A 72,089-nucleotide genomic window follows, 5' to 3' on the forward strand; every position below is an offset into this window, starting at 1 on the left:
ATAGTCAAGGATGCATGTAGTGTGTATACTGTATAAGTATGCAAATATAGAATTACAATGTAATTACTATGTAATATTAATTACTATGTAAATATTTACATACTTGCCTATGTAGTAATATTCAAAACATCTGTGGTTATTTATGTATCTAAAATCAAATAAAGACTCAAAATTACCAGGGTAACTGAAGCAAAATAGCATATATTCTCCTACCAGTATGCAAAGTGACTCTCCACGTTTTTATCTATTACAGATTGACAGAACTTAAGGAGACTCAACTCAGCCATTGCTAGTTAGTTGACTTGGAGCTTATTTCTTTGATAATACTGTGTCTTCAGCTATGAAATTTAAGAAATAATGTTAATAATAACAGGGTAAATGAAGATTATAAAGGTAAATTATGCAAAATATCTCACATGAAGCTCGCATAAACACCAAAATAGCTTACTATTTTACAGATAATTATTAACTATGTTAACTATAATAAATTATAGACCACCTGCCAACTAAAGAATTAAAGAATAAATTATAAAATTTTAACAATAATCCTTTATGTGAGTCCTTTTTTTCCCAAGATTCATTTCAGGCTAGTGGAGCTTGGTAATGTGTAAATTGACACTCACTGCTGGTTGAGTGCTTTGCATAAAAGTTAAAATTTGAGTTCTTGAAACTGACCTATTTTTATTGATGAATCATCTCCTGTTTGGGTACTGATACATCTTATCATTCTTAAAGAATCCTTTTATTTCCCCTTTCTTTTTCTTTATGCCCATTTCATCAACAGATTCTGACTGTAGAGCTTTTCAGTGTAGAAAAGCTTGGCCTAAAGGCCAAGAAAGAGGCTCAGTGACATTTTAATGATACTTAGTAAAAAATACTTGAGCTTTCAATCTCAAAAGTGACCAGTTTGTTTAGTGAGAACCCAAAGGCTTTCCAACAGCTCACTGCAGAGACACTTTTTCCAGCTGTGTGGGGACAACAAGCTACATCTGCAGCCAAAAAGCAAGCTCTCTGCAGCTCTTTTGTGAAGCGTTCACACTTTGCTTAAGTCTCAGGTGATGGAACTTACCAGTTAGAAGAAATGAACATCAAGACAGAGGTCCCCAATATTTTTGGTACCAGTTACTGGTTTCATGGAACACAATTTTTCCATGGACTGAGTTGGGGGAGATGGTTTGAGGATAATTCAAGCGCATTACATTTATTGTGCACTTTATCTCAGTTCAGTTCAGTTCAGTTCAGTTGCTCAGTCGTGTCCGACTCTTTGCAACCCCATGAATCGCAGCATGCCAGGCCTCCCTGTCCATCACCAACTCCCGGAGTTTACTCAAACTCATGCCCATTGAGTCGGTGATGCCATTCAGTCATCTCATCCTCTGTCGTCCCCTTCTCCTCCTGCCCCCAATCCCTCCCAGCATCAGGGTCTTTTCCAATGAGTCAACTCTTCACATGAGGTGGCCAAAGATTATTAAATCAGCTCCACCAGCCATTAGATCCCAGAAGCTGGGGATTCCTGCTTTAAGGGCCGATGTTAAGAAATTTTGAAACAAATTGTGTGTTCTCATCACTCTGGTTTTATAAGCCTCTCCTAACTCCACACAATCAGAGAGTGCCAATGTTTTACCCAAAATATACGTTAGCTGTTAGATCATTATTATTTGAATGCTTCTTTTTTTCTCTGTTGACATCTCACTTTATAAAATAGCTATCAGGCACAGTCAAGTGCTGAGAAAGATCTAGATATGTCCAAAACTTTCACATTGTTTTATTTCTTTTTTTGAGTCTAAGTTATATCTGAACCAGATGCAGAATTGGTTACTGCTGTGGTTTTCTTGCTCATTTCCCTTTTGATGGGAAGCAGTACTCTTGATTGGAGAAGGCAATGGCACCCCACTCCAGTACTCTTGCCTCGAAAATCCCATGGATGGAGGAGCCTGGTGGGCTGCAGTCCATGGGGTCGCTAAGAGAGGACACGACTGAGCGACTTCACTTTCAGTTTTCACTTTCATGTAATGGAGAAGGAAATGGGAACCCACTCCAGTGTTCTTGCCTGGAGAATCCCAGGGACAGTGGAGCCTGTTGGGTCGCTGTCTATGGGGTCGCACAGAGTCGGACATGACTGAAGCGACTTAGCAGCAGCAGCAGCGGCAGTACTCTTGGTAGGGCTTCCCTGGTGGTGCAGTGGTAAAGAAGTCACCTGTCAATGCAGAAGATGCAAGAGACATGAGTTCAACCCCTGGGTTGAAAAGATCACCTGGAGGAGGAAATGGCAACTCACTCCAGTATTCTTCCTGGAAAATTCCATGGACAGAGGACTGTGGTGGGATACAGTCTATGAAGTCTCAAAGAACTGAACATAATTGAGTACCACCAGTACCCCTGGTACTTTTACCTTCATGCAAAAAGGGACATTTGCTTTTGTAATGTGTCTGGTTAATGTCAATGACTGTATTTGTAACTGTCAGGTAAAATTGCAAATGTAAAATGATACCATACTTGTAAAAACAACTATTCAGTATCCAAAACCAATAATATAAAGATAGTGGTTAATGTGTCAGAGGTCACATTAAAATAATATATTGAATAAAATCTGAAAATCATGTTCTCACCAATAGCAAATATTTCTCACTTGATTGAAGCCCCGAGATGATCATCTTTACTTCTTAGAGAAAGCCAGAGTAAGACCTGTTAAAGAACAACCCCAATTAATTCTTAGAAAACTTTCTTAAGTGGAACTGAATGACCAATAAGAGGCCAGCTACTCAACTTTAAATGATGTCAGCATCTTTAACTGTAAGACAAGATTATTCAGAGGTGGGAGAAGTTTAAATGATTTCCCATTGCTAGGTATACTTGTGTGATCTTCACCTTAAAGAAGGTATTGCATAGAGAATTTCTAGTGTATTAATACATTTTTGCATCAGTAAACTTGTGAAATACCAAAATACTTCCCTAGGATTAAATATATTCATCTATTTAAGGTATATAAAACATACATACTCAACACTACAGTAAGTATGTTATGTGTGCTCAGGAAATGTTAGCAGTCTCCCCAACTAAACCAGTTCATTAAAATGAAAACTGATAAACAAGGTTTCAGTTATTTATCTTGCTTTTAATAATATCACTTCAGAGTAATAAAATAATTGGTGATAACTATTTTACAGAATATGAAAACAGATTATGTGATGGTGCTTACATGAATTTACATATGTGATAAAATCATATAAAACTATATACACATATGGGGCTTTGCAGGTGGCTCAGTGGTAAAGAATCTGCTTACTAGAGATGCAGGAGATGTGTGTTTGATTCCTGGTTGGGAAAATCCCCTGGAGAAGGAAATGGTAACCCACTCCAGTATTCTTGCCAGAAAAATCCTGTGGACAGAGGAGCCTGGTGGGCTGCAATCGATAGGGTTACAGAGTTGGACATGACTTAGTGACTGAGCACACACATACATTTATATATATATGGATATATATATATACACACACACACATGTATGCATGTGAAATCTGAATAAGAGCTATCGATTCAACTAATGTTAGTATCCTGGTTTTGATGTTGTGCTCTAGTTATGTAAGTTATTACAAGGGAGATCCCGGTACTGTGTATTTTTCCTGTCAATTTATGTTAATTTCAAAATAAAAAGTGGAAAAAAAAAAGAGAGTTAACAGAAGTCAGTATGCTTATTCCCTCGGTGTTAACACTAACTATCCTCACTTTCCTGTCCTCCTTATATCTCAGCTGCACTACTATTAATAACTCTTTCACTAAAGCAAAGTCTGCTATATTCTTAACAAGAGGTTCCTTCCACATCAGAAGCAGTAAATTCAGAGATAGTGGATGTGCTCAATGATTACAGATCAAAGCTCAGGGAACTCATTATGCCTCTATTATAGACATTCTTTCTTGCTGAATTTAGACTTGAAGATTTCTAACAGAGCCCCCCTAAATATTTACTTTAGTTGATTACAATAGGTACACAATAGGTACACAAAAAGATCATTCTCATCTTTTCACTGTGCTTCAAAATAAACTTGTACATCTAGATCAGTGGAAGATTCATTCAGAAAGAGTAAACTTGAGAAAATAGCAAAACAAAGCAAAGACAAACATGAAACATTATTGATAGGCATCACTACTTTCCTAAAGTTCATTCTAGAAGTTCAGCACTTTAAAGTTTCCTATAGATCATCATTGCTAGCCATCTTGTATTGGGTAGAGTTGACTCCACCTCAGTATCCAAGTGGATACTGTATCACAACTGGGCCTCCATGGATTTCAGTCAATCCATACGTCTTATCTGTGGGCCGCAGTAGTAATGTGCATCTAACTTGCGAGCATGAATGCTTAGTAACTTCAGCTGTGTCTGACTCTTTGCAACCCTATGGACTGTAGCTGGTCAGCCTCCTCTGTCCATGGGATTCTCCAGGCAAGAATACTGGAGTGGGTTGCCATGCCCTCCTCCAGGGGATCTTCCCAACCCAGGAATCAAAACCAGGTCTCCCGCACGCAAGCAGGTTCTTTACCGTCTGAGCCACCAGGGAAGTCCGAGAATACTTGAGTGGGTAGCTTATCCCTTCTACAGAGAATCTTCCCAACCCAGAAATCAAACTGGGGTCTCCTGCATTGCAGGCAGATTCTTTACCAGCATAGCTACCGGAGAAGCCCAAGCGTCTAGTTTAGTTTGTGTCAATACGATGGAGAGGAATTCTTGGCTCACTCTCACAAGGACATGACCAAAATAAACTAGACACCAAAAATTTTATATTATTCTGGTTATACACATTTTAAAAACAAGAAAAACTAAACTACAGTGTTAGAGGTCAAGGTGGTGGAGATATTTGGAAGGAGAAAGGGGGTAGGAATTAGAAAGCTAAATGAGCAAAAACCTTGAACATCCTGGAAATGTTCTATTTCTTGACTGATGTGGTAGTTACAAGGGTGTTACCTCTAATAAGTAATACATTTTATGATTTTATTACTTTTCAGTATGAATATCATGTTTTATTTAAAAAAGATAAGAAGGGAAAATATGTTGAAATCTTTTCTGTCTTATTTAAGTTTTGATATGAGGCAGCTCTATTAACTATTTCTCACTTTATAGTAACCACACTTCCACATTTCCAAGTCTATTTATCCTACAAGACTATACTCAAATTTTAATCTTATTATGATTTCTTTCTTCATTTCCTTCTGACATGTCAATTCCTCCTCTGTGAAATATTTGTGTTCCAGAGTGGATTGGGAAGATTCAGGTGTTATCTCATCTGCAGATTGTCAGAATTCCCATGTATTTCAGTTAGAAAGTAGATATGAATCAATATTTTCTCAAGGCAGTTATTGCATCACTTTATTTGATAGACATTGAGATATTCTACACAATTAAGTTGAACACTTAATCTGATTGTTAGACATTGAATGGAATTTTAAGTAAATTATCTGGTTATTGCTTATACTGTAAAATACTCATTATAGGGACTACCCTGGCGGTCAAGTGAGTAAGACTCCAAGTTCCAATTCAGGGTGCCTGGGTTTGATACTTGATCAGGGAATTAGATCACATATGCATCAATGAAGATGGAAGACCCTACATACTATAATCCCACAAACTACAACTAAGATCAGTTGCAGCCAAATTAATAGATAAATATTTAAATAAATAAAATGCTCATCATAAAACTGAAATAAGGTGACTTAAAAAACTATACAAATAACATAAAAGCTAAGTTTTCTGAAAAAGTGTATAAAACTCTTAGGACAACATTGTAAAGCAATTATCCTGCAAATAAAAACTAAAGAAAAAAGCTCTTAGGAAAATTTACAGTGAACAAAACTAGATCACTATGAAACATTAAAATAAAGACACCCATATATCTGTGAAAATGAAATGATCATAATCATGACTAAAATGTATGTATTTAATATTTTTACCTGGTGATATGTCAAAAACAGATTGGGTTCATGTTTTGCACTTTAGGTGATTAAAGATAAAAGAAGCAATCATGCAGATAAAAAAAGCAATCATAACTCTAATGTCTATACAGTTCATGGAATTCTCTAGGTCAGAATACTGGAGTGGGTAGCCTTTCTCTTCTCCAGGGGATCTTCCCAACCCAGGGATCAAACCCAGGTCTCCCACATGGCAGGCACATTCTTTACCAGTAGAGCCACAAGGGAAGCCCATATTTAGCTTTAATATAGGATAAAATTTCAATCTTGTCCATTGCTGATTCAACAACTTAAGCTGAATTGTAACAATTTTACCTCTTTTCTATTGTCCATTTTAAAATGATATAGTTATTTTCCCATCTCTGAAATAACATATAGAATTATCTTAGAGTCAATAATTTTAAGAGAAAAGATATTTCTATGGGTACATTCAAAACCTGTACTGACTCTACACTGTTGGACTTTGTGCTTTATCCACAAAGTTTCATTGAATTCAGACATCTTGAGATGAAACTGCTAGTAATTTGAGAAGGAAGTGTTGCCTTAAGCATTTATGTTCTGACAGCTCCTATGATGAATGCAGTTTGATGGTAATTCATACTCTATAAATGAATAGGCAAAAAAACCCAAAAAACAGAAAGAGGAGTCATCTGATTATTCTCTTACCGTAAAAGAAAATTGTTTTGGAGCATGAGGTTGAATGCTGACTCTGATATCATGTGTTCAAAATGCAAGGTGCCCAAAGTTGCATTAACAAAAGTAAATATATGAATTTTGTGTCATGGGGCTGCAGGGACCGGGATTCATTTTATGTAATATAGTAATATTATAATGCTTAAAAATAAACAACATAAATAACAAAAAAACTTGAGAATTTATTTTGTATTTGGATGAATGGTCGATTATATTTCCGGACACTTAACCGTAGATCAAGGTCTCTGTTATTGGTTCTTAATCTGCCTATCTGCCCCCATCTGAAATTCCTACTATTAAGGTTATGCTTCTGAGGACAAAAATATGTGATTTGAATTATCAGTCTCTTATCTGAATTAATATCTGAATTAAATACACAATAAATGATTATAATAATTAATATATTAGTAAAAATAAAGAGTCCAGTATTAAAAGAAATTTTCAATGCTAGTATCAATGAAGCACTAAGTGTGAAGGCTTAGACCAGCTGAAGCAGTTGTAGGGTATAGATGTGTGTGTGTGTGTGTTTTAGGACAATCATGGGAAGTCTTCTGATTCTACCTTTTATATCTTTGCCCTCCATACCTGGGTTAAAGTGGCAGAGATCAGAAGCACAGAATGAGAGGTGAAAAGTTCCAACCACTCTGTACTAAAAATAATAAATGAAAATCAACACAACTTATAGACTCAGAGAGATAGGCTTGATTTGAAATACAGGTTATGCGTGCTCTAGAGAAAGACTACCAGGGTTTCAAACGTAAGTAAACTTGGTTTAGTACTTTAGCTTTATTGTACCTTACTTTTCTCATTGGTAAAACAAGCATATTTATTTATCTTTATTATTGAGTCATATCCAGGGATAAAAATAAGCTAATATATTCCTCGTGACTTAATCTATATTTGACACAAAGAAAATAATAAATATTTCTCCTTATTAAAAAAGGAAAATTCAGTGTCAATTTTTTTACACGAAGTAAATTTACCTTTGGTTTGCCCATATATTCCATTTTCCAAGTAATTTTTTTAGGTGACTTTGATGTTCAAACATTAGAAAAATTTTTTTCCTCTCACTGTATTTTGTGATAGTCAAAGGGTCTGCATTATGCAAGTGCAGTGAGAATTTCCTGTATTGTGGTTCCTGAAGCATTTTAGAAGACAATGATTTTACTGTCTCTTCATACTACACATCCATGTCTCATCGGCAGAAGAACTGAACACACTTTGATACACAGTTTTTCTTATTTTAAAGGATTTCTTCACAACTTTCCGGTTCCTTAGCCTCCAGCTTAGCTTCTAGATCTAATCTCATTTCTTTGAACCAGCATCCATCGTGTCTTACCTTCACTGACATTGGACGACATCTCACATGGCAGGTATGTGCATCCCAAGTCATAATATGAAAAAAATGAAAATAGCCGGGAAAGATATCTCATGAGCATGGCTGATTTCAGGGAATGCTTTAATTTAATAAGAAGGATGCAGTTTTAGGCTTCCCATGTTTCAGCACTTTTTACTTCAATTTCACTTTTCTGATTCTTCATTCTGTAACTTAGCAATAACTTTGTGAATCTTCGTCAACAGATTTAAAGAGTCGATTCTGACAAGGATAGCTCTAAATTCTGATTGGGATCTGAATTTATGAGGAAAAAATGCAAACAATATAATTCTAGCTTGGACATAAATAGAAAATGTTAAATGTTAACGACTCAATGCTTGAAAGTGCTTTTTTACATTCACCATTTGTGTTATGACACCCCCGAATCATCCAGATTAACATTTTGACATATTGCATTGTTATTCATGACACCACACTTTGGGGTGCATTCATGTTAATGCAGAATCTCCTGATGCTAGATTATTCTAGGGAAAAGGTCTGTAAGCAAGGAATTTTTGGCATGAGAAAATGTAGTATATGTGAAAAATGGTTCCCGTAAAAATGAATGTTTATGTCATAAGTTAATGTACTGTGGAAATAAAGCCAAGCGCTCAAGGTATTATCTGTAGGTTGATCGTGGAGCCTCTCACCACACCAGGTCCAGAGTACTCACATGTCTTCTCTTTCTGGTACAGCCTTTATAAAGCCATCAGCAGCTTGACAGTTGAGATTAGCAGAAGGGCATGCTCCCAAAGGATGCCTGGCATGCTGCAATCCATGGGGTCTCAAAGAGTCAGACACAACCTAGACTGAACTGAACTGAACACACCCAAGTATTGAAACAGTTTCGTGATAATGATAGAATATGTTAAATGAAAGGCTCTGGGTCTAGAAAAGCTTTCATTCAAATTCTGACTTGGATACTTAATAGCTTTGAACGTTGAGAAAAACAGCCTTGTTAATGGACAGTAAGTTTTCTGATCTACCTAATGGGAGTCATACATTCTGTCTTATGATTTTGTTGCTGTTGTTTTTGTGAAAATAAATTCGTTATATCAGCCCATTAAACAGAACTTGGGGCCTGTTGATCTCTTTTTACTACAGATCTCTAAGCTTCTTTGCCAAATTAAAAAATTAAAGGTAATACTGAGATAGAGAGGATGAAGAGGAAAATGTATGGATAATCTCACTGAAGAATAAAGTACATTATATAAAAATGTTGGTAACAAGTGGAGTTCTGAATGGGATATCTTCATTTTCCAGCATTTTTCTGGCAAAATGATTGGCTTATCAAGCCAAAGAACTTTTTGGATCCTTTCACTGGTTTCTGCTTTTAAGAATTCCCATTTTTTTTTCTTTAAATCATTACCTTATCTTTCTTTCTTTACAGGTTTTCAGACCACTCCCTGGAGGTTGATTTCTGGAGTTTTAGGAGTAATATGCCTTTTGTTGATGGCAGCTTTGGGAGTTTTGTTGAAAAATTGTAAGTTTTTATAGTCAAGGCTTTATAAAAAAAATCAAAATTGTGATGAAGCTATCTTACAAGAAAAGTTTCATTTTGCTAACATGTAAAAGATCCTGATGCTGGAAAAGATTGAAGGCAAAAGGAGAAGGGGTGGCAGAGGATGAGATGGTTAGATAGCATCACTGACTCAATGGGCATGAATTTGAGCAAACTCCCAGAGAGAGTGGAGGACAGAGGAGCCTGGTGTGCTGTAGTCCATGGGGTCGCAAAGAGTCAGACTTGGACTTAGTGACTGAACAGCAACAATATTTTGTTATTTCGTAAATGTTTAGCTGACAAAGTAAATTTCTTATCTTTTCTTACAGCACTTACTAAACAAAGTGTTCAGCTTGGACCCTCCACAGAACTCAGTGAAGGTTGGTTTCACACTTTGGAAAATTTTTGTGTTGGTAGAGAAGGAAATAAACAGTTTCTTGGTTTTCTTACACAGAAGTTTGATGGAATATTACAGTCATACCAACTGATGTGGCAATTGTAGGATAGTCCATTTCATTGTTCATTTAAGAATTATTAAACACATGTATTAAATGTATTAATAAGAAATGTATACTATTTATATATTTATATAATTAATATATACTATTTATATAATTAAATAATAAGAAAATTATTATATTGAAATGATATATTTTCCAATGTGGTGATCATGTAAAAATAAACACAAAAATTACAGCAAATATTATAATTAGCAAAAATAAATTGCAAAGAAAAAATGGCAAAAAATAAGTTGCAGTAAATAGTCTAGCTAATTCTAATTACCTGCTTGTGTTTGTTGATAACCTTTACTTTTATATCTTTACCTTTACCTCTGCTTCTTCCATAATTTAAAAAGTAATATGGAGATTAATGCAATTCTAAACTTTACTTAACCAGTGAAAGTCAGCTCAAAGTCCTAGTTTTTTTTTTTTAAATAGAAGATCTTTTATTTGCTCTTCAACCCACTGTACTCTGGTTTCTGACCCTATCACCCAACAAAAGTCCAAGTTTTCAAATGTATTTTTGTACTCAGATGCTCTCCAAGCTGTCTTCTGTGTTCATATATCTCTTCACTTGTATCATTTTCTCCCCTGAGCAGTTTTCCAACTTTATTGAGATGCAATTGATAAAAGACATTGCATAAATTTAATGTGTGCGGCTTCCACGATGGCTCAGCGGTAAAGAATCCCCCCTACAACACTGGAGACGTGGGTTCGATCCCTGGGTGGGGAAGATGTCCTGGAGAAGGAAATGGCAACCCATTCCAGTATTCTTGCCTGGGAAATCCAGTGGTCAGAGGAACCTGGTGGGCTACAGTCCATGAGGTCGCAAAACAGTCAGACACAACTTAGTAACAAGTTTTGTGTACAATGTGCTGATTTGGTACACTTATTATTATTATCCCAAAGCACTCACTAACATCACCATTATGTCACACAACTATCATTCTATTCATGGTGAGAACATTCAAGAACTACTCCTGTGGCAACTCACAAGTAAGTAATACGGTATTGTTAACCTTAGTTACAATGGTGCACAGTAGATTCCCAGAACTCATTCATTTTCTAACTGGAGAAGTGTATACCAATTTTTTTTTTTGGTATTGACCACAAAATGTGGCTTGTGGGATCACAGTTTCTTGACCAAGGATTGAACCAGAGTCCGGGCAGTGAAAGTTTGGAATCTTAACCACTGGATTACCAAGGAATTCCCATGAACCTTTCAACAGACCCATTTACCCCACATCCCATCCCCTGGTAATCACCGTTCTATTCTAAAATTTCAGCACCATTCATTTGACAAAGATTTGACTGTTGCTGAGGACTTTATCACTAGTAAACTGAATGGTCCAATTTCAAGCTAATTATTCTTTTATTTTCATTTTGAAAATAAAGTATCGAGAATTCTTTTTTTTTTTTTTTGATCTTCTGACTGCACCACGTGGCATATGGCATCATAGTTTCCCAACCAGCGATGAGAAACTTTGCACTGAAAGCCCAAAGTCTTAAAGACTATTCCACCAGGGAAGTCTTCAGAATTCTTTTGTGACTCAGGAAATGTGCTAAAATGATTTCCTTCTTTACATATCTCTTTCATCTAATTTAATTTTTCTTTCTTTCTTTTTTTTTTTTTAATCAAAAATTTGCTTTCATTTTGCTGTGATTTATGTAAATGTTGTCTTTGATCAAAAGCAATACTCACCCCGAGGCATAAGAGCAGTCACAACTTTAGCATAGATGTAAAAGACAAATGGACAAAGAAAAGGACAAAACAGAATGCCAGCATAGTCTACTTTTAACTACACAGCAGAGATCAACTTTGGGTAGCTTTCTCAAAAAGGTTCTTACCACTGTCCCCCATCCTACCATCTGCTACACTGTATCTGAAGATACTTAATTTCTTTGTATACTTACCCAAATTATCACTAAATATAGTTCATAAATGATTGAAATTTATATAATTCTACCCCTATCTCTAGAATATAATCTCCATGAGGAAAAAGGGTCATGGCTGAGTTGTTTAAATTAATATTCCCTGAACTGTGGTGGATGCAGTAAATTCTCAAAGGATATTTGTAGAAAAGATTCATAAATAACAAATGATTTTTTTTGGTTGCTGATTTATTTATTTTTAAATTTTTATTTATTTATATTTTTTGGCTACATCATGAGTGGCATGTGGGAACCTTCTTTTTTTTAAAAATTTATTTATTTATTTTAATTTGAGGCTAATTACAATATTGTAGTGTTTTTCTGCCATACATTTGCATGAATCAGTCATAGGTGTACATGTGTCCCCCATCCTGAAAACCCCTCCCACCTCCCTCCCCATCCCATCCCTCAGGGTCGTCCCAGCGCACCAGTCCTGAGGGCCCTTTCTCATGCATCGAACCTGGACTGGCGATCGATTTCACATATGGTAATGTACATGAATGACAAATGATTTTTGAAAAATAAATAGCACTGAACAAAAAATTGAACCTCCAACGTCATCTAGTCGTGTTTTATTTTTTCTCTTAGAATCTGGCTGCTATTCTTGCCAAGAAAAGTGGATTGGCTACCAAAGCAACTGTTATTTCATTTCTAATGAATTAAAAACATGGAAAGACAGTAGGGATTTTTGTGTTTCTCATAATTCCAGTCTACTTCAGATACAAACCAGAAATGAACTGGCAAGTATTTAATTCCGATTTTCTACATTTTCTTTGCCTTAAGAAAATATATTATCTATGTAAGCTGAATACTTTGATTCGTCTTTAATCAGATAACAAGTGGATGATTATATTTGAACTAATATCCTATACTTTGAAACCGTCACAAAATCAACCCAAAATTTCTCAAAGATTTACATTATAGGAGTGTTGACAGATAAAATACAGATAAAGTTTTAGAAAGAATTCAAAGTAGAAATAAAAATAACCTATTTTAGCTAAAAATAACTTATTTTTAGCTCTTTAATTGAATTTCTAATTTATTTTGTAATTATATGGCTTTTGTTATCACTCTTGGGTGTAATGTGAAATGTATATGTAGAATATTATAAAACAATTAGCTCTTTGGTAAAGGTTCTCTAGCTCCCTGTAGAACCTGTGCTAAGACTTATCCCTCAATATGCTGTTGATTTGGGATCAGACTCGACTGATGGTCCCCTATGAAGGAAGTGCTCCATGAAAACTCTAACACCCATTATGACATTTTTCATTCCTTCAAGAAGTGGTATTCCTTCAAGAGACTTTGTGGTATTTTTTCCACAGAAATGGATTTGATGAATGAGAAACAGGAAGAAAGTGACTGACTACACCTCCTAAATTAGAAGTTAAAATTGATTTTAGTTTGTATTAGTTTGGTGCAAAAGTAATTGTGGTTTTGCCTTGTTGAAAATTGCTGTTGGATATTGGAAAACATTCTTAAATAAATGTGATTATGTTATATACCATTTAACATGCATTTCTCACTTTATTTATTTATTTATTTTTGCTAGTGACATCACTTGCTGTTTATTTTATATTTATTTTAGGCTATAGAAACTGTTAGACAAAGAGCAAATTTAAGCAATTTTTAAATTCAAGTTCAAAATGGGTTATAAAGCAGTGGAGACAACTTGCAACATCAACAATGCATTTGGCCCAGGAACTGCTAACAAAAGTACAGTGTGGCAGTGGTTCAAGAAGTTTTGCAAAGGAGACAAGCGCCTTGAAGATGAGGAGTGTAGTGGCCGACCATCGGAAGTTGACAACGACCAATTGAGAGGATCATCAAAGCTGATCCTCTTACAACTACACAAGAAGTTGCCCAAGAACTCAGCATTAACCATTCTGTGATTATTTGGCATTTGAAGCAAATTAGAAATGTGTAAAAGCTCTAAAAGTGGGTGCCTCATGAACTGATAGCAAATAAACAAATCATTATTTTGAAGTGAAGTGCCGTCTTCTCTTATTCTATTCAACAGCAAACCATTTCTCAAGTGGATTGTGATATGTGATGAAAAGTGGATTTTATACAACTGGCATTGGCCAGCTCAGTGGTTGGACCAAGAAGAAGCTCCAAAGCATTTCTCAAAGCCAAATTTGGACCAAAAAAAGGTCATGGTCACTGTTTGGTGGTTTGCTGCCCGTCTGTTCCACTATAGCTTTCCAAATCCATTACATCTTAGTGAAACCATTACATCTGAGAAGTCTGCTCAGCAAATCGATAAGATGCACCAAAAACTGCAATGCCTGCAACTGGCATAGGCCAACAGATAGGACCCAATTCTTCTCCATGAAAATGCCTGACTGCAGGTTGAAAAACAAACACTTCAAAAGTTGAACAAATTGGGCTACAAAGTTTTACCTCATCTGCCATAGTCACCTGATTTCTTGCCAATTGACTACCACTTCTTCAAGCATCTCCATGAGTTTTGCAGGGAAAATGCTTCCACAACCAACAGGAGGCAGAAAGTGCTTTCCAAGAGTTCGTCAAATCCCAAAGTATGGATTTTTATGCTACAGGAATAAACAAACATATTTATCGATGGCAAAAATGTGTTGATTGTCATGGTTCCTATTTTGATTAACAAAGATGTGTTTGAGCTTAGTTATAATGATTTAACATTTATGGTCTGAAAGCACAATTACTTTTTTGTACCAACCTAATAGAATTGAAAAACTGAATCTGATACTGGACACTGACTTTTTTAAAAGTACATGTTTCCTAGAGCAGGTTTGAAATAGGTTAATGTGTTGGTCTCTCTTTCCAAGCAGGATTTTATGAAGTTCAGTACCAGTTATTACTGGATTGGACTTTCTTACAGTGAAGAACATCATGCCTGGTTGTGGGAGGACAATTCTACTCTCTCCCAAGATCTGTAAGTTTCTGGCATCAAAACTTTTTCTGTTCTTTTTGAGTTTATACTTGGATTTGATCATTCCTTTTCCCATATACTAATAATTTCTTCTTCATTACAGAGTTCATTTATTTCACACTGTAAATCCAAAGAACTGCATAATATATAGCCCAAGCGGAAGTGCTCTGGATGAAGACTGTGAACGTACATATAGTTACATCTGTAAGCAACAGTTTATTTAGGTGTTTCTTGGGGCAGAAGTATTATGCAATGAAGATTTACTTAGAATGGCAGCATATTATTGCTATCTATTTCTGGGATCTGTAAAGTGTTTCAAATTGTGTCTTATCAGTCAAATAATTTTCATATATTTGAAAACATAGGCTTAAACTTTTTTTATCAATACATGATTGATATATAAATTATATTGGTTTTAGGTATACAACATAGCAATAACTAGACAATAAGTCTAATTAACATTTATCATTGTTATAATTACAATTTTTTTTAGTTACAATTTTTAAATTTTGCAATGTGTTTTAAAATTGATGAAACTTGTGTACCTACACTGAAATTATAGAGTCAAGATAAATAATTTCATGAATATTTAATGTATATGGTCAACTGTGAATTTCATAACTTATACATCTATTCTTAGAAATTCTCTCTGCTGAAATTTAAATAAAACCTAATTTCTACCAAATAATATATATCAAAATCATATCAATCTTTTGTACGGCCTACTAGGTTGAAAATTCCCATCCTGATCTCTTTTTTCTGGAAGCAAAAATAGCTTTAATGCTCTTTTTAAATTCTTCCTGGATATCCATGCATTTATATCTTCTAATTTAAATCTGCAGTTGCATTATAATAGTTTCTTCCTGTGCATCCCAGGGTTCAGAGGGTTTCACATTTGTGTGTCTTCTCTTGATGTTACAAAGTTCCGCATAAGACTTGGAAGTCTCTGCCCAAGTATGTAGTCTCACAGATGACTTTCATATTTTGGTAAAGGAAAGGTAATCTAAGCCCTGATCACATAAATATAGAGTCTCGTTTTGCTCCATAGATCTTTCTTGCCTTATGCTTATCTATCTTTAAAAAAAAAAAAAAAATCATCCTTACATGTGCTTTGAAGATTTTAATCTCTCATCAATCCCAAAAATCTTTTCCTAAAAGTTATGTAATAAATACTGAACAATTACACTTTTGAGGGGTACAGGGAGCAGTTCATTTTATTGAGGGGTTTTCGAGTAGGTCAAAGAAGGATTGAGAACATAGTGAGTTCTGATGCCTAGGACCTGAATGGGATTTTCCTAACCTCAGAGATATCAAAACCCAAGTCTCCCCCTTTTTACAACTGCTGCATATAACTAACCCAGTTTCAAACCCTGGGTTGGGAAGATCCCTTGGAAAAGGGAATGGTTACACGCTCTAGTACTCTTGCCTGGAGAATTCCATGGACAGAGGAGCCTGACGGACTACAGCCATGGGGGGGTCACAAAGAGTCAGACAGGACTGAACAACTAACACTTTCACTTTTATACATCTTAAGAAATTTGTTTTGACATCTCTATTTGCTTTGTGATTTTATACATTAATTAAATGGTAATAATTAAGAACCTAAAGTTGATTTTAAAAATACTGAGTCAAGATGAGGAAGGAACCTCTTATGTTTTATTTCTCAAAATATAATAGTACTACAAGTTGAACTCTTCACATTTTCATATGAAGGTTGACTTAGGAAAAATGCACTTGTTATATTATGAAAATTACAAGATAGACTAAAGCATCTTTCAAATGCTTAACATGGACTAAGCAAACATGCATTGCACTTTATATATACTTGAAATGTTTTGCCTTTGCTGCTTATGTGATTTTCATAATAATAACATAGTTTTAATTGAATATAAAATGAACATTATAAACAAAGTTACACCGACACACACCATCTTTTTTATCACTTCCAGAATGTAGGGAAAAGGAAATTTAAAAAAATCAAAACTATTGTATTTGTAACAAACATCTTATTTAACTGCTTTCTTAGAAAAAATTCAAATCTCATCTGACTAAATATGGAGCCTCTTTTATTTTAATAAATCTTGCTCATTTCTCTATCTCTAGAAGACTAAATGTATCCATGTTTATTTTATATCTTTAATAAATATTCATTCAATTGTGTCAAGCTCTTTGTGACCCCACGACTGTAGCCCCCCAACCAGGCTGCTCTCTGTCCATGGGGTTTCCTAGGCAAGAATACTGGGGTGGTAGCCATTTCTTTCTCAGGGGATCTTCCTGACCCAGGGATCAAACCTGGGTCACTTGCATTGCAGGCAGATTCTTTACCCTCTGAGCCACCAGGGAAGCTTCAATAAATACTACACAAAAACATTTGAAACCACTTACATTGTTGTTGTTAAAATGTATGTGTTTCTACTCAAAATATAAAGACTAAGAAAATTATTTTGAAATTTCTTAATTTTATTGGGTTTTGTTAAACTTAATTTGAGTCTCCTGCTTTGAAGCCTTGGTTCATGTAATTGCCTCCCAATTTTTCTCGAAATAAAAATAATTTATGTTCTGGTCTCTTAAAATCCAGCACTTTTTGTTTTTCTTGGGTGTTTTGTTCATCCTTCTCAATAAAGGAGTCATTCACATCTCTTTTTTTCCCTGATCATTCCATAAACTCTTTCCCTAAGCATCAAATATCATATACTGTAAAACTCACTTTTATGATGTTACACATATATCTTTGGAAACCTGCATTGATATTCTTCAGTTCAGTTTAGTTCAGTCAGTGTCTGACTCCTTGCAACCTCATGAACTGCAGCAAACCAGGCCTCCCTGTCCATCATCAACTCCCAGAGTCCACCCAAACTCATGTCCATTGAGTCGGTGATGGCTTCCAACCATCTCATCCTCTGTCATCTCCTTCTCCTCCTGCCCTCAATCTTTCCCAGCATCAGGGTCTTTTCAAATGAGTCAGTTCTTCACATTAGGTGGCCAAACTATTGGAGATTCAGCTTCAAAATCAGTCCTTCCAATGAACACCCAGGACTGATCTCCTTTAGGATGGACTGGTTGGATCTCCTTGCAGTCCAAGGGACTCTCAAGAGTCTTCTCCAACACCACAGTTCAAAAGCATCGATTCTTCGGCACTCAGCTTTCTTTATAGTCCACCTCTCACATCCATAAATGACTACTGGAAAAACCATAGCTTTGACTAGAAGGACCTTTGTTGATAAAGTAATGTCTCTGCTTTTGAATATGCTGTCTAGGTTGGTCATAACTTTCATTCCAAGGAGTAAGCATCCTTTACTTTCATGGTTGCAGTCACCATCTGCAGTGATTTTGGAGCCCCCAAAAATAAAGTCAGCCACTGTTTCCATTGTTTGCCCATCTGTTTGCCATTAAGTGATGGGGCCAGATGCCATGATCTTAGTTTTCTAAATGTTGAGCTTTAAGCCAACTTTTTCACTCTCTTTCACTTTCATCAAGAGGCTCTTTAGTTCTTCTTCACGTTCTGCCATAAGGGTGGTGTCATCTGCATATCTGAGGTTATTGATATTTCTCCCAGCAATCTTGATTCCAGCTTGTGCTTCCTCCAGCCCAGCATTTCTCATGATATACTCTGCATATAAGTTAAATAAGTAGGGTGACAATATACAACCTTGATGTACTCCTTTCCCTATTTGGAACCAGTCTGTTGTTCCATGTCCAGTTCTAACTGTTGCTTCCTGACCTGCATACAGGTTTCTCAAGAGGCAAGTCAGGTGGTCTGGTATTGCCATCTCTTTCAGAATTTTCCACAGTTTATTGTGATCCACATGGTCAAAGGCTTTGGCATAGTCAATAAAGCAGAAATAGATGTTTTTCTGGAACTCTCTTGCTTTTTTGATGATCCAATGGATGTTAGCAATTTGATCTCTAGCTCCTCTGCCTTTTCTAAAACCAGCTTGAACATCTGGAAGTTCACAGTTCATGTATTGCTGAAGCCTGTCTTAGAGAACTTTGGGCATTACTTTACTAGTGTGTGAGATGAGTGCAATTGTGTGGTAGATTGAGCATTCTTTGGCATTGCCTTTCTTTGGGATTGGAATGAAAACTGACCTTTTCCAGTCCTGTGGCCACTGCTGAGTTTCTCAAATTTGCTGACATATTGGGTGCAGAACATTCACAGCATCATCTTTTAGGATTTGAAATAGCTCAACTGGAATTCCATCACCTCCACTAGCTTTGTTTGTAATGATGCTTCCCAAGGCCCACTTGACTTCACATTCCAGGATGTCTGGCTCTAGGTGAGTGATCACACCACCCTGATTATCCGGGTCATGAAGATCTTTTTTGTACAGTTCTTCTGTGTATTCTTGCCACCTCTTCTTAATATCTTCTGCTTCTGTTAGGTCCATACCATTTCTGTCCTTTATTAAGCCCATCTTTTTTTTTTTTTTTCATTTATTAGTTGGAGGGTAATTACTTTACAATATTGTAGTGGTTTTTGCCATACATTGATATGAATCAGCCATGGATTTACATGTGTTCCCCATCCTGACCCCACCTCCCACCTCCCTCCCCATCCCATCCCTCTGGGTCATCCCAGTGCACCAGCCCCGAGCACTTGTCTCATGCATCCAACCTGGACTGGCGATCTGTTTCACACTTGATAATATACATGTTTCGATGCTGTTCTCTCAGATCATCCCACACTCACCTTCTCCCATAGAGTCCAAAAGTCTGTTCTATACATCTATGTCTCTTTTTCTGTCTTGCATATGGCCCATCTTCGCATGAAATATTCCCTTGGTATCTCTCATTTTCTTGAAGAAATCTCTAGTTTTCCCCATTCTATTGATATTCTTAGGTTGTATCTAATTGTATATTTCAAGCATTAATAATACAATTGAGAGTATATGATTTAATTTTACCATTTCACCACACAGAATGCCAATGTAAAGAAACCTTTCCATTTATTTCTTGTTAGACAATGTGACTATCACACCACAGCCAGTTTTACTCTTGAATAAAGTGAGAATTAGAAGAAATAAACTTGTCATACTATGATAGATGCAGGCTTCCCAGGTGGCTCATACGGTAAAGATTCTGCCTGCAATGAAGGAGACCTTGGTTCAATCCCCAGGTTGGGAAGATCCCCTGGAGGAGGGCATGACAACACACTCCAGTAAGCTTGCCTGGAGAATCCCCATGGAAGGAGGAGCCTGGCTGGCTATAGTCCATGGGGGTCATAAAGAGTCAGACATGACTGAGCAGCTAAGCACCCATGTAGATATATATTAAGTGCCATCTTTCAAAACATTTGAAACCTAAAGTTATGAATCATTTCTTGGAGACTTAAATCTTTTGTTTTTGTGTATTATTTTGCAGAAGCAAAGCATGGACATGTTTTAAATTCCATAGTCCAGAAGATCTTATTAGGAAAGTCAGTAATTCTTCTCCCTATTTGTCATTACTCTGGTCCTGCCCCAAGGGCAAACTAATTATTATTCTGTTTTTTCTACTTTTATTAGCTTTCTGCGTAAAAGTTGGGAGAAGTATTTTTTACATTTCTAGCCCAGGATGAATCTTGAAATCTAGCAAAATCAAGGTTTGAAATATTTTTCTAATTGACCATTAGGAGAGTTCCATTCTGTTTTATTATTGTTGTTTTTGTTGAGGGCTTATGAGGCTTATTGGATGTTACAAGAAATAAGGGTGTAAAATAGGATGGATCCTATCTCTTTCAAAGGCAAATTATCTCCAGATAATAATAATATGAATAGTTAGAATATGGCTTGGGGGGGGAAATGCACAATACCCTCCCATACAGAGAATGTGTCATCTTCAGGAGTTTCCCAATTTTCAATAAGGATTCAAGAAATTGATGAAAAGTGCTGACTCAAGTGGCAAATGAGTATCACGACCATTGCATCCTCTCTACTCACAGCACACTCTTTCCCACAAGTTGTACTCAGTCTTGCCCCTCCGACCTCTTTTTATCTTCCTCCAATCCCCACTGCATCATTACCTTATTCTCCTATTCCTCTGGTCAGGAGAGAGTGGAGTCATGGGATTATTCTCTTATTATAAGAAAAAGTAACTTTAGACCATGAGGTTGAATGACCGATTGTGACATCACTTTATTAAAATGCTAGGCACCAAGAATTGCAAAAGTAAATATACAATTTTTTTTTGGTCACTGGAGGCACAGGGGCTGGGAGCCATATTATGTGTTTGACTGTTTCCAACTGCAGCTTTTCTGAACTCCATACCACCTTTTTCCTGGCTCAGAGGCTCAACTAACACCTGCTTGTGGGAAGGTGGCTCTTCTCTTTCCTACGGTTTGTTAAGTGTCTGGTAGTTCTGGTGCTATTCTGCTTCTGTTGTTAAGTCTGCCTTAAGATCTGACCAAGATAATTCATATTTCATAGAACTGCACTGAAGGCAACGTCTCAAGGTGTGAAATTTGAGACAAGAAAAGAAGAAAAGCTGGATAGTAATCCACTCTACCTAGTTTACCCAGAAAGCTCAAAGAATGTTGCTGTGCCCATACATATTTTAGATTCATATCCATTGTTTATATGCTAGTATGTGCATACATACAAACACACACATACCATCTCTTTTTAATCATCCTCTAGAGTGTAGGGAAAAGGAAATTTTTTAAAAATGAAACTATTGTATTTGTAAGAAACAGCTTATTTAACTGTTTTCATAGCAAGAATTCAAATCTCATCTGATTAAAAATGGAACCTCTTATATTGTAATAAATCATGGACATTTCTCTGCCTCAAGAAGAGAGTGAAATGTATTCATCTCTATTTTATCTTCTTGTAATAAGGATTATAGAAATACATTTGAAACCACTTATACTGTTGTTGATAAAAATTTGTGTCTCTACTTAATAAAGGTTAAGAAAAATTATTTTTTAAATGTCCCAATCCTATTGCATTTTGTTAATCTTAATTTGAGCCTCCTGTTTTGAAGACACGGTTCACACAATGATTGCTTCTCAATTTTTCTCAAAATAAAATTAATTTATCTTCTGGTCACTTTAATTCAGCACTTTTCCCATTTCTTTGGTGTTTTTATGTTTATCCTTCTTCAGTAAAGGAGTCCTTCACTTCTCCTTTTCTTCCCTGATCAATCCAGTAAAAACTTTCCCAAAGTATCATGTCATACACTGTAAAACTCACTTTTATAATATTGTTACATATGTATCTTTAGAAACCTGGATCACTATTCTTTTAGTGTATATTTCAAGCACTGATAACACAGTTGGTGAGTATGTGATTTGACTTCACCATTTCACCATACAATGTGCCAGTGAAAAGATTTTATTAGTTCAGAATCCTTCTTTTCTTTTCCCAGGGAATTCTTCCTCTGCCTTAAAAAGAAAATAATTTGCAACTTGATGCTAGCAATTTTCTTTCCACTCAGAGAATGCACCCATTTTCCAAGTGGTGAGATCAAAACAAATTTCTTATTTGGGACCCTTGAAGTATATACCATTACTATATTCTGGAAGATTGATAGGCAAGGAAAAGACTTCATAATTAAGTGGACATTCATTAATTTTCTCCAACTCTCGGTTCAGGTTTGAATGGTCTTTTAGTTACTGGAGTCAACATGGGCATTGGTCAAGGGCATGAGTAAACTACAGAGGAGAAAAGTCGTTCCTACGGTGAATACTTGGGGAGAGGAGATTCTGCTGAGAGCCCTGCATTTTCTGGAAGGAGAAACAAACACGTAAGTGAAGCTGACATCTCAGTGGAGCTTCAGTCTGGGTTCTCTCTGCATCAGACCCCTCCTGATAAAGTTTGAGTGAAAAGCATATTTGGAATGTGTGTGGATAAAGGAGGGAGTGTTAATACAGGAAAGAGAATGTAGAACACAATAAAAGTCATTCTCTTAATCCAGATACTAAAGGAGGAGACTGGAGGCTAACGCTATTGAGTGAACCTGGTGAAAGGGGAAAAAGATAATGCTCAAAACTGCCTCATATTCAGGTCATGGTTGCTGGATTAGAGCAAATACTGAGTGAGACTCGTTGGTTAGGGCCATCCCTGTGAGAATTCCTCAGCACTTCTGGACTGTCAGGTGAGAGCAGCAGAACTTTCAGCAGTTCTAGGAGGGAAAATTTGCACTTGCTGATTTGCCGTAGTTTACAAATATTCCGAGGGATGTGGGAGGGGAGAAGTGACGACATTTGCTTCAAGTGGAGATGTACGGTAGGGAAACTGGTACAAAAACAGTTCAACTGCCCTTGTGCAAAAGGGGATCAATCAACCAGTGCTGACAGCACAGAGAGAATTAGAGGATTTTATATGTATATAAAATCTACACATATATGCATATACAGTCCTCTTTAATCACCTGACTTCTCTGGTGGCTCAGCAGTAAAGAATCCTTCTACAGTGTAGCAGATGCTGGAGACATGAGTTCAGTCCCTGGGTCAGGAAGATCCCCTGGAGGAGGAAGTGGCAACCCACTCCAGGATTCTTGCCTAGAGAATTTCAGGGCAGAGGAGTCTGGCGAGTTACAGTCCATGGAATCGCAAAGGGTTAGATACGAATGAGCAACTGAGCCCACATACGTATGTAAAACATACACATACATGTATACACATGTACATATGTCTACCTATCGGTACCTACCTTCTACTCTATCCACCTATCTGTCTATCTATCTATATCTTTTGTGTGTATATTCATGAGTACATTCAGATATCTTATTTGTGACTTGACATTTACATTGTTACAATCCAATCTTTGATGTATTTTTATCACCGAGTTAGAGAACTAAATGAGGGAGAGAGAAAGAGCAAGGGAAGAAGAAGGAGAAGAAGGGAGAAGTCCCTCTGATTCTACTACTTTTATTTTGCCTTCCGTACTTGGGTTAATAAGGCAAGAACGAGAAGCACCGCATGAAAGCTGGAAAGTTCCAACCACTCTGTACTAAAGAAAATAAATGAAAATTAACAAAACATATAGACACAGAGAGAGAGGCTTAATTTGAAATGTATCTCATGTGTGCTCTAGAGATAGACTACCAGGGTTTCAAACATGTGACCTAGCTTTACTATACCTTACTTTTCTCATTGGTAAAATAAGCATATTTATTTATATTTATTGTGAAGCCACATTCAGGGAAAAGTAAGCTAATATATGCTATGTGCTTCATGTTCGACATGAGGTAAATAATAAACATTTTTCACTATTAAAAACGGAAACTTCTGTGCAAAATATTTTTTGTACTAAGTACATTTTCCTTTGGTTTGCCCATATATTCCATTTTCCAAGTAACTTTTTAGATGACTTTGATGTTTGAACATTAAAAAAAAAAAAAACTTTCCTCTCACCTTATTTTGTAATAGTCAAATGGTCTGCATTATGAGGTTCAGTGAGAATTTCCTGTATTGCGGTTCCAGAAGCATTTTAGAAGATAGTGATTTTACTGTTTCTTGTTCATACTGCACATCCTTGTCTCATCAGCAGAAGATACAAGCACATTTTGATTCACAGTTTTCCTTTTTTAAAATTTCTTCACAACTTTTGGGTTTTTGGTAGCCTTCAGCTTAGCTCCATGGACTAACCTCGCTATCCTTGAACAAGCATCCACAGTGCCTTATCTACGTCGACATTAGACAACATCTCACATGGCAGGTATGTGCAGCCCAAGTTATAAAGTGAAAAAATAAAAATAACCAAAAACATATCTCCTGGGTATGGCTAATTTTGGGCAATATGTTAAGAAAAAATATATACAGTTTTAGGTTTCTCATATATCAGCACTTTTTAATTTCATTTTTCTGATTCTTCATTCTGTCACTTAGAGATGATTTTGTGAAGTTTTCTCAACAGATTTAAAGAGTGGATTTTGGCCAGGATAGCTCTAAATTCTGATTGAGATATAAATTTACCAGGAAAATTATCCTAGGTTTTCTAACCTACCTAATGGGAGTCATGTGCTCCACCTTGGGATGCTTATGTTGTTGTTACCAAAATAAGTTTGTTATCAATATATCAGGGTTTTCCTGTGGCTCAGACAGTAAAGAGTCTGCCTACAATGAAGGAGACCCATGTTCAGTCCCTGGGTTGGGAAGATCCCCTGGAGAAGGGAATGGCACCCCCTCCAGTATTCTTCCCTGGGTAATTCCATGGACTGAGGAAACTAGTGAGGCACAGTCCATGGGGTCACAAAGAGTTGAGTCCATAAAATGGAACTTACTGCTTGTTTATCTCTTTTTACTACAGATCTTTCAGCTTCTTTTCAAATTAAAAAATAATGGTAAATACATTGTACTGAGACAGAACTGATAAAGAAGAGAAGGTACTGATAATCTCAATGAAGAACAAAGTACATCATGTTGAAATGTTGGTATTGGGTAGAGTTCTCAATGCACTGTCTTCATTTTCAAACATTTTACTGGCAAAATGATTGGGTTATCAAACCAAAGAACTTTTTGGATTCTCTCACTGGTTTCTGCCTTTAAGAACTCCTGTATTTGATCTTTAAATCATTATCCTATCTTTCTTTATAGTTTTTCAGACCACTGCATGGAGGTTGATCTCTGGGGTCTTAGGAGTAATATGCCTTTTGTTGATGGCTGCTTTGGGAGTTCTGTTAAACAATTGTAAGTTTTTCTAGTCAAGTCTATATAAAAAGATTAAGATTGTGATGAAACTATCTTATGATAAAATTTTGATTTTTCTAATATGGAGTATTTTGTTATTTCATAAAACAGTGTCTGATAAAGTAAATTTCTAATCATTTCTTACAGCACTTACTAAACAAAGTGTTCAGCCTGGACCCTCCACAGATCTTCAGGAAGGTAGGGTTCCTACTTTGGAAATCTTTCTTGTTGATAAAGAATAAAATAAGCAGTTTCATGTTTTTCTCACACAGAAGCTTGATGGAATATTATAATCATAAAAACTTTCCTGCTAGTTGTAGGATAGTCTTCTTTCATTGTTCACGTAAGAATTGATTAGATTTTGTCAAATACATATTATTTATATATTTAAATGATAAGGAAAATATTACCCTGAAAAAAAATTTTCCAATGTAAGTGTTCATGTTTAAGTAGCAAATAAAAAATACATTATATTTTTATATTTATATTATATATATATACATTATATTTACATTAAAGTAAATATTATAGCCAATCCTAATTACCTGATTGTGTTTGTTTATAACCCATACATTTATATCTTTTTACATTTACCTCTGCTTCTTCTATAACTCAGAAAGCAGCATGGAGATTTTTGCAGTTCTAAACCCTACTTAACACTTAACCTGTGAAAATCAGCTCAAACATCTAGCTGTTGTTTTTTTTTTTTTTCCTCGAACACTCTCCAAGTTGTTTTACTATCTTCTTTGTTCATATAGCGCTTCATTCATATCTTTTTTTTTTCCTGAGCATTTTCCCGGCTTTATTAAGATACAATTGACAAATTATATTGTGTAAGTTTAATGTTTGCAGTGTGTTGATTTGATATACTTATTATTATAATATTATTACCACTGTAGCACTAACTAATACCTCCATCATTTTGTTTCTGTTTGTGGTAAAGACAAACAGTAGTTTAAGAACTACTCCTATAGCAACTCACAAGTATTTATACTACAATACTGTTAGCTCTAGTTATAATGGTGCACAGTAGATTCCCAGAATGAATTCATCTTCTAACTGAAAGCTTATATTTAAAAAAAAAGAAAATTGTTTTGGCCTTGTCTCACAGCTTTTTGGATTTTCGTTACTCTAACACAAATTGGACCCAGGTACTCAGCAGTGAGGGCATTGAGTTTTAACCACTGGACCACCAGGAAATTCCCATGTACCTTTTGACCAACATCTCCCTACTTTCCCCACATCTCAGCCCTTGTTAACCACCATTCTACTCTACACCCTCAAAATTATTTATTTGACAAAGATCTGAATGCCTGCCATGTCATAGAACTTTTATCACTGAGGCTGGTTAATACTGAAGACATGATCACTAATATATTGGGTGGTCAGACTTCTAGCTAATCATTTTATTTATCATCATTTTGAAAATAAAATATGCCGAATTTTTCTCTCAGAAAATACGCTATAATTCATTCTTCCTTTTAATACTTCTTTCATCTAGTTAACTTTTAATTACATAGAAGAAATCAGCTTTGGACTACTGCCTTAAAAAGGGTTCTTCTAATCACCTCACATCCTACAATCTGCTATACTGTATTTGAACACAGTGAATTTCTTGTGTATACTTACCCAGATTAGCATTAAAAATAGTTCATAAAAAAAATAAAAATAGTTCATAAAGACTAAAACGCATGCCATTCTCTATCTCTAGAATATAATCTCCATGAAGAAAAAGAGTCAGGTCTGGGTTGTTCAGATAAATATCTGCTGATGTGTAGTGTATGCAGTAAATTCTCAAAGAAGATTTGTAGACACAGTTAATAAATAACAAGTACTTTTTGAATGAGAAAGTAGCACTGAAAAGAAACTGGATCTCCAATGTCATCAAGTCATGTTTTATTTTTTCTCTTAGGATCTGGCTGCTATTCTTGCCAAGAAAAGTGGATTGGCTACCAATGCAACTGTTATTTCGTTTCTAATGAATTAAAAACATGGAAAGACAGTAGGGATTTTTGTGTTTCTCATAATTCCAGTCTACTTCAGATACAAACCAGAAATGAACTGGTAAGTATTTAATTCTTATTTTCTACATTTTATTTGACCCAGAAAAATATATTATCTATACTTTGATTCAAGTCTTTAATCAGATAGCATATGGATGATTATATTTGAACTAATTTCCTATACTTTGAAACCATCATAAAATCGAGCTAAACTTTCTCTCAGGTTTACATTATAGGAGTGCTGACAGATAAAGTATAAGAAACTGTTTAGAGAGTATTCAAAGAAGAAATAATAGGTCATTATTTTTATTCCAACAACTTTTAACTTTTAGTTCTTTAAGTGAATTTATAACTGATTTTGTAATTATACAACATTTGCTATCATTTGGGTATAATGTGAAATGAATAGGTAAAATATTATAAAATAATAACCCAACTCTTAATAAAAAGTTCTTAGCTTCCTGGAGAAACTGCGGTAAAGATTTATCCCTCCAGATGCAGTCGATTTGGGATCAGATTTGGTTATTGATCCCATTTGAAGGAAGTGTTCCATGAAAACTCTCACACCCTTTATGACATCTTTCATTCCTTCAAGAAGTGAGATTTTTGTGGGTTTTTTTTTTTTTTTTTTTTTTGCCTCCATAAATGAATGGGTTTGGTGAATGAGAAATAGTAGGCATGTGACTGACTCTTTTTCCCAAATTAGAAGTTAAAAATGATTTTAGTGTGTATAGTTGAAAAACTGATGCTGGACACTGGCCCCTTTAAATGTACTTGATTCCTAGAGTAGATTATAAATAGATTAATATGTTGTCTCTGTTTCCATGCAGGATTTCATGAAGTTCAGTACCAGTTTTTACTGGATTGGGCTTTCTTCCGGTGAAGAACATGATGCCTGGTTGTGGGAGAACAAATCTACTCTCTCCCAAGATCTGTAAGTTTGTGGTACCAAAACCCTTTTTTCTGTTCTTTTTGAGTTTATCCTTGGATCTGATCAGAGAATTTAATATCCAGGACCATTATAACTAAGATATCCTATTTTGGGCATGAAACTATAAAAAAGAGAATAGATACAACATAATAAAATTTTTAACCACATGCACAACATCCAAGTGTTTGCTCAAGAGCTTTCGACATATGATTTTGTTTCCTGCCTTGGTACAAGCGCTTGGATATGTATGCATATGTACAGATTCTCACATGTATGAAAGCAGTCCAGAGAAAACAGTATGTCCATTATTTTTCTTATTCTGGTGGAGACCGATATTCTCAGCATTGGCCGATGTTTCAAATATTCTGGGTTTATTTCCAGTATATTTGTAAGCTTCAAATCTCATTTTCATTCTTAAATATGAGATTTAACAGCATCATACATTGAGAAATTTTATAATCTGATTTCTTCCTGGACTAGACTTAGTTAATACATTTTTAAACAACATAGAAGCAAAGAATTTTAAACAACATAACACATATCAAAATCATTAAAAACAACAACAAAACCAAAAAATCTCCAACCTCAATGCTATTGATTATTGAGCATACTGTGTTTTGGTAACATTGTACTCTGAAATTGTGAAAAATGACTTGAATGAAGAAGATAATGACTCAAGATGTAATATCTCATTCAAATGCTTCTAAATGTTCCCTAATTCTATCATTTAGTAAGAACCACATCTTTGAATGTTTTCATTTCTTGTTCTTGTATATTAAAATTTTCTTCTTCATTGCAGACTTCCTTTCCCTAAATATGTAAATCCAAAGAACTGCATGACGTATAGGCCAGGAGGAATGATTTTGGATGGACACTGTGGAAAGAAGTTTCGTTATATCTGTAAACAACAGCTTATTTAGATGTTTCTTGGGGCAGAAGTGTTGTGCAATGGAGATTCAGTATTACTTAGAATGGTTACAGATTGTATTACTTACCTCTGGGATCTTTAAAATGTTCCAAATTGTGTTTTATCAATCATATAATTTTCATGTATTTGAAAATATATATTTAAATTTTTTATCTCTATGCAATTGGTATATAACATTATGTTAGTTTTAGGTATACAACATAACAATAACTAAGATAGTATGCCTAATTCATCAACATATATAGTTACAATTTTAAAATTTTGCTATGTGTTTTAAAATTGATGAAACTTGTGTACCTACACCTGAAATTATAGAGTCAAGATAAATAATTTAATGAATGTTCAATGTATATGGTATGGATTCAACAATTTATGCATCTATTTTTGGAACTTCTCTCTGCTGAAATTGAAATAAAACTTAATTCAGGCCAAACAATATATATTAACATCATATTAGTTCTTTGTATGGTGTGCTAAATTGAAAAGTCCCATCCTCATATTTTTTCCTCTGAAAGTAAAAATAATTTTAGTGTTGGTTTTAAGTTTTTGGTGGATATCTATTCATCTATACGTTCTTATTTAGACCTGAAAGTGGCATATAATAATTTCTTCATATGTGTCATAAGGGTTAAGTAACACATTTGTGTGTCTTCTCCTGATGTTACCAAGTACTGCAGAGCAATTGGAAAGTTATACCCAAGTATGTGATCTTACAAGATTGCCTTCACATTTTCCCAGGGGGAGGGGAACCTGAGCTCTGATCACATGAATATACAGTCTTTTTTTTGTTGTTGTTTTTTCAAGTATCTTTCTTGCCTTATGCTTATCTGACAGTAAAAAAAGCCACTCTTACATGTGCATTTAAGATTTCAATTTCTAATCAGTCCCCCAAATCTTTTCCTAAATGGCATGTGATAAAATATTGGACATTTAGTATTTAGGAGGACAGGGAGCAGGCTTTTTTAATGAGGGGTTTCTGAGTGGGTCAGTGAAGGGAAGGGCACACAATGAGTTGTGATGTTTGTGACCTGAATAGATTTTTTCCGACTCAGAAATATCAAAACCCAATTCCCTCTTTTAGAAAATAACTGTTGAACATATATCTAAAGAAATTTTTACTGACATCTCTATTTGTTCTCTTCTTTTGTATTTCAATTAAATGATTATAATTAAGAGCTCAAGGATGATTTTCAAAATACAAAGAGTCAGGAAGAGATAAGAACCTCTCATGTTTTACTTCTCAAAATTCAAATATAATAGTAATACAACTTGAACTCTTCATTCTTATATGAAGATTGACTTAGGAAAAATGCACTTATATTATTCTATGAAAAACACAGGATGGCTGTAACATCTTTCACATATTTAACTTGGACATGCATTGCACTTTCTACATATTTAAAATGTTTTGCCTTTGCTGTCTGTATCATTTTTGTAACACTATAGTTTTAAAATTGCATTTATAAAGAGCAGTATAGACAAGCTTATTAAGAAAACAGTTTTCTGTTCCAATTGTCCAATCAATCTGTCCTCTTCCCACACAAAAAAATTTCCTCTGAGTATTTTGCTTGTTTGTTTTTTCTACAGAGAAAAAATGTAGGAAATATATTTCTACATAGGATATGTATAGATGTATGTTTATTTTTTATGCAGGAAATAAGTGAAATTATGAAAATTCTATTTTCATAATTTTTGTCAAGGATGAATATCAACTGTGTTCTTGTAGCCACATTCAAGCATGGGTTGAAATTGCTATTCTAACATCATCACTCTATGAATTTTACACAGTTTAATCTTTTTTTTTTTTTACTGAGAATTCATGAATATTTATTACAATATCACAAGAGCAATGAGGAAACAGAAGGTGTTAAATGTTACAGATTATATCTAATTTCAGAGAATAATCTATTTGAAATTTGTCTTCACTGAGGAAGGAAAATTCCTGTTGCCTTCTAAAGACAGCTCAGAGGTTTTCTTCAGCTCCCATATCATACCCATATCATTAGCTCATATATCCCATATCATTTCAGGTCCCATATCATTTCAGGTCCCATATCATTTCAGGCTGGGAGCTGACTGAGGTTCAGATAATGAACTCCTTATTGCAAAATTCAGACTTAAATTGAAAAAAAGTAGGGAAAACCACTAGGCCATTCAGGCATGACCTAAATCAAATCCCTTACGATTATACAGTGGAAGCAGGAAATAGATTCAAGGAATTAGATCTGATAGACAGAATGCCTGAAGACCTATGGACAGAGGTTTATGATATTGTACAGGAAGCAGTGATCAAGACCATCCCCAAGAAAAATAAATGCAAAAAAGCAAAATGGCTGTCTGAGAAGGCCTTACAAAGAGCTGTGGAAAGAAGAAAAGCTAAAGGCAAAGGAGAAAAGCAAAGAAATACCCATTTGAATGCAGAGTTTCAAAGAATAGCAAGGAGAGATAAGAAAACCTTCTTCAGTGATCAGTGCAAAGAAATAGAGCAAAACAATAGAATTGGGAAAGATTAGAGATCACTTCAAGAAAATTAGAGATACTAAGGGAACATTTTGTGCAAAGATGAACTCAATAAAGGACAGAAATGGTATGAACCTAACAGAAGTAGAAGATATTAAGAAGAGGTGTCAAGAATACACAGAAGAACAACACAAAAAAGATCTTCATGACCCAGATAATAAGGATGGTGTGATCACTCACCTAGAGCCAGACATCCTGGAATGCAAAGTCAAGTGGGTCTTAGGAAGCATCACTACTAACAATGCTAGTGGAGGTGATAGAATTCCAGTTGAGCTATTTCAAATCCTAAAAGATGATGCTGTGAAAGTGCTGCACTCAAAATGCCAGCAAATTTGAAAACTCAGCAGTGGCCACAGAGCTGAAAAATGTCAGTTTTCATTCCAATCCCAAAGAAAGGCAATGCCAAAGAATGTTCAAACTACCACACAATTGCACTCATTTCACATGCGAGCAAAGTAATACTCAAAATGCTCCAAGCCAAACTTCAACAGTACATGAACCATGAACTTCCAGATGTTCAAACTGGATTTAGAAAGGCAGAGGAACCAGAGATCAAATTGCCAACATCCGTTGGACCATCGAAAAAGCACAAGAGTTTCAGAAAAACATCTACTTCTGCTTTATTGACTATGCCAAAGCCTTTGACTGTGTGGATCACAACAAACTATGGAAAATTCTTAAAGAGATGGGAATACCTGATCACCTGACCTGCCTCCTGAGTAATCTGTATGCAGGTCAAGAAGCAACAGTTAGAACCAGACGTGGAACAACAGACTGGTTCCAAATCGGGAAAGGAGTATGTCAGGCTGTATATTGTCACCCTACTTATTTAACTTATATGCAGAGTACATTATAAGAAATGCTGGACTGGATGAAGCACAAGCTGGAAACAAAATTTCTGGGAGAAATATCAATAACCTTAGATATGCAGAAGACACCACACTTATGGCAGAAAGTGAAGAGCTAAAGAGCTGCTTGATGAAAGTGAAAAAGGAGAGTGAAAAAGCTGACTTAAAACTCAGCATTCAGAAAACTAAGATCATGGCATCCGGTCCCATTATTTCATGGCAAATAGATATGGAAACAATGGAAACAGTGCCAGACTTTATTTTTTGGGGCTCCAAAATCACTGCAGATGGTGACTGCAGCCATAAATTAAAAGTTGCTTGCTCCTTGAAAGAAAAGCTATGACCAGCCTAGACAGCATATTAAAAAGCAGAGACATTGCTTTGCCAGAAAATGTCCATCTAGCCAAAGCTATGGTTTTTCCAGTAGTCATGTATGGATGTGAGAGGTGGAGTATAAAGAAAGCTGAGGGCCAAAGAATTGATGCTTTTGAACTGTGGTGTTGGAGAAGACTCTTGAGAGTCCCTTGGACTGCAAGGAGATCCAACCAGTCCATCCTAAAGGAGATCAGTCCTGGGTGTTCATTGGAAGGACTGATGCTGAAACTGAAACTCCAATACTTTGGCCACCTGATATGAAGAGCTGACTCATTGGAAAAGACCCTGATGCTGGGAAAGATTGAAGGTGGGAGAAGAAGGGGACAACAGAGGATGAGATGGTTGGATGGCACCACTGACTTGATGGACATGAGTTTGAGCAAACTCCAGGAGTTGGTGATGGAAGGGAGGCCTGGCTGCAGCAACCCATGGGGTCGCAAAGAGTCAGACATGACCAAGCAACTGAACTGAACTGAACTGATAATTTCAGGGCATTATCATGTAAAGTGCTGGCTTACAGGAAGGTTACTAGTTACCCATGGTAAAGTGTCCTTCTTACTATTGGCCTCATCATATTAATTACATTCAATTCAGGACCATCTGACTCATTTCATTTTTATTATTATTTTTTTCTCCCACTCTTACCTGCATTATGCTTCCTTCATCCTGAAAATCTCTTTGTACTCCTTGGGATGGGAACAATTCCTTTTATAGAAAGGTTTTGCACAAAAATTTTGTTTCTTTCTGATATGATGTTTCCGATATATTCTCTGGAAGAGTCACTTACTTTTATTTTGCTTTCTGCTTTTTGCTCTGAAGTAGGCTGATTTACATGGAAGGATCTAGGTGAATGACTATCTCAGTGTTGGATATCAAGCAAAGGTAAGAGTGTAAGGAAATGTGTAAAAAACACACACTATAACAAAACTGTATTTCCATAAGTCAGTTCAGTCTTTCTTCATTTCATCGCGTTACTCTGAATGTGTTACTCATTACCCTGAATGCATGTAATACGGGTTATGTATTGGTGGCTAAGAAGTTATGTTATATTTAGAAACCTAAAACCACACATATTTATTATCTCTCACTATCTTTGGATCTGGAACTGGACACAGCTTAACTATAGTCTTTGTTCAGGCCCTCACTAGATTGAAACCAAGGTCTTGACCAGGTGGTATTCTCACCTAAAACTCAGAGTCCTCTTCCAAGCTCAAAGAAGCTTTTGAAAAAATTTTGTTCTTCATGTTTGTAAGGCTAATACCCATAGGTTACAGAGGGCTCCTCTCTGCATAGATAGTCACACCAGGGTTGCTTTCTTCTTCAGGACAAGGAATAGCACCCCTGATTCCTCTCTTTATTATGTCTATGTCTCTTTTGGGCTTCCCTGGAGGCTCAGATGGTAAAGAATCAGCCTGCAATGTGGGAGACCTGGGTCGGATCCCTGGGTTGGGAAGATCCCCTGTAGGAGGGCATGGCAACCCACTCCAGTATTCTTGCCTGGGGAATCCCCACAGACAGAGAAGCCTGGTGGGCTACAGCCCATGGGGTCGCAAAGAGTTGAACACGACTGAGTGACTAAGCACAGCACTCTTTTAATTGTTTCCCCGATGAGGTCAGGTCTCCCCATAATAATCTCTCTTTTGGTTACCTGAGAGTTGACTAATTTGGAACTATAATTCATCTGAAAAACAGCTTTACTTTTCTATTTAATGGAATCTAATTACAGCAGCATTCCATCATATTCACAAATCCCCCATGTAATTTAGTTGGAAGGGATTATATAGGTGCCCACCAGAGAGTGAATACTCTGAGGGTCATTTTAGAGCTCTGCTACCACAACAATTTATCCCCCAAAACTACGCTGTAACTGCTACTCCATAGTTTACTGAATTTATATACTGCCCTTTGATTCCTTATAACTAAGAATTTAGTTCACATGTGTCATGATAAGTAATCTTTTTAATTGCAATATATTATCTCTAAGTTCCTCTATTGTTGTTGTTGTTGAGTCGCTAAATCATGTCTGACTCTTTTTTGACCCCATAGACTGTAGCCAGTCAGGCTCCTCTGTTCATGGGGTTTCCCAAGTAAGAATACTGGAGTGGGTTGCCATTTCCTTCTCCAGGGGATCTTCCCAATGTAGGGATTGAACCCACATCTCTTACATTGGCAGATCAATTCTTTACCACTGAGCTGCCATGGAAGTGACATCTAAATCTGCTTAATGAAAATAGAGTTATTTTACAGCTGGACTCTTTGCTTACCTCCAGAGAGACTTGAGAATCTTTTTTTGGCTGTTGGCCATGGTAAGGGCAATTAGTTAACCAACCAAATAACTAATTAACTCATGACTAATGATGAATTTTTTTAAAACTCAGAATTCCTGAGTGGAATGTATGACCAATTTGTTTATTGATAACTTAAGCTTCAAGTAATGAGTTAGATATTTAATCTTCACCATGTGAACAGTCTCAGCAGAAAACTTCTGCCTGAGCTGCCCTATAACCAAGTTTCCACACACATCCATCGGCACAAATACTAGCCGTTTCATCCAGAGAGATGATGAATCATATCTTCAGACAAGAACACTGGGGAGCTTGTTTCTGGATGTTTCTTTGAATTATCTTTCTCCTGTTGTCTTATATTAACTGCCTTTATTAAAAGCTTTACATCAGTATTCTCATTGGAGCCTTAAATTTCTTTCAATTATCTAAACCTGGAAATCTTTGGAATATTTAAACCAACTTTTTCATTTCCATAATTTTAGAACTTTTGAAACATCTTTTATCCTAGTGTAGAGGTTGGAAAACTTTCCCTAAAGAACTGGATAGTAAATATTTTCAACATTGTAAGTCAGTCTCTGTTGAAACTTCTCAACTCTGTGATTTGTAGTGCAAAAGAAGACATTTATAATACATAAATTAATAGTCTGACTGCATTACAAAAGCACTTTATTTTCAAAGACAAATGGTGGGACAAATGTTCACCAACCTCTGTCAAAATGTGTAAAAGGAAAATATATGGACATCTGTGCTACTCTGCACTTCACTTTATCCTTTTCCTGGTTGCATCTTACCAGTTGTAAATGTACTTACAAATTTTGCTGTATAAAATCAGTTGTATCTTATTAATATCAGTTTGTACTCCCTATTATAAAACCTGCATTGTAAAATCCAATGTGACAATCTTCCTCTGTATGTTTTTACTTTATTGAGCACAATAAAATGGTTAGACTTGCATTTTCCCCAGCCATTATGTTCCTTCTGTTTGTTAAAACACTAAAAAATAACACAGTGAGGCTATAAGAAAGCAAATGCATACATGGAGAACATAGCCACCTCAGGTTATCATGTTAGAATGCTCATTCACTGAGAACTTATGAATCTTCCATACAAGCTTTTAGAGGTTAAGAGTGTGGAATAGATTTTAAGTAAAGATCTGAAAGAAAGGGTGCTTTAATAAATACTACCAAATCCTCAGTTTTATATAGCAAAGATGGTTGCTTAACTCCAAATATCCCTCAAACTTCCCCCTAATTTGTAAAAGCAATAAAGGAAACAAAACCATAAAAGATCCATGTTCTTTCATCATCTTCAGAGACAGAGCACCACAACCAACAAATTATCTGTAAGTAGAAATACAAAAATATTGACTGAGTTCTTGCTCCAGTGTACCACTGAATGCTTATGGGTGCTGGTTAGGGAAATTAGTCCTTAAAATTGTCTATGAAAAAGTGAAGATAGAGAATATAGCTGAAGTATAGACACAATGAACCTATAAAGATAAATCTGCAACAATAAGTTCCAAAATGCTTAAGAAAGGTTGAGACTCGGTAGTTTATAAAACTGGAAAAGGGTTTGAAATGGAAGACAAGAAGTGAGAAGTTTGGGAAAGCATTTTTTTTCCTTATTATTTTTTTTCCTATTATCTGAGAAGCAGGTAATGCACATAGGGTGATATCTCTTAGAGCTGTGAGTATGAAAGCAAAGACTTAATTTGGAGGATTTATGAATACTGAGGAAATGAAAGACAAAAAAGACATCCCTTTGCCCTCCCTATTTCTATTGCAATATACCATCCAAGAAGGAAACTGGGGAAGAAATAGAAGGAATAGGGCAGAACTGACAGAAGAGGGAGCTCTCTAACCAGGAACTTTAACCATTAAATAAATGCACTTCTGCTCAGCCTCTCAGCATTGCCCTACTCTTTGCAAGCCTATGAACAGTAGCCTGCCAGACTCCTCAGTCCATGAAATTTTCCAGGCAAGAATACTGAGGCGGGTAGCCATTCCCTATTCCAGGGCATCTTCCCAATTCAGGGATCCAGCCCGCATCTCTGGAGTCTCCTGCATTGGCAGGCAAATTCTTTACCACTGTTTCCACTTGGGAAGTTCTATTAAATAAACAGGAGTAGAAAAAACAGATTTCATCTATATAAACCACTTTAAAAATTCAAGAATGTGCAATATAATATTTTTACCTGCAAAAAGTCATCCACCTTAAAAAGGAAACAACCTAAGGCTAAAGAAGACTATATATATATATATACCGTGAATTAAATTAAATATTTTCATACAGTCATGAAAAGAAATGCACACAAAAAAAGATTGAAATAAAGCAGAAGTTAATGATACTCAGGAAAGCAACAGAAAGCTAAAAGCAAAGAGAGAAATTAAGATTTATAAGGTAAAAAGAAGCAAAAAGAAAGCAATGGTTGAAATGCTGATACTATGTACCTATGAGAATTAAATGACAAAGAAATACATTTTATAATGATAAAAGCCAAATGCTACCATGAAGATTAAATAATTCTGAATTCATCTAGGAAATAACAATGACTATATAATATAAAAATTCTAGGAAATGAAAGAAGAAATACATAGTAACATGTTCACAAAAAGTGACTTTACAGATCATTCTCAATATAAAACAGAAAGTTTGGACAAAAAATAAGCTATATTACAGATGATCTAAATGATATAGTCAATGTGGTAGATATTCTGGACACAAATTGACCACTATACACTGATAATATAAAATATACCTTCCTTCCAAATGTACCTGAAACATCTGCAAAAATTGAATATATAGAACTCTTGAAAAAAGTAAAAAAGTATAGATACTTCCTTAACTCAATAAAGTACATATACACGCTTATGTGTGTGTAGGTAAATGTGTGTATGTGTGTCTGTGTATTCTAAAGTTAGAATTTTACTTGTAGGAATCTAATGAAAAAAGTGTAAAAAACTCCTGAAACACAAAAAAATAGGCTTCAAAAATATAAAGCTATCTTCTGGTTTAGGTTCAGTTCAGTTCAGTTCAGTTCAGTCACTCAGTCGTGTCCGACTCTTTGCAACCCCATGAATCGCAGCACGCCAGGCCTCCCTGTCCATCACCAACTCCCAGAGTTTACTCAAATTCATACCCATCGAGTCGGTGATGCCATCCAGCCATCTCATCCTCTGTCGTCCCCTTCTCCTCCTGCCCCCAATCCCTCTTTTCCAATGAGTCAACTCTTCTCATGAGGTGGCCAAAGTACTAGAGTTTCAGCTTCAGCATCAGTCCTCCCAATGAACACCCAGGACTGATCTCCTTTAGGATGGACTGATTGGATCTCCTTGCAGTCCAAGGGACTCTCAACAGTCTTCTCCAACATCACAGTTCAAAAGCATCATTTTTGGCGCTCAGCTTTCTTTATAGCCCTACTCTCATATCCATACATGACTACTGGAAAAACCATAGCCTTGACTAGATGGACCTTTGTTGGCAAAGTAATGTCTCTGCTTTTTAATATGCTATCTAAGTTGGTCATAACTTTCCTTCCAAGGAGTAAGCGTCTTTTAATTTCCTGGCTGCAGCCACCATTTGCAGTGATTTTAGAGCCCCCAAAATAAAGTCTGACACTGCTTCCACTGTTTCCCCATCTATTTCCCATGAGGTGATGGGACCAGATGCCATGATCTTAGTTTTCTGAATGTTGAGCTTTAAGCCAACTTTTTGACTCTCCTCTTTCACTTTCATCAAGAGTTTTTTTTTTTATTAAGTTAGTCTATAAATTTGAAGTGATACCAACAAAAATCCAATGATAGATGGATCAAGATAAGTTGATACTGAAGTTCATATGGGAAACTTAGCACATAAAATGCATATACAGTCAATATGACGGTAAAAGTATAGTTATGAGGAAGCACTAAACCTACTAATTATGAAAACATACCTCAAAAGCTGCCAGGTAAAGCAGTGTACTTGGTAATGACACACAAACAGACAGACCAAAGGAATAGAACAGAAAGGCCAGAAATAGTCTCAATTTATCAACACATACAGAAATTTAGATTACAATAAAGGTGGTATCCTCAAATCATAGACTTTTAAATAGATACTATTGTTTGGAAAACTAGATAGGTATTTGTAAAAGGTTAAAATTATATATATGTGCAGCTAGAAATTACTCAGAGTACAACCTTCAATTACATTAAGAGAAAGATAACTTTCCAAACAGGATTTTATTAGTGACAGCGATAAAGTAATGGAGATTTAAGCCTCTAGAGAGAGGAATGGAGATTTAAGCCTCTAGAGAGAGGCTTAGACAAAGTTCAATCTGAATTCTTAGTTAAATTCTGACTATATTTGAAATTTCAAGCAAATAATTTTTTTTATCAGAGCCTCAATTTTTAATGTACACAGTGGGACTATCTACCTGTGAATTTGCTGAGAAATAAAAAGAAATATGAAAAGTAAGCATACAAAACAGAAGTGAGGACATAGTTGATGTTCAGTTAAGATCCTCTGGAGGAGGAAATGGCAACCCCCTCCAGTATTCTTGCCTGAAAAATTCCATGGACAGAGGAGCCTGGTGGGCTACAGTCCATGGGGTAGCAAACAGTTGAACACAACTGAGCAATGAGCAACTAAGCCCACAGCTGTTTTCTTACTCTAGATTTTCTAGGCTCCTTTGCCAGTTATTACTGTCTTCCAGAAGTGGAAGAGAGGTGCTAACAGAGATAGAGAAGAAAATGTAAGAATAATCTCACTGAAGAATAAAGTACTCCACTTAAAAATCATGGAGTTAAGGGCTTGTAAAGAACATCTTCCTTTTCCAATGTTTTGTTGCACAAATAACTATATATCAAATAAATGACCTAAAGGCTAAGAAATACACTCAAATATTTACTACAAGGATCCCTGAGCCTTTTGAATCCTCCCTCGCTAGTTCCCACTTTTCAGATCTCCCTCCCTTGACACTGTGGATCACAACAAACAATGGAAAATTGTTAAAGAGATGGGAATACCAGACCACTGACTTGCCTCCTGAGAAATCTGTATGCAGGTCAAGAATCAATAATTAGAACCAGACATGGAACAACAGACTGGTTCCAAATTGGGAAAGGAGTATGTCAAGGCTGTATATTGTCACCCTACTTATTTAACTTATATGCAGAATACATCATGAGAAATGCTGGAATGGATGAAGCGCAAGCCGGAATCAAGATTGCTAGGAGAAACATCAATAACCTCAGATATGCAGAAGAAACCACACTTATGGTAGAAAGTGAAGAAGAGCTAAAGAGCCTCTTGATGAAAGTGAAAGAGGAGAGTGAAAAAGTGGGCTTAAAACTCAACATTCAGAAAACTAAGATGATGGCATCCTGTCCCATCACTTCATGGCGGATAGATGGGGAAACAATGCAAACAGTGGGAGACTTTATTTTTTTGGGCTCCAAAATCACTGCAGATGGTGACTGCAGCCATGAAATTAAAAGATGCTTGTTCCTTGGAGGAAAAGCTATGACCAACCTAGACAGCATGTTAAAAAACAGAGACATTACTTTGCCAAAGGAGGTCTGTCTAGTCAAGGCTATAGTTTTTCCAGTAGTCATGTGTGGATGTGAGTTGGACTATAAAGAAAGCTGAGGGCCAAAGAATTCATGCTTTTGAACTGTGGTGTTGGAGAAGACCCTTGAGAGCCCCTTGGATTGTAAGGAGAGCCAACCAGTCAATTCTAAAGGAAACCAGTCCTGAATATTCATTGGAAGGACTGATGCTGAAGCTGAAACTCCAATACTGTGGCTACCTGATGCAAAGAACTGACTCATTGGAAAAGACCCTGATGCTGGGAAAGATTGAAAGCAGGAGAGGAAGGAAACAACAGAGGATGAGATGGTTGGATGGCATCACTGACTCGATGGACATGAGCTTGAGTAAACTCCAGCAGTTGGTGATGGACATTGAAGCCTGGTGTGCTGCAGTTTATGGGGTTGAAGAGTTGGACATGACTTAGCTACCTAACAACAACAACGTACAAGCTCAGGTTGTTTCTCCAGGTTAAGATGAGCTGACAGATTCCTAAGCCATGGACCACCTGGCCGAGAATTATAAACCAGAGATATCCTGAATGCCAAAACAATGATTAAAAAAATGTCACAGAAATGTTGGAAGATGATGATTAATTCCAGCTACTTTGTTCTTCCCCTTTAAAACACACCTCAGACTCAACTCAATGACAACATTGGTGTGGATCTCAGATTTTTCTCTCACACCTTTTCTTGAAATTGAAAGTGTTATTCTCTCAGTCATGTCCAACTCTTTGCAACCCTATGTACCATAGCCTGCCAAGGTTTCTATGTCCGTGGAATTCTCCAGGCAAGGATACTAGAGTGGGTAGCCATTCCCTTCTCCAGTGGGTCTTCCTGACCCAGGATTTGAACCCAGGTCTCTTGCATTGCAGGCAGATTCTATACTGTCTGAGCCACCAGGGAAGCACCTTCGCTTGGTGCCCTGCAATAAATCCTTCGTTTGCTGCAAACTCCTTCTTCAGAATCTGGCTTTCTCTGTTGTGGGCATCAGTATAGTAGCCTCCCCTTATTCACACGGGAAATGTTCCAAGGCCTTCAGTGGATGCTTGAAACAGAAGATAGTATCAAGTTTTATATAAACTATTTTCCCCTATACTAAAAAAAAAAAAAAAAAACCAGGTAGTATATACAGCCTGAATACTGTATATATTGGACAAATGAATGATCACATCAGAGTGGCCAACATTGTCATCAACAAAAAGTCTACAAATAATAAATGATGGTGTGGAGAAAAGGGAACTCTCTGACGCTGTTAGTGAAAATGTAAATTGGTGCAGCCACTATAGAAAGCAGTTGGGGGTTTCTTAAAAACCTAAAGATAGAGCTACTATATAATCTAGTAAATCCACTACTGGGTATGTATATTTGGAAAAAATGAAAAGTATAACTTAAAATACATAAATCCCAATGTTCATGGCACCATTATTTATTGTAGCCAAGACATAGAACTGACCTGAGTGTCCATCAATAGACAACTGGATCAGGAAGATGTGGCATATATATGAATATTAGTCAGCCATGAAAAGAATGAAATAATGTCATTTGTTTCAGTGTGGATGGACTTGGAGAATATTATGTTTAGTGAAATAAGTTAGACAGAGAAAGACAAATGTTGTATGATATTACTTATACGTGGATTCTTAAAAAATAATACAAATGAATCTATATACAAAACAGAAACAGATTCATAGACAAAGAAAACAAACTTTGGTTACCAAAGGGGAAAGGGAGGTGAGGAAGGACAATTTAGGAGTATGGAGTTAACAGATGCAAACTATATAAAATAGGTAAACAACAAGAATTCACTGTATAACATAGGGAATTATACCCAATATCTTGTAATAACCTATAATGGAATAGAAGCTGCAAAAAAATTCCCCAAAACAACTCACTATGCTGTATGCCTGAAACTAACAAATTGTAAATCAACTATACTTCAATTAAAAAAAATTAGCATCCTGTTTCTATTCACTTTGAATGAAACAAATGTTTCTTACCAAAATTATTTCTTCATGAAATGGTTCCCTACTTCTTGTATTTTATTAGATTCCTGAGTTCTGAAAGAAATTGTTGAAAATTTTTGCCAGCTTTGTCATTGATTTAGTGACATGTCAGTGTTTTGAAGTTTCTCATCCTGCCATTTTCTTCCCTTAGCACATGGATGGAAAAAATATTATTTATTGCCTACATACTAATAAATATGCCACAGAAATATGTTTTATGTTCTTAATAAATGCATAACTTTCTTATAATATAATTTCTCCCTTTGTACTATGTGAAGACATTTAAAATTTCCCCTTTGAATTATAAATTCCCATTCCCTGAGCAATTTTGAATAGAAAATATTTCCCTTTTTTGGATTATTTTCATTGAATTCATTTCCAGTAGTGGAATATTGATTAAAAGAGACTAAATTTTAAATACAATTTTCAAATATTGGTCTGATAGCATTTAAAACCTGAATAGCAAAAGTTATTTCTATTTAAACCATATTGCAAGGTTGATTAACTGAAGGTTTGTATCTTATTATAGTAGAGTTTTTCTTCTTTCTTTTATTTTAATTGATTAGTAATTTTGATTAACACTAGAAGTCTGTGAATGTTCTATGTTCTCTGTCTTCTCATATATTACAGAATTAGATTCTCAAGACATAACTATTTATGTTTATTATTTGTAGGTTTTAATATGTGTATATATTTCACTACCTGTTCATCTTCAATAATAAATTTAAAAATTAAATAAAAATTTGAATGGTTGAGGGGGGTCAAATACTCTTTTTCCTTTGAAATTTACTTTATCATTTTTTAGTTATAAAGTTCTTCTCCTTTCTTGGATTTATTTGATACTTTATTACACTTTCTTTTTTTTTCTATATTAATTATCCAGTTATAAAGGGGTTATTGCCCCTGTTTCCACATAATATTTATTTATCCGAATATGTATATATATTTTCTTTTTACTTAGTATCTTGAAATATGTTCATTTTTCTGAGGGTGATGAAGAATGACCCAAGATTAACTAAATAAAAATCTTTGAAAATGTTAACATTGCAAAATGAGTATAAAATTTAGACTAACCTAAGCTAAAATAATGCTAGAATTGTCAAAATGTCTTGTGTTTTCTATTCCACAAAGAGTAAAATTATTTTGAGAAAATGAATTTTATATAAATGTGAATAATTCATTGATTAGTATTCATAGTTTTTTTAGTGACTATAGCTGATTAAAATTATTTGGGAATTAATAGCCCACTGAGAACTGAAAATTGTGCATGCACTATCTAGTGATGAAAAATAGTACTTACCCTAGAACTGAAAGAGTTCATAAAGAGACATCACAAGTGTCTATAAATAATAGCTTCAAAATAGCATGTAAAATGTAAATATAAAATGAATGTAATATGTAATCAGGTCCACTGGAAATAATTAAAAGCACTTGAAGCTACTTTTTTAAAAAACAATAAATGATGTATTCAAGTACGTCTGTGACAAAGCAAGGGTTGAGTAAAACTGGTCTCTAGTGAGAATATGTTAGGTATCTTGTGTAATTCAAGGTAAGATTGATGACATGCCTAATCTAGAGATGATGCAGAGCTAAAGTGAGCAGCAGTAAAACAGTTTCCTGTGTGGCTATCCAGAGCACTCTTTCTCTTGAATTCTGCTCTCCCCTGTCAGAGTCTCTCATACAACAGGCAAAGGCATTATTAGCCTGTGTATTTCTTTTCTTGGCTTATTTTCTGGGCTCTTGATGATCAAAATTCTTAAGTTCAAACTGCTGTGATAAAAGATAAGATTGCTTCTTCCGAGGATATATACACATACTCTGCAAAAGTTCAGACGCTGGCTTCTAAAAATCAGGTATTTGTTAATTTCGCAGATTTCTATTGTTTCTCAACATGTGTTTTTGGAATTTTGAGGGAATTTGGATCAAAGAAACTGAAGTTATAGATGCAAAGACAAACTTGTATATCAATATGCAGATATGTTTTAAAAATAATAATATAATTTTATATAATTATATATAATTTTCAATCATATATATCTATACATTTATATATCTCTATAAATATCATTTGGGAGGAAAGGAAATAAAAGTATGAGTGACAGAGTGGGGAATGAGAGCAGAGAAGAAAGGAAGAGAGAAAGAATTGAAGAAAAGAGTGATGCTAGAAGAGAACTCAGATGAGTTGGAATCAAGAAGTGATTCTAATTATTATCTATTTTTAGTAATTTCACTGATACTATTTGATATGACATTATTATCACTGATACTATTTGATATGACATTTTATGATACCTTGATATTATTAACTGGTATAAATTGGAGGTTCAAAGAAAATAAACAAGGAAACATAAGATTTCACCAGGGTAAAACATAATTAGATATAATTAAACCATGTATAACTTGGATATATTATCCTTTAGTAAGGGCATAAAAAATTTTCACACAGATTCCTATCAAATTTTATAAAATGTTTAATCAGGAAAAACATTTTTCAAATTTTCTCAAGTTAAAGTAACACAAAACGTTACTTTTTATACTTCATATAGAAATCTAATAAACAATTACATTTTATTAACAAAGGTTAATAAGATATTTCAAGAAATTCACAATACATTGGGGAGACATTAATGAAAGATAAGGTAAAAGGAGATACCTAACTGAATGATGACAAACGAAAAATAATGAGAAAAATTGGAAAAAGAGATGAATTGTTATTGAAGGATCTGGAAATTTTATTAAAGGTGGTAGAACTTGATTTACAGATTTATTATGAGCAAATAGAGGAGGAAAGTGTACTTGAGAAGGAAGAATTTGAGCAAAACATTGAAATTGGAGAAGTGCTTGTCATATGTTGAGAAAGAACAAATGTGTCGGTAGAATTATGGGGGAAATGAAAATAGATTGAGTTGAAAGATGATACTAGAAATAAAGCAGGAACAGGTGAATTGTGAAAGATGGAAGTGCCAAGCTATAAGGATAAATTTCAGTCGAAAGAATTCAGTAAAGCCATCAGATCATCTTTTGCATTTTTACGTATAAATAAATGATATTAACAGATTTGCAATTGTGAATAGACAATATTTAAAAGGCCAAAAGTAATATACCATAGCAACTACTTTGTATGTGTGCTCAGTCGCTCAGCTGTGTCTGACTCTTTGTGACCCTGTGAACTACAGCCCCCCAGGATCCTCTGTCCAAGGGATTTCCCAGCAAGAATACTGTAATGGGTTGCCATTTCGTCCTCCAAAGGATCTTCCTGACCCAGGGACTGGACCTGCTTCTCCTGCATCTCCTGCATTGGCAGGTGGATTCTTTACCACTGAGCCACTTGAGAAGTCCTACCAACTCATTAAGTAACATTTAAAAATTAGTATTTCTTCATTCTTAAAATATTTTCATATTTGTAATTGTATTCTAATCAATCACTAATTATTCAAGTTCATTTCCAATACCATTTCATTCAATACCAATTTTACTTATGGATTTCACAATTTACATGAATTTAAAACATATTTTTTAAATTTTCTTGTATCTCTGCCTTTCAGTAATGAGTGAAGAAGTTGTAACTTACACCAATTGGCCATTTCAACCATCATCTCAGCCACAGAGAAGCCAAAGACTTGAAACTACCAAGAGAAAAGGTCTTTCATGTTTTCTACTTAAAAAATATACAGAATCATTCATTATCAGGCTCATATGCACACACACATGATCTAAATTTTTTTTCTCTTACTGAACAAGGAAAATAATTGCTTTTGAGGGAAGATTATCTTTTTCTCCATGAGAGTCATCACTTTAGCTATGTTGTAAACTTTATATCAGCATTTTTAGAATGAGTGAAATGTTTGGTGATCGGGATATGTTGTTTATCATTTTCTATCATTTAAGATATCAACACTATATAGTAGGATATTTGGAAAACAGAGAAGTGAGAAAATATAGAGATAATTTCATTATTCTAACACAGTTGCTGTGACTTAGGGACTATTTTTCTTGTTTTCCTGGTTTGTGTATTTGCTGGCATAGTGTGTTCAAAGTGTACTTTTTCAAGTGCCATGCTTCTTGATACACAAATGCCAGTGTTATTACTTTACTGGTGCATATGATTATATGGAATTCAATGATATATCTTCCTATCATTTAAAATTTGCTTTCATTTGTATTTTTTCCTGTTTCTTATTTGCAGTCCTCATATGTTTTAAATCAATATGTGGAATGATTAGAAGTGAACTGTGTATCACTGTGCTAGTTCTATTTTGTATTACATCAAATGGATATTCAATACTTCGGCTAAGATGTATTATTTTAATGAGGACCTCAATTGATTACTTTCCAATTTTTTAGATTGTTAATTATTACAATATGATTTATGGTGTACAGATTCACCATGAGGTTAACGAAAAAGTATTTTTAAATTTTGCTTAATATATTGTTAACAAATTTTGAAAGGCCCCTTAATACCTATACACTCTGCTTGTTATAGATTCAGAAATTGTTTTCTTTTTGAAATTCTGATGAACAATTCATCTTACCAGTGTCTGCACTTCTTACCAATGCAGTTAGCAGTCAATTTGTATGGGAAAATCTACTGGTTTGGGAAAACTTCATTAATGATATTATTAATTGTATGTATGTGCGTAAATATGTATAAAATGACATACTTCACCACAGTTCATATTTTACCATGAATCAAACAGAATGACTTAGAGTCATTATCCTGTCTTTTAAGTTTATTTTTACCTAACAAAGCTTCTTAGTTTTTTACTGTCTATAAAGTTCTTTCACAGATGGAAATCAATTACAAAAAAATTCCACAAGGTAAGTTTCATGCTTATACCCAATATAAAAATATAAACAGAGACATGATGGTTAAATGTTCTAGAGATTAGAGTGCGTAATTGATGGAAATCCGTTTTTAGCTGAAAAGACCAAAACCTTTCCTTCTTCTGATGACAACACGTAGATTTTCTGTCCCTTCCTCTGTGGCATGTATGCTGTATTGGTGGATTTTGTGTGTGAAGAACTTTCTTCTCTCCGCCCCAGCTAAGGTCCTCTGCTTTGTACCACTTCAGGATATTGGGAAGAAGCTTGTTTTCTGTCTCTTCTCTAGAAGCAGATGGCTTTTGCCCACTGTCAATGCAGGGTACAGGGTGGGCTTGTTGTTTTTTAGTAGCTAAGTTGTGTCTGATTCTTTGCCACCCCATGGGTGCAGCTCGCGAGGTTTCCCTGTCCTTCACTACCTTCTGGAGCATGCTCAAACTCATGTGTATTGAGTTGGTGATGCCATCCAACCATCTCATCCTCTGTCATCCCCTTCTCCTCCTGCCTTCAGTCTTTCCCAGCATCAGGGTCTTTTCCAATGTGTCTGCTCTTTGCATCAGGTGGCCAAACTTCAGCTTCATCATCAGTCCTTCCAATGAATATTCAGTGTTGATTTCCTTTAGAATTGATTGGTTTGATTGCCTTGCTGTCCAAGGGACTCTCAAAAGTCTTATCCAGCACCACAATTTGAAAGCATCGATTCTTTGTCCTTCAGCCTTCTTTGTGGTCCAACTGTCACATCCATACATGACTACTGGAAAAACCATAGTTTTGACTAGAAGGACCTTTGTCGGCAAAGTAATGCCTCTGCTTTTTAATACACTGTCTAGGTTTGTCATAGCTTTACAGGTTTCTCAGGGGGTTAGATAAGGTGGTCAGGTATTCCTATCTCTAAGAATTTTCTACAGTTTGTTGTGATTCAAACAGTCAAAGCTTTATTGTAGTCAATGAAGCAGAAGTAGATGTTTTTCTGGAACACCTTTGCTTTTTCTATGATAAAACAGATATTGGCAGTTTGATCCCTGATTCCTCTGCTTTGAAGTCTGCTTTTAGCCTTGAAGATTTGTTGAAATACTTCACTATCATATGGCTGGCACTTTTCCTCCTATGCTTTGCCAAAGGTGAAGTAGAGTTTGCGTGCTGTCTTTCCATAGAGTCGGGGCTTTATCTCTTTAGAATTCAGACCACCTGATCACTTTATCAATTCAGCTGCCTCATTCCCTCAATATGAGTTATGATTTTGTAGATTACCTTCCTTTTCTCTATTTTTAGGATGTGAGCTACCTTGCTGTAGAGTTTACTGCACCTAGAACAGAAGCAGAACTCTGAATAAACATTTAGAGTTGATGTTACAAGATGTATTCATCTCTCTACATATAGATCACCCTACTCCACTTTCTTCATGGAAATATGTTGCTGTGTTTCTGTGCATCATTTGCCTGGGGCTTCTTCTGTCTGTTGGATACTTGGTCACTGAGTGTAAGTCAAAATATGAAATAGAAGTTTACTTCTCCATTATTCACATAGTGAAATATGTTGAATACCTCATTTTGATCAGTTCAATTTCTTAACAAAGTAAATATTCTCTGCACAGAACTTGAGTTAATTTCCTAGAGACATATAAAAATGTTGTCCATTTTTAAGCATATCAAGAACATTACATACTGCCTATTTGTTCTTATGTTTACTTTACCAGAAATAACTTTAAATTTTTTTCTCTGTGAAAAAGCTTTCTTACACTGTTATCTTGGCTATGTGAACTTGTTGTATATGTACTAAAATTTGATTTTTATGATTATGACTTTATTACATTTAAGTTCTTTGAAGTAAATGATGTTCCATTCATCATTTTTGTAGCTCTGAATTCAGTATAATGTTTTACCTATAGGAATGTGTCAAATTTTTCTTTTTGAGTTTAAAACTGACCTTTCTGAATTCTCTTCAGTGAATAAGAAGCCATTTCAACCAGAAGGATGTCCAGGAAATAGCTCCTCCAACAAGGAAGCAAATAAAATAGGTACTTTTGGATGAGTCCCTGAGTCATAATTTTATTTGCAGGAGATAGGAGACAACTAACTATTTTGTTTAATGCATGTTACTGGATACGTGTAAATACATATATGTCAAATCTATTAAGACTCAAATGATGATGGCACTGTTAAATTACAACCTGAAGTTAAATAAAATATTTCCACAAGGCACCATCATTTTGGGGCGTATCTATATGATTTCATTTATGTATTTCTTATTGGCTTATTTTTGAAACTTACAGTTTTTTAAAGATAATTATATACATATTTTATTTTCATGTGAAAACAAAGAAAGAACATTATGTTGATAATTTTAACAGTTATATACATTGGCTAGGTTTCTTGACACATTTCTAACTTTGTCATTAAAAATTATTTCCTAATATATAGCTTATGAATCTTAAAGACCAAAATGTTTTCAATGAACTGAGTTATTAACTTAAGATAAATTTAACACTAAATTTAAGTGCACACAGCCTATAATGTAAAAATCAAAAAGTGTTTTTTTTGTAGACGGTAGATTTGCTATGTCAACTTACAGATGTTATCTGCACTGATGGAAATCATTGAGTTACATTTTAAATTTTTAGTAGTTTGGAAATACCCTACTTGTTCAAACAACTGGCATCAGTATGGAGAAAACTGCTACTATTTTTCAAGAAACAGTATTCCTTGGAAGGAATGTCACCATTTTTGCACTGATTTACATTCTGGATTTCTTAAGTTGAATACTGAAGAAGAGATGGTAAGGACAAGATTTTGCTTTATAAATTTTGGCATCAGAAAAATTATGGATGACAGCAATCGCTCAAGTTTTATATTCTTCTGAATTACTTTCCATGGTGTAGTCACCAAAATCTCTGCAATTTGTAATTTTGAATGTGTACTTCAATAAAACCTGAGTGGTTTTCCTCTAGCACTTGGAGTAAAGTCTAAGTAAAATGTAGATAAGATCACTTGTCTGATTTCTGCTGATTTCTCTATCTTCTTCTGTTGTTAGAGACTCTCTATCACACTGTTCTAAGGAAAGTGTACCATGGTCTCCAACTGTATTGAGGTTATTTAAATAGATCATGGTCCCCTTATGCTCTTTTATGTCCTTGTTCTGTTTACCTGTGACAAATTGTATTTCTTCTACCTTCTATCCCAAACTATCATCTCTCCGTTAATACATCTTGTTTTAAGATTTTAGCTTACTAGATGATCCACTTGGAAAACATCCTTAGTTCACTAAAATCTGTTAAAATTCCCTGTTAATTTCTCTCCTTCAATCCTGTATTTCTGATCTTGTACCATGTGTCACTACTATTTATTACATAAGTCAATGAACACTATTCATTTTTTCAGTGCCTAATTTGAGCAACTGCAGTTTTAAGATTTTATGCTTACTTTTACAACCCATAGCTTAAGAAAATGACTAGAATAAAACGTGTCCTGAAAAAATTACTCAGTGAATACATGAGTTATTAGCTCTAAGCATCCAGCCTATGGCTGAAGAATTTAGGGTTAATCTCTCCAGATTCTTTCAATATCAAGAACAGAGAATCCAAAGAGAAGTAAAATGTACATATTTAAACTATTATATTCCTCTTTTGCAAGAAAAGTTCCACTTTTTGATTCACTTTCCTCTTCCTCTCTGCAGAATTTTATAACAAAATTGTCAAAAATGCAATGCGGTTTGCAAAAAGAAAAGTTTCCAATTAGCTTACACTACAGCACTAAGCAACTGAACTGGGTTTGGCTAGATGATACAAAACTTACCCTGGACAAGTAAGTCTCTTGCTGTTTTAAAATTTCAGTACAGAACAATATTTTCTTCCAAATAGAAATATTTAATGTGGATGTGGGTAACATTTATAATAGGTGCACCTGTAAGAAATCAATAAGTAAAAGACAGGAAAGATGGAAAGCAAGGAGTAAAATACTTAGTAAAATACTAAATACTATACTAAGTTAAATATGTCCCTTTCAAAGCTCATTGAAATTGCTTATTGAAGTATAGCTATTTTGCCTTTTAATAAAAGGTAATTGAATAAATAAACTTGCATGAGGTTACAAAGTAAGTATATTTCAGATTTGTCATTTTAATTTCAATGTATTTTGTCTGACTGCAATACATGTGCATGTATTGAAATTTTCTTAAAATGTGCCTTCCAATTCTCTAGGACTCACCTAGCATACTTTGTCTAGTTTGCTGTCATAAAAAAATCACTACAAACTGGGTGGCTTAATGCACAGAAATTTATTCTCTCGAGCAGAGGGAACAGAGGTTTGAAATCAAGATCTTGGTAGAGTTGATTCCTTTCTGGACAGATCCTTTGTCTGAAGGAGCTTGCTAAACTTTTCCAGAGAGAAAGCTAACTGTTGTTGATAATTAAAAACAATTTTTTTTTCTTTATACACTGTGGAACTTGTTTATAAAAATGTTATTGTATAAAGGAAATACAGTAAACTTCCATGAAAATATAAGATATTCTGCCAATCCTTGGCATCATTTAAAGACAAGCCAGCCCTCTGTATCTGCGGGTTCTGAATTTTCAAGTTCAAGCAACCATGTAGACACAGAGGACTGACTGGGATTTGAGTATCTGTAGACTAGGATATCTTGGGGATCCTCGTAGAATCTCCCCACCCCCACATCCTGGATACAAAGAGACAACTGTCTATACCCCCAACTTCCTTTGCTCCTTCTCTGCATCTCTCTGTGTTTGTTGCTCTCCCATAAGGATAATCTTATTAGATTTAGGTAAAATGTAATATGGATTCATCATGACACTAGTCTTCTTTGTTTTCAATTTTCAACTTATTTATTTAAAAAAATTTTTAAATTTATTTATTTTTAATTGAAGGATAACTGCTTTACAGAATTTTGTTGTTTTCTGTCAAACATCAACATGAATCAGTCATAGGTACATATGTCCCCTCCCTCTTAAACCTCCTTCCCATCTCCCTCCCCACCCCACCCCTCTAGGTTGATACAGAGACCCTGTTTGAGTTCCTTGAGACATACAGCAAATTCCCTTGGGCTATCTATTTTACATTGGTAATGTAAGTTTCCATGGTACTCTTTCCATACATCTCACCCTCTCCTCCCCTTTCCCCATGTCCATAAGTCTGTTCTTTATGTCTGACCTGCAAATAAATTCTTCAGTACCATCTTTCTAGATTCTGTATAATTGTGTTACTATACAATATTTATCTTTCTCTTTCTGACTTACTACACTCTGTATAAAAGCCTCTAGGTTCATCCACCTCATTAGAATGGACTCAAATGCATTTGTTTTTATGGCAGAGTAATATACCATTGTGTATATGTACCACAACTTCTTTATCCATTCATCTGTTGATGGACATCTAGGTTGCTTTCATGTTCTAGCTATTTGTAAATAGTCCTGCGGTGGACATTGGGGTACATGTGTCTTTTTCAATTTTGCTTTCCTCAGGGTATTTGCCTAGGAGTGGGAAAGCAGGGTCATGTGGTGGTTTTTTTTATATCTAGTTTTTTAAGGAATCTCCACACCACCTTCCATAGTGGCTGTATCAACTTCCATTCCCACCAACAGGGCAAGAGCATTCCCTTTTCTTCACACCCTCTCCAGCATTTATTGTTTGTAGACTTTTTGATGATGGCCATTCTGAACAGTGTAAGGTGAGAACTCATTGTGGTTTTGATATGAATTTTTTTAAGAGTAAGAGATGTTTAGCATCTTTTCACGTGTTTGTTACCCATCTGTATGTTCTTTGGAAAAATGTCTGTTTAGGTCTTTTCCCCACTTTTTAATTGGGTTGTTTTCTATCTGGTATTGAGTTGTATGAGTTGCTTGTATACTTTGGAAATTAATCATTTGTCAGTTGTTCCATTTGCTATTATTTTCTCCCATTTTGAGGGTTGTCTTTTCACCTTGTTTATAATTTCTTTTTGCTGTGCCAAAGCTTTTAAGTTTAATCAGGTTCCACTTGTTTACTTTTGTTTTTGTTTCCATTATTCTAGAAGGTGGGTGGGTCATAGAGGATTTTGCTTTGATTTATGTCATCGAGTGTTCTGTCTATGTTTTCCTCTAACAGTTTTATAGTTTCTGGTCTTACATTTAGGCCTTTAATCCATTTTGAAGATGCAAAAATCCTCAACAAAATTCTAGTACACAGAATCCAACAACACATTAAAAAGATCATACACCATAAGCAAGTTGGGTTTATCCCAGGGATGCAAGGATTCTTCAATATACATAAATCAGTCAATGTGATACACCATATTAACAAATTAAAAGATAAAAACCAAATGATAATCTCAATAGATGCAGAAAAAGTTTTTGACAAAATTCAACACCCATTTATGATTAAAACTCTTCAGAAAATTGGCATAGAAGGAAGCTACCTCAACAAAGTAAAGACCATATATGATAATCTCACAGGAAACATTACACTCAATGGTGAAAAACTGTAAGCATTCCCCCTAAGATCAGGAATAAGACAAGGGTGTCCACTCTCACTGCTATTATTCAACTTAGTTTTGGAAGTCCTAGCTATAGCAATCAGAGAAGAAAAAAAAATAAAAGGAATCCACATCAGAAAAGAAGAAGCAAAACTTTCACTGTTTGCAGGTGACATGATACCATACATAGGAAGCCCTAAAGATACTATCAGAAAATTATTAGAGCTAATCAGTGAATTTAGAAAAGTCACAGGATACAAACTCAATACACAGAAATCACTTGCAATACTATATACTAACAATAAAAGTCAGAAAAAGAAATTAAGGAATCAATCCCATTCACCATTGCAGCAAAAAGAATTAAATATCTTGGAATAAACCTACCTAAGTATGACAGGGAGACCTGGTGTGCTGTAATTCATGAGGTCACAAAGAGTTGGACATGACTGAGTGACTGAACTGAACTGAACTGAAGGAGACAAAAGAACTGTATACAGAAAATTATAAGACACTGATGATATAAATCAAAATGACATAAATAGATGGAGAGATATTCCATGTTCCTGGGTAGGAAGAATAAATATTGTGAAAATGACTATACTGACAAATGCAATATACAGATTCGGTGTGATCCCTATCAACTTACCAATGGTATCTTTCACAGAACTAGAACAAAAAATTTCTCAATTCATACAGAAACATGAAAGACCCCAAATAACCAAAGCAGTCTTGAGAAAGAAGAATGAAGCTGGAGAAAGCAACCTTCCTGACTTCAGATTATACTACAAAGCTACAGTCATCATCAAGACAGTATAATACTGGCACAAAAACAGAAATATAGACCAATGGAACAAGATAGAAAGCCCAGAAATATATCCATGCACCTATGGGTACCTTATTTTTGACAAAGGAGGCAAGAATATACAATGGGGCAAAGATGGCCTTTTCAATAAGTGGTGCTGGGAAAACTGGATAGCTACATGCAAAAGAATGAAATTAAAACACTTCCTAATACCATACACAGAGATAAACTCAAAATGGATTAAAGACCTAAATGTAAATGCATTTATTTTTTAATTGAAGGGAATTTGCTTTACATAATTGTGTTGGTTTCTGCCAAATATCAACATGAATCAATCATAGGCATACAAATGTCCCCTCCCTCTTGAACCTCCCTCCCATCTCCCTCCCCATCCCACACCTCTATATATTTAAAGAACCCCAGTTTGAGTTCCCTGAGTCATACAACAAATTCCCATTCGCTATCTATTCTACATATGGTAGTGTCAGTTTCCATGGTACTCTCTCCATACATCCTACTCTTTCCTTTCTCTCTGCCTCCCTATGCCCATAGGTCTGTTCTCTATGTCTGTGACCTCATGTCACTAATCTTAATTGCATCTACAAAGAAGTTATTCCCAATTAAGGACACATTTTGAAGTTCTGGGTGGGCTTGAATTTTATTCGTGAGTTCTACGCAACCTTTGACTAGGCTGGTGGCTGAGATGGTAAAGAATCTTCCTGCAATGCAGGAGATCTGGATTCAATTCCTGGGTCTGGAAGATCCCCTGGAGAAGGAAATGGCAAATCACTCCAGTATTCTTGCCTGGAGAATCCCATGGACCGAGTAGCCTGGAAGGCTACAGTGCATGGGTTCACAAAGAGTCATACATGATTAAGTGACTAATACTTGTTCAACGTACTACGTACATTCAAAAAAGGATTTATAGGCCTCAATTCCCATGATTTTATTAAGGTATCTGGAAGTGGAGGTATAAAATGTATCCTAGTGCACATACACAATGTGTGTAAAAACCAGTTTAGCAAGACCATGGGAAATACTGAACTGCCAGTACTCTTGTTCCCCAGTTTTAAGCTCCACGGTTTAAAATATAGTGAGTAATTGATAGTGCAGGTTCATAAGTGTCTTGGGTTTATGTTTTGGCTCTCCACTACCATCATAGTCTTTTATCCAAACATTCTGTTTGGTTTCTATTCCATTTTCTATAAGATGTGATGAATAATAGAACCCACTTCATAGAGTAGTTGTGAAAATACAGTAATTGATACATTTAAGCATGTGAGAAGTATATGGTTCATTAAGAAAATAAAGTTCTCTCTCCTTCCTCCTCCTCTTTCCTCTCCTACCCCAAATCTTAACAGTAAATTAATGTCAAATAAAATTTTAAATAGATGAATCTAATTTAAAAATGTGATTTCAGGATGTCTGTGGTGGTCCAGTGGTTAAGACCCTGTGCTTCCACTGCAGGGCATATGGGTTTGATCCCTGGTTGGGGAACTAAGCTGTGTGCTATGTAGCATGCCTAAAATTAAAAAAAGTAACAATTAAAAATAAATAAAATAAAATCTAAATTAAAATATGATTTCTACCTTAAAATATTATGACTAAAATATGCAAGATGTTTTCCAGTATATCCACTCTTAGCAGACATGATTTTCTAACTTAATTTGTGTTAAATTAAGATTTTGGATTTACTTAAAATTCTGAGTGATTACGTACTCATTTCTAATTGCTGCACTTGTAGTAAATGCATGCCCCCTTTCAGGAATTATATGATATATTTCTTTAAATGTTTATAAATTGCTCTGATTCTCATTGACATATCTAAATATTTAATCTTTTAAAACTATTTTCTGGACTTATTAGTAAAGAAGATCTGATCTTTACTCTGGGGTAAATTTTCCCAGGAGAGAATGAATTGACATTAATGATTCATGACAATTTTTTTTTACTGTATATATAATAAAATGTTCATAAAAACACTAATGTATAAACAAAATATAGTAGACCCCTGTGAAGATGGAAGATACTTTGAAATTGTCTGAGGTCACAGAGACAAAAGCCAGAATTGAAGGCATTGTTAACATCCCAATTATAGATTTAATATGAAATTTCAGATGACAAAAATTCATTATTTTATTATTAGAGAACTGGGAAAATGATGTTTCTACTTTTTTATAAATATGTCAAAATATTTTGAATTTTAAAAGTACAATTGACACATAAAATAATTTCAGAACTTAACGGAAAGTATTTTTTTTTTCTAGGCTTCAACTTCCAGGACATGAGAATGCTAATAATAAATGTGCACACATAAAATACGGCCAGATAATTGCTGAAGATTGCCATAGTAGTGGTTATTGTATCTGTAAGAAGACAATATATTCAGATTAGATAAAGTGCCTGAGATTTTCCAGTGAGATGACTTCAACTATGTAAAAATGTGTTTAGCTAAAAATAGATGTTATTAAACATTGAAGTCTATATGTTATTCTTTAACTTTAATCCATGATTTGTTACAGGATTAATACAATAAACAGTATTTTAGTAACACTGGATAATTGTTGTTTAATTGTTAAGTTGTGTTTGACTCTTTTGTGACCCCATGGACTGTAGCCTGCCAGGCTCCTCTGTCCATGGAAATTCCCAGGCAAGAATACTGGAGTGGGCTGCCATGTCCTTCTCCAGGGATCTTCCTGACCCACAAGTCAGACTCATGTCTCCTGCATTCCAAGCAGATTCTTTACCACTGAACCACAGGGAAAGCTCAACATTGGATCGTGTAGAGAAAATAAAGAATATGAGGGAACATTATGGAGATAGAAGTATGAAGGAAATTCCTCTATTACTGGGACAGAGGTACTAAATAAATCAAGCTTTATTCAGGTTTATTCAGGTCTTCCAGTACTTTCAAAATAAATTTTATCACTTTAGTCTCATGCTTTTAATTTTTTATAAAACACAATTTTTTCTTTGCCTTATTATGGTCATCTATCAGAGAAATAAATAGTTAAGTAAGAAGACCTTGATGCTGGGAAAGATTGAGGGTAGGAGGAGAAGGGGAAGACAGAGGATGAGATGGTTGGATGGCATCACCGACTTAACGGACATGGGTTTGTGTGAACTCTGGGAGTCGATAATGGACAGGGAAGTCTGGCATGCTGTGGTTCATTGCGTCACAAATAGTTGCACACTGAACTGAAGAAGATAAAATTGTCTCATAAAATGAATCTCAAAGAAAAATTGCATTTTTGATAAGCTAGAAAATAATGACTTAAAAGTGGTTATAGAGAGCCAGGAGATGTTAAAACATTGTTAGCCACAAAAATTATCAGTACAATGAATGAAAACGGATAGTCTCAGCTGGATGGAATAAATAGTATTTATTTCATTCATAAACAAGAATTTTTTTCCTGTCACTAGTCAGGCACTGAGTTTTTTTTTTTAATTTATTTTTATTTTTTTTTATTTTTATTTATTTATTTTTAAAAAATTTTTTTTTTTTTATATTAGTTGAAGGCTAATTACTTCACAACATTTCAGTGGGTTTTGTCATACATTGATATGAATCAGCCATAGATTTACACGTATTCCCCATCCCGATCCCCCCTCCCACCTCCCTCTCCACCCGATTCCTCTGGGTCTTCCCAGTGCACCAGGCCGGAGCACTTGTCTCATGCATCCCACCTGGGCTGGTGATCTGTTTCACCATAGATAGTATACATGCTGTTCTTTTGAAATATCCCACCCTCACATTCTCCCACAGAGTTCAAAAGTCTATTCTGTATTTCTGTGTCTCTTTTTCTGTTTTGCATATAGGGTTATCGTTACCATCTTTCTAAATTCCATATATATGTGTTAGTATGCTGTAATGTTCTTTATCTTTCTGGCTTACTTCACTCTGTATAAGGGGCTCCAGTTTCATCCATCTTAATAGGACTGGTTCAAATGAATTCTTTTTAATGGCTGAGTAATATTCCATGGTGTATATGTACCACAGCTTCCTTATCCATTCATCTGCTGATGGGCATCTAGGTTGCTTCCATGTCCTGGCTATTATAAACAGAGGCACCGAGTTTAAAGACTGGAGATCCACGTTTGTACAAATCAAAGAACTATGTCTACTTTCATAGAGCTTTCAAACTAAATGAAAGGACATACATTAGTAAAGTTATCACATTGGTAGATGCATAATATAAATAAAATAAGTTCTTAGAAAGGGGGAAAAGATAGTGAAAAAGGGAAAAAGTAGTTATCAGATTATAACAAAGAATTTGATCTAGACTGAGAATTTAGTGAAGAACTTCCTGATATGGAGAGCTGAGAAATTAGTAATTTTATTAAAAGAAAAGAGAAAGGATTCGGGAGTTAAGAGTATTTCAGAGACAAAAGGAGAAGGCAACAGCACCCCACACCAGTACTCTTGCCTGGAAAATCCCATGGACGGAGGAGCCTGGTAGGCTGCAATCCATGGGGTCGCAAAGAGTCGGACACGACTGAGCGACTTCACTTTAACTTTTACTTTCATGCATTAGAGAAGGCAATGGCAACCCACTCCAGTGTTCTTGCCTGGAGAAACCCAGGGACGGGGGAGCCTGGTGGGCTGCTGTCTATGGGGTCGCACAGAGTCGGACGCTACTGAAGCGACTTGGTAGCAGCAGCAGCAGAGACAAAAAAGAAACAACCAAACAGCAGGTGGAATGATCAGGGTGACTGAATCCCAGAAATGGAAGGGGAAAACAGTTTGATGTAATCCTAGAGGAGGGAAAAAAACCAGAAAACACAAATCTTTGAAAACTGTGAGCAATTCTTGACTTCGTTAGGGTATTTTCAATCTTTAAACTCACACAAGATTTGAGAGCCTACTGTATAGCTCAAGGAACTCGGGTAACCTAAATGGGAAGGAAGTCCAAAAAAGAGGGGATATAAATGTATGTTTAGCTGAATCAATTTTTTGTACAGAGGAAACCAACACAACATTGTAAAGCAACTATACTCCAACAAAAATTGATTTTTTAAAAAAGATAGAACAGAGAATCCAAATCCATACACAACCACAAACAAGGTTGCTACAACCACCAGATGACATAGGGCCACAGACAAAAATTATTAGATACCTAAAGAGCACAGCTCCTCTAAAAATATAGCAAAATAAAATTTCTAGTTCAAACAAATATAGTAGTACAAATTTAATAATAATTTTAAAATGGTTATTCTAGGAAAGCCTCAGTGAAATGAAGGAGGATATGGTAATATAAAACAGAGACTCAAAATGCACATTTCTGCTTCCAGATATAATGTAGATAAAAGAAGTCAAAACAGGGAAGGAAAGACTCTAAAATTTTTTTTAAATACATTTTTAGGGTTTTAAAGGTCTACAGAAGGATTACTGTGCTCAGTCGCTCAGTTGTGTCTGACACTTTGCAACCCCATGGACTGTAGCCCACCAGGTTCTTCTGTCCATGGGGATTCTCCAGGCAAGAATACTAGAGTGGGTTGCCATGCCCTCCTCCAGGGGATCTTCCCAACCCAGGGATAGAACCCAGGTCTCCCACATTAAATTAGTTTAAATTCCAGAAGAGGGAGCATTAGTTATCAATCTGCCATTGTTGCTTCTGTTTGTGTGTGTGTGTGTGTGTGTGTGTGAATCAGATCTTGGCCAAAGCAGACAGCCTATGACCGAAGAAAGAGAAACTGACAAGCTTTCAATGGTTACATAGACTAGAATAACAATATTAGAGATTTGAAGGTCCTCAAATTGTCACCTTTCCCACAAGCCATTTGTTCAAGTCTAAGATAAAACTGAGAGAAGACTTTGAAACAAAGTCAAAAGCTTCTGAGGGGAAAAAAAAGAGAAACCTCCCAAAGTTTTCCTCTTGTTGAGGAAGCAAAGACTAACCAGAAGAAAGAGTTATAAAGAAACAAAAAACAGTATATAGAAGCCATGGATGGAGTAGTGCACCAAGATTGGAGACCTGCACCAAGGTCACACCTGTGACAATGAGTCTGGGAATAGCTAAAAAGCCAGTTAAAAAGCACAAGTTTGTCCTTTAGTAGAAGGAAGGCATGGCTTCAGGACAAAAAAAGAAAAAAAAAAAATGAAGTGGAGATTTTACTGTTTAAAAGTGGGGAGGAGATGACGAAGCTGAAGAATAGTAGACTCTTAAACATTTATTTTATGTATTTATTTATTTTTGGTTGTACTGAGTCTTCACTGATGCACACAGGCTTTTTCTAGTTGCAGAGAGTGGGGGCTGTTGTCTAGTTGCAGTGCACTGACTTCTCAGTGTGGGAGCTTCTCTTGTGTTGGAGCAGACTTTAGGCACACAAGCTTCAGTGGTTGTGGCTTGCAGGCTCTAGAGCCTGGGCTCAATAGCTGTGGTCCACAGGCTCAGCTGCTCCATGGCATGTGGAATCTTCCTGGACCAGGGATCAAACCCATGTCCCCTGCATTGGCAGGGGGATTCCTATCCACTGCACCACCAGGGAAGTCCAAGAATAGTAGGATCTTACATACATGACTGGTAAGACCCTCAAGACATCTGCCAAACTTTGATGCTGTGTGTAGTAAGATGGGAAGTAATTAAAGTGAAAATAAGTCAAGAGAAGAACTGACTTTCTCATAGATCACAGAGATAAAATAACTGTGAAAATGAAAGCATTAATCACTTAGTCGTGCCTGACTCTTTGGGACCCCATGGACTGTAGCTCACCAGGTTCCTCTGTCCATGGGATTCTCCAGGAAAGAATACTGGAGTGGGTTGCCATTCCCATCTTTCGGGCATCTTCCCAACGCAGGGATTGAACCAGGTTTTACAGGCTGATTCTTTACCACCTGAGCCACCAGGGAAGCCCACAACTATAGTATTACTCAAACTTAATCCCTCTAATTCCCTAATTAAAGTGACACATTCCCACCCTATCCATTTTAAAGAAAATTAAAAGATGAGTCACTTTATGGTGAAAGATAACTTCATCTGGACCAGTGTGATTCTTTTATACATGGTATTTGACATACAATCAAAAAATCATAAGACTTCCAAAAAGGTAGGAAAATATTATCAATAATCAAGAACAATCTACACACACACACACACACACACACACACACACACACACACATGTAAATACACAAACAGTTCATAAGTGGTGTTACCAGTCTAGAACTTTAAATAATTCTATAGTGTGATAGTAGCCAGTAGCCAAGTCACTCAGTCATGTACAGTCCATGGAATTCTTCAGGCCAGAATACTGGAGTGGGTAGCCATTCCCTTCTCCAGGGGATCTTCCCAATCCAGGGATCAAACTCAGGTCCCCGCATTGCAAGTGGATTATTTACCAGCTGAGCCACAAGGGAAGCCCATATTATGAAAAATGTGTTAAAAAATTATGAAAAAAACATAGACAAGAACAGATGTAATTAAGATGTGTTAAGAACATCACCAGAAAATTTTTTGTCTCCAAAAACAACCTAATGGACATTTGAAAGCTGTAATATCTGAAAGTAAAAACTAGGGGATAAATTAAAGATCAGATTGAAATGGAAAATACAGTATTGGTGAACTCAAAGACTGGTCAATATAAAAATACACAAACTCAAGCATAGAGACAAAATGAAGTAGAAAAAGAAAAACAGGTCGATAGAAGAACAAAACATGTCAGATACTCAACAAGACAAATTTATATAGAACCAGAGTCATGAGGCAAGAGGAGAAAAAGAACCAGTAACACCCCCCTCGCCCCCCAGCGTCCCAGCAAAACAAAACGTAGCCCACTCAGGTCAGTATAAACAAAAGCAAAACCATACCAAGGCACATGTGCTAAGTTCTTCAGCCATGTCTGACTCTTTCTGATCATGGACTGCTGCCCACCAACCTGTCCATGGGATTCTCCAGGCAAGAATACCAGAGTGGTTGCAATGCCCTCCTCCAGGGGATTTTCGGGCCCCGGGGGTGGAACCTGTATTTCTTGCGACTCCTGCATTGCAGGCTGATTGTTGACCCCTGAGCCTCCAGGGAAGCCCACCACAAGGCATGTTGTGGTCAAAATGCTGACAACAAAGATGGAGAGAAAAATACCGATAATAACCAGAGAAAGAGAACATCAGTAATCCAAGTAGTTAACAGAAATAATGGAAGGAAGAATTTAATGCTATTTCACTTTGAAAATGACAAAAAAAAAAGAAACCTACCAAAATAATATTCCATATCCAGTAAAAGTATCTTTCAAAGATTAAGGTAAAATAAAAATATTTAAGGAAAATCAATTTTTGGCAATTCATCAATAGCAGCAGGTCTGATAGTAATGGAGGTGATAAGAAATGAAGGCTGATTCATATATGTGCAGTGTTCAGATTTACTAATATATTAGATGTGGTGTGAAAGGGAAAGAGGGACTTCAAGGATGATTGCAGGGGTGTTTGTTTCCTTTAGCTAGGCATTTTGACACACAAAAAACCCCTGAAAAAGTATATGCACACACTTACATATATATCCTTTATCCAGACTACTTCTATGTTAAAATATTATCATATTTGTTCTCTCTCTTCCTCTCTTAGATCATTCCCCACTCCCCCTCCTCAATATTTGCCTTTGTCCAAGAAATCTGGAAGATTATTTTTCAAAATTTTTTGATAAGTTGATTGAAGCTGCTTTCTTTAGGAAGATATTAGTGTTGTTAGTAGGCAGACCATTATTCACCTTGAGCACTTTAAATACATTTTTGAATACAATACTCTTGGGCTTCGCTGTCAGGCAGACTTTGAGCTATAAACTAAAAAAGAGGGCTGATTTGTGATTACAAATGCTCAATGGAGACTTTTGCTTTCTCTTTTCATCAGAGGTCAAAACTAGTACAGGGAAGACAAAACTTGGCCTCTATCTATCCTTTGTTTTCACGTGGGTCTCTTGAATCAAGCACTGGCTAACAAGAGAAAAAGTTTACTAACACACGCAGTGCACATCACTTGGGGGAAACCTAAATGGAAGAGTAGTGAGGACTTAGAAGCGCAGGTTATGTAGCATCACAAAGGACAAGAAATTTGTAGAGAGATATTAGAACAAAAATAAACAATTTTAAGCTCCCCAGGGCAGCAAACTGTGGGAAGGTAAATATCTGGGAAGAAAGAAAAGAAGTAAGATTTAATACTTGTCTTGTGCTGTCAGTGGGTGAAAGGGTCTGTTTCCAGTCAAATGAGAGTTTATAGCCTGACTTTACATGGAAAAAAAGAAGGGTAGAGAGACCTTGTTTTCTGTATTAGCTGTTTCTCTTTGTTTTTTGTTTTGTTTAGGTGATAAAAGGAAACCACCAACAGTTTTTTTTTTTTTTTCTCTCACAGGTTTTATTGAGATATAATTGATATATAATGTTCTATACATTTAAGGTATACAATATGATGCTTTACACACATATGTTATGAAATGAGTACTACAATAAGCTTCGGAAACACATGTATCACTCCATAAAATCACCAAATATTTTTTTGTTGTTGTTATGGTGTGAAAATATTTCAGATTTACTCTCTTAGCAACCAACTTGTATAGCAAATCCCCAGAACTTATTCATCTTATATACTTGTTATTTTACTTTTTAAAAATTAATTTTATTAGAGTATGGTTACTTTACAATGTGGTGTTAGTTCCTACTGGACAGCAAAATGAATCAGCCACACATGTACCTAAATCCGCTTCCTTTTAGACTTCCTTCCCATCAGGTCACCAGAGTGTACTAAGTTCCCTGTGCTATACAGCATGTTCTCATTAGTTACCTGTTTTATACAAATTCATCTTATAATTGGAAATTTGTACATGTGACCAACATCTTCCCATTTTCCCTCCCCCTAGGCCTTGGCAACCATGATTCAATAATAGCAACCATGATTGCTAAAAAAATTAGTCAATATACAAGGTTCTTTCCTGGCCCAGTAAATGTGAAAATGCTATTAATAAGTTATTGGTAATATTAATTATAATATTATAATTAATAAGAATAACTTATTGTTCAACTTATTGAACAACTTTTAAATAATTGGTAATTAATTATAATTAATAAATTACCCTTTATAATATGGTGTAAAGGATTATTTCTGAGTTATTTAGTCATATCCCTGAGCACTTCACACTTCAGTGAATATAGTAGTTTCTTAATTAATTTTGCTCATCAGTGCAGTTCAGTTCAGTCGCTCAGTCTTGTTCGACTCTTTGCAAGCCCGTGAATCGCAGCACTCCAGGCCAACCCTGTCCAGCTCCAACTCCCAGAGTCCACCCAAACTCATGTCCATAGAGTCGGTGAAGCCATCCAACCATCTCATCCTCTGTCATCCCCTTCTCCTCCTGCCCCCAATCCTTCCCAGCATCAGGGTCTTTTCCAGTGAGTCAACACTTCACATGAGGTGGCCAAAGTATTGGAGTTTCAGCTTCAATATCAGTCCCTTCAATGAACACCCAGGACTGATCTCCTTTAGGATGGACTGGTTGGATCTTCTTGTAGTCCTAGGGACTCTCAAGAGTCTCCAACACCACAGTTCAAAAGCATCAATTCTTCGGCGCTCAGCTTTCTTCACCGTCCAACTCTCACATCCATACATGACTACTGGAAAACCATAGCCTTGACTAGACAGATCTTTGTTGGCAAAGTGATGTCTCTGCTGTTAAATATGCTATCCAGGTTGGTCATAACTTTCCTTCCAAGGAGTGAGTTCATGTAAGTAATTTCATGGCTGCAGTCATCATCTGCAGTGATTTTGGAGCCCCCCAAAATAAAGTCTGATACTGTTTCCACTGTTTCCCCATCTATTTGCCATAAAATTATGGGACCAGATGCCATGATCTTAGTTTTCTGAATGTTGAGCTTTAAGCCAACTTTTTCACTCTCCTCTTTCACTTTCATCAAGAGGCTCTTTAGTTCACCTTCACTTTCTGCCATAAGGGTGGTGTCATCTGCATATCAGAGGTTATTGATATTTCTCTTGGCAATCTTGAGTCCAGCTTGTTTGCTCACAGAAACGAACAAATAACAGATGCTTTTTGATTGAATAAATACCAGTAAAATGTGTTGGAAATTCCAACATTAATTGTGTTTTATATTCCAACCTTAGACTCTGGCTTCAGTGCTTGTAGAAAATAGATTGAATACAGATGTAACTGTTAGTTCTTTACTAATGAAGAATAAAGTTTAACAGAAAGCTGGGTTCTCTGTGCTACTCAGAATTTCATTAGACTTAAACTGGAAAGCAAAGATGAGTTAGGTGTACTTAATTCTGATTTTATACATTTTCTTTTGGCAGGTTTATCTAGGGAAGGAAACTAACCAAGTAAGTTGAATGCTTTGACATGGCTTCCCATTCAAATACTAAATGAATAGTTCTTTAGAAAAGAATTGTTGGTTAATTCCCTGTACCTTGAAATACTCATTACAAAATTGGTACAAAGCACCTCAAAGATTTATAGAATAAGGATAAAATCAAAGATATCATATAGAGTGTATATAGCATTTTGGGAACAATTTATTAAGGGATGATAAATCAATACTTGTATATGTGTCTAAAAATATAGAATACTATGATGCTATGAAAGTAAAATAATCTTAGTGTCATTAAAACTTAAGTATTTTATATCTAAAGGATTTCATAATGTACATATCAAACACTATTTTTTCAGATAAAAATATGAAAACATGGGATCTTAGTTCCCTGACTGGTTTGATCAAAATCCCATGTGTCAAGTGTCATGGACAAAAAACATCAAAAAACAAAAAAAACTGGCACTAAATTACACACGTTGACTTTTTTTCAGTGCTCCATGGGGCTTCTCAGGAGGCTCAGTGGGTAAGGAATTTGCCTGCTATGCAGGAGACTCAGGAGATGGGTTCAGTTCCTGGGTGGGGAAGATTCCCCTGAAGAAGGGAATGGCTACCCACTCCAGTATTCTTGCCTGGAGAATTCCATGGATGGAGGAGACTGGGGGCAGTAGTCCACAGGGTCACAAAGAGTGGGATACAATTGAAGAGACTGAGCATGCCCAGGCAAGAGTTAGAACTCACAGGTTCTGTTCAGTTCCAGCAGTTATGAGCTTCCCTAGTGACTCAGATGGTAAAGAATCCGCCTGCAATGCAGGAGACCTGGGTTCAGTCCCTGGGTTGGGAAGATCCCCTGGAGTAGGGCATGGCAATTCACTCCAGTGTTCTTGCCTGGAGAATCCCATGGACAGAGGAGCCAGGTGGGTTACAGTCCATGGGGTCACAAAGAGTCAGACACGACTGAGCGACTAAGCACAGCACAGCATGTGGTCTACTAACTTGGGAAGTTCCATCCTCATTTTTCTGAAAAGAATAATTTCAATGATTTTTTTGTCTCACTCTTTTGGAATGAAGATAAGGACTTTTTAAAAAGTGTAGAGCTGAAAAAACATACAACAATTTGCTCATATATATTATCTGTAATACTGTGACATTATAGGAAATGCATGTTTGGTCTCACTCCCTGGTACCTGAGACTTTCTAAAACTCTCATAATTTCCTGTGTGAAGAGTGAAAGGAGCATCTTTTGTGGTTTATAATAAGCCCCTTGCAACCATTTTTAAGTTTATACCCATGAGGTAACTCTTAAAGAACCAGGATTGGTTGCCCAAGGAGCCAACCATAGGATTAGAAAGTTGGAAATTTCAGTCCCAACTCAGAAGGACAGGGAGGGGAGAAGGGCTGATGATGAACTGAGTTGCCAATAGCAAATGATTTAATCAACCATGTATACATGATGATGCCTCCACAAAAAACCCTAAGCAAAAGGATTTAGAGAAGTTCTGGATTGGTAAACACATCCATATGCTGGGAAGGTGGTGCACCTGCCCAGAGAGGGCGTAGAAAGTCTCTGGTCTTTACACATACCCTGTATTGTACATTTCCTCCACTTGGCTATTACTGAGTGAAGCTGAGTCTCCTTAAAACCAACTTCCCTTACTGAATTAATGATTAATCTTTCTGTCCAAAATTTTCTTCTCTTTCTTGTCTTCCCTGACCTCAATTCTATGCTGCTGCTGATGCTGCTAAGTCGCTTCAGGAGTGTCCGACTCTGTGCGACCCCATGGACTGCAGCCTACCAGACTCCCCCGCCCCTGAGATTCTCCAGGCAAGAACAATGGAGTGGGTCAATTCTATGTTAACTGAATGCTAATCAACCAAAGTCAGGTGATTAAAATTGCTGTTGTTGATAATATCATTCCTGTACTATAGTTGCTTCTTTTAAAATATTTATTTCTTCATTTTTGTCTGCACTGGATCTTTGCTGCTTTGCGTGGGCTTTCTCTAGTTGCTGCAAGCAGGGGCTACTGTTTGTTGCAATACATGGGCTTCTCATTGCATTAGCTTTCTTGTTGCAGAGCACAGGTTCTGGGGCACGCAGGCTTCAGTAGCTGCATCGTGTGGGCTCAGAAATTGCAGCTTGCTGGCTCTAGCACATAGGCTCTGTAGTTGTGTTTCATGAGCTTAGTAACTCTGCAGCATGTGGAAGCTTCCTGGACCAGGGATTGAACATGTGTCCCCTATATTGACAGGTAGACTCTTATTATCAACATACGAACTTCTCCATCAGTTTGTGTCCTCTTTGATTTCTTTCATCAGTGTTTTATAGTTTTCTATGTATAGGTCTTTTGTTTCTTTAGGTAGATATACTCCTTAAGTATTTTATTCTTTTTGTTGCAATGGTGAATGGTATTGTTTCCTTAATTTCTCTTTCTGTTTTTTCATTGTTAGTATATAGGAATGCAAGGGATTTCTGTGTGTTAATTTTATATCCTGCAACTTTACTATATTCACTGATTAGCTCTAGTAATTTTCTGGTAGAGTCTTTAGGGTTTTCTATGTAGAGGATCATGTCATCTGCAAACAGTGAGAGTTTCACTTCTTCTTTTCCTATCTGGATTCCTTTTACTTCTTTTTCTGCTCTGATTGCTGTGGCCAAAACTTCCAACACTATGTTGAATAGTAGTGGTGAGAGTGGGCACCCTTGTCTTGTTCCTGATTTCAGGGGAAATGCTTTCAATTTTTCACCATTGAGGGTGATGCTTGCTGTGGGTTTGTCATATATAGCTTTTATTATGTTGAGGTATGTTCCTTCTATTCCTGCTTTTTGGAGAGTTTTAATCATAAATGAGTGTTGAATTTTGTCAAAGGCTTTCTCTGCATCTATTGAGATAATCATATGATTTTTATCTTTCAATTTGTTAATGTGGTGTATTACATTGATTGATTTGCAGATATTAAAGAATCCTTGCATTCCTGGGATAAAGCCCACTTGGTCATGGTGTATGATTTTTTTAATATGTTGTTGGATTCTGTTTGCTAGAATTTTGTTAAGGATTTTTGCATCTATGTTCATCAGTGATATTGGCCTGTAGTTTTCTTTTTTTGTGGCATCTTTGTCTGGTTTTGGAATTAGGGTGATGGTGGCCTCATAGAATGAGTTTGGAAGCTTACCTTCCTCTGCAATTTTCTGGAAGAGTTTGAGTAAGATAGGTGTTAGCTCTTCTCTAAATTTTTGGTAGAATTCAGCTGTGAAGCCATCTGGTCCTGGGCTTTTGTTTGCTGGAAGATTTTTGATTACAGTTTCGATTTCCTTGCCTGTGATGGGTCTGTTAAGATCTTCTATTTCTTCCTGGTTCAGTTTTGGCGTGTTCATGGATTGGAAGAATCAATATTGTCAAAATGGCTATTCTACCTAAAGCAATCTATAGATTCAATGCAATCCCTATCAAGTTACCAACGGTATATTTCACAGAACTAGACCAAAGAATTTCACAATTTGTATGGAAATACAAAAAACCTCGAATAGCCAAAGTAATCTTGAGAAAGAAGAATGGAACTGGAGGAATCAACCTGCCTGACTTCAGACTCTACTACAAAGCCACAGTCATCAAGACAGTATGGTACTGGCACAAAGACAGAAATATAGATCAATGGAACAGAATAGAAAGCCCAGAGATAAATCCACGAACCTATGGACACCTTATCTTTGACAAAGGAGGCAAGCATATACAATGGAAAAAAGACAACCTCTTTAACAAGTGGTGCTGGGATAACTGGTCAACCACTTGTAAAAGAATGAAACTAGAACACTTTCTAACACCATACACAAAAATAAACTCAAAATGGATTAAAGATCTAAATGTAAGACCAGAAACTATAAAACCCCTAGAGGAGAACATAGGCAAAACACTCTCCGACATAAATCACAGCAAGATCCTCTATGACCCACCTCCCAGAATATTGGAAATAAAAGCAAAACTAAACAAATGGGACCTAATGAAACTTAAAAGCTTTTGCACTACAAAGGAAACTATAAGTAAGGTCAAAAGACAGCCCTCAGATTGGGAGAAAATAATAGCAAATGAAGAAACAGACAAAGGATTAATCTCAAAAATATATAAGCAACTCCTGAAGCTCAATTCCAGAAAAATAAATGACCCAATCAAAACATGGGCCAAAGAACTAAACAGACATTTCTCCAAAGAAGACATACAGATGGCTAACAAACACATGATAAGATGCTCAACATCACTCATTATTAGAGAAATGCAAATCAAAACCACAATGAGGTACCATTACTCGCCAGTCAGGATGGCTGCTGTCCAAAAGTCTACAAGCAATAAATGCTGGAGAGGGTGTGGAGAAAAGGGAACCCTCTTATACTGTTGGTGGGAATGCAAACTAGTACAGCCACTATGGAAAACAGTGTGGAGATTCCTTAAAAAACTGGAAATAGAACTGCCATATGACCCAGCAATCCCACTTCTGGGCATACACACTGAGGAAACCAGATCTGAAAGAGACATGTGCACCCCAATGTTCATCTCAGCACTGTTTATAATAGCCAGGACATGGAAGCAACCTAGATGCCCATCAGCAGATGAATGGATAAGGAAGCTGTGGTACATATACACCATGGAATATTACTCAGCCATTAAAAAGAATTCATTTGAATCAGTCCTAATGAGATGGATGAAACTGGAGCCCATTATACAGAGTGAAGTAAGCCAGAAAGATAAAGAACATTACAGCATACTAACACATATATATGGAATTTAGAAAGATGGTAACGATAACCCTATATGCAAAATGGAAAAAGAGACACAGAAATACAGAATAGACTTTTGAACTCTGTGGGAGAATGTGAGGGTGGGATATTTCAAAAGAACAGCATGTATACTATTTATGGTGAAACAGATCACCAGCCCAGGTGGGATGCATGAGACAAGTGCTCGGGCCTGGTGCACTGGGAAAACCCAGAGGAATCGGGTGGAGAGGGAGGTGGGAGGGGGGATCAGGATGGGGAATACGTGTAAATCTATGGCTGATTCATATCAATGTATGACCAAAAAAAATAAATTAAAAAAAAAAAAAACAACATACGAACTTGATGCTTTCTAACTGTGGTGCTGGAGAAGACTCTTGAGAGAGTCCTTTGGACAGCAAGGAGATAAAAAGTCAATCCTAATAGAAATCAACCCTGAATATTCATTGGAAGGACTGATGCTCAAGCTGAAGCTCCAATACTTTAGCCACCTGATGCGAACACCTGACTCACTGGAAAACACCCTGATGCTGGGAAAGATTTAGGCCAAGAGGAGAAGGGGACAATAGAGGATGAATTGGTTGGATGGCATCATCAACTCAATCAACATGAGTCTGAGCAAACTCAGGGAGATAGTGAAGGACAGGGAAGCCTGATGTGCTGCAGTTGATGGGGTCACAGAGTTGGACATGACTTAGCTACCTAACAACAACAATGTACAAGCTCTGGTTGTTTCTCCAGGTTAAGATGAGCTGACAGATTCCTAAGCCATGGACCACCTGGCCAGAGAATTATAAACCGGAGATATCCTGAATGCTGAAACTATGATTAAAAAAATGTCACAGAAATGTTGGAAGATGATGATTAATTCCAGCTACTTTGTTCTTCCCCTTTAAAACACACCTCAGACTCAACTCAAAGACCACATTGGTGTGGATCTCAGATTTTTCTTTCATACTTTTCCTTGAAATTGAAAATGTTATTCTCTCAGTCACGTCC

General features: G+C 35.9%; 4 protein-coding genes across 7 annotated transcripts in view; all 4 read left to right on the forward strand.

Annotated features, from left to right (window-relative positions):
* Nucleotides 1–7,840: 7,840 nt before the first annotated feature.
* Nucleotides 7,841–17,447, forward strand: LOC122680721 (natural killer cells antigen CD94-like). Of its 2 annotated transcripts, XM_043882366.1 has the most exons (7): nucleotides 7,841–8,024; nucleotides 9,417–9,509; nucleotides 9,857–9,907; nucleotides 12,372–12,446; nucleotides 12,548–12,699; nucleotides 14,770–14,873; nucleotides 14,974–17,447. In XM_043882366.1, the coding sequence occupies exons 1-7, from the start codon at nucleotides 8,018–8,020 to the stop codon at nucleotides 15,092–15,094; spliced, it is 603 nt and encodes a 200-aa protein (XP_043738301.1). In that variant the 5' UTR covers nucleotides 7,841–8,017; the 3' UTR covers nucleotides 15,095–17,447. The 2 variants fall into 2 exon arrangements, with proteins under 2 accessions (XP_043738301.1, XP_043738302.1); XM_043882367.1 differs by lacking the exon at nucleotides 12,372–12,446.
* Nucleotides 17,448–24,299: 6,852 nt separating this feature from the next.
* LOC122680722 (natural killer cells antigen CD94-like) lies at nucleotides 24,300–29,779 on the forward strand. Of its 2 annotated transcripts, XM_043882368.1 has the most exons (6): nucleotides 24,300–24,508; nucleotides 25,387–25,479; nucleotides 25,627–25,677; nucleotides 27,392–27,543; nucleotides 28,313–28,416; nucleotides 29,213–29,779. In XM_043882368.1, exons 1-6 carry the CDS (start codon nucleotides 24,502–24,504, stop codon nucleotides 29,331–29,333), a joined length of 528 nt encoding a protein of 175 aa, XP_043738303.1. In that variant the 5' UTR covers nucleotides 24,300–24,501; the 3' UTR covers nucleotides 29,334–29,779. The 2 variants fall into 2 exon arrangements, with proteins under 2 accessions (XP_043738303.1, XP_043738304.1); XM_043882369.1 differs by lacking the exon at nucleotides 25,387–25,479.
* A 16,399-nt stretch (nucleotides 29,780–46,178) lies between these two features.
* LOC122680509 (natural killer cells antigen CD94-like) lies at nucleotides 46,179–57,519 on the forward strand. The gene is made up of 7 exons (XM_043881976.1): nucleotides 46,179–46,246; nucleotides 46,488–46,583; nucleotides 49,144–49,242; nucleotides 49,709–49,780; nucleotides 50,384–50,538; nucleotides 51,436–51,563; nucleotides 57,295–57,519. Exons 2-7 carry the CDS (start codon nucleotides 46,490–46,492, stop codon nucleotides 57,419–57,421), a joined length of 675 nt encoding a protein of 224 aa, XP_043737911.1. The 5' UTR covers nucleotides 46,179–46,246; nucleotides 46,488–46,489; the 3' UTR covers nucleotides 57,422–57,519.
* A 10,932-nt stretch (nucleotides 57,520–68,451) lies between these two features.
* The window catches only part of LOC122680835 (natural killer cells antigen CD94-like), a 19,469-nt gene continuing 15,831 nt past the window's right edge, over nucleotides 68,452–72,089 (forward strand). For both annotated transcript variants that reach the window (XM_043882562.1, XM_043882564.1), the window contains exon 1: nucleotides 68,452–68,574. In XM_043882562.1, the coding sequence (XP_043738497.1) occupies nucleotides 68,523–68,574 (52 nt within the window). In that variant the 5' untranslated portion in view covers nucleotides 68,452–68,522. The remainder of the gene's footprint in view (nucleotides 68,575–72,089) is intronic.

The sequence above is a fragment of the Cervus elaphus genome, chromosome 22 (assembly GCF_910594005.1).
Source record: "Cervus elaphus chromosome 22, mCerEla1.1, whole genome shotgun sequence".
In the NCBI taxonomy this organism is placed as follows: Eukaryota; Metazoa; Chordata; class Mammalia; order Artiodactyla; family Cervidae; genus Cervus; species Cervus elaphus.

Excerpts from the sequence above, each read along its gene's own strand:
- LOC122680721 (XM_043882366.1), top strand. Across the intron at positions 12,447-12,547 it reads GGCGATCGATTTCACATATG|AATCTGGCTGCTATTCTTGC; the intron begins GTAATGTACATG and ends TTTTTCTCTTAG. Across the intron at positions 12,700-14,769 it reads TACAAACCAGAAATGAACTG|GATTTTATGAAGTTCAGTAC; the intron begins GCAAGTATTTAA and ends CTTTCCAAGCAG.
- LOC122680509 (XM_043881976.1), top strand. The coding sequence starts at position 46,490 with ATGAGTGAAGAAGTTGTAACTTACACCAATTGGCCATTTCAACCATCA. Across the intron at positions 49,243-49,708 it reads TGGATACTTGGTCACTGAGT|TGAATAAGAAGCCATTTCAA; the intron begins GTAAGTCAAAAT and ends AATTCTCTTCAG. Across the intron at positions 50,539-51,435 it reads TGAATACTGAAGAAGAGATG|AATTTTATAACAAAATTGTC; the intron begins GTAAGGACAAGA and ends TCCTCTCTGCAG.
- LOC122680722 (XM_043882368.1), top strand. Across the intron at positions 25,678-27,391 it reads CTCCACAGATCTTCAGGAAG|GATCTGGCTGCTATTCTTGC; the intron begins GTAGGGTTCCTA and ends TTTTTCTCTTAG. Across the intron at positions 28,417-29,212 it reads TCTACTCTCTCCCAAGATCT|ACTTCCTTTCCCTAAATATG; the intron begins GTAAGTTTGTGG and ends TCTTCATTGCAG.